General features: G+C 44.8%; 1 protein-coding gene across 1 annotated transcript; it reads right to left on the bottom strand.

Moving 5' to 3' along the window:
* Window positions 1–22,818: 22,818 nt before the first annotated feature.
* On the bottom strand, window positions 22,819–53,776 carry LOC120937552 (sulfotransferase 6B1-like). Its single transcript, XM_040350868.1, has 7 exons — window positions 53,465–53,776; window positions 47,287–47,396; window positions 35,620–35,709; window positions 33,024–33,150; window positions 31,280–31,374; window positions 28,915–29,071; window positions 22,819–23,013 (listed from the first exon to the last, which is right to left on the bottom strand). The coding sequence occupies exons 1-7, from the start codon at window positions 53,661–53,663 to the stop codon at window positions 22,883–22,885; spliced, it is 909 nt and encodes a 302-aa protein (XP_040206802.1). The 5' UTR covers window positions 53,664–53,776; the 3' UTR covers window positions 22,819–22,882.
* Between the last annotated feature and the right edge of the window lie 18,313 nt (window positions 53,777–72,089).

Raw genomic sequence — 72,089 nt, 5'->3', positions numbered from 1 at the left:
ACCAGATTTTTAAAATGAAATCCGGGGAAATATTTTTTCTTTACCAGTAATGGCAACAATCAGCGACTCTCTGTCTGTCGCCACCCACCTCACAGCCTCTCAAGTCTTACTCTTCGTGCCCCGGTGACTTGTCGGTATGGTTCCCCTATCGAGATGGTTCCTGTTCCTTGCCTACGGAAATCTCCGAACCTTGGCCGGCATCCAGGCTCATTCCTTAACATCCCCGAGGATTGGAGGATGTTAAAAAAGAGCCAGGAGGCCGAGCGAGCGCAGCGAGCCGTCCGACTGGCCACTTACCTCAAATTCCACGTCGCCCTGGAGGTTCGGTGATTTCCGTTGGCAAGGATTGCGCCTGCACAGTCCTTACAGGAACCATCTCGATAGCCGGAACCATATCGTCAGATCACCGGCTACTACTGGATGGGGAGCGGATGAAGATCACTCCACCAGGGAATGAAAAAGGGGTCACAATATGTGGCCACTTTCCTGGGATTGCGGCCTCCCCAGCTTTGTCTAGCAGGGCTAGTTAGTTAGCTTAGTAGGGGTTAACGCGGCAGCTAGGGCAATCAGCTGCAAGGGAGCTAGCAGGAAGAGCCAATAGGCTCACATGGAATGTGCTGGAAGCCTGGGCAAGTTTATTTAAGGAGCAGCTGGCTCCGGGGCTCTTCCTCTGGCCCGGTGGACGTGGAAGAAACATGAACTCCCAGGAACTCCTCGGCGAATGCAGTATGTCACAGCTCTTACCTATGGAAGACCTGGTGCGGCAGCTAATGGAGAAAGCGGGCGTAGCAGGAGGAGAGGCTTGGCTGCGTCAGTGCCTATCAGCAGCCACGGGAGAGGAGTCGCAGAATGCGGCGTTGAGCACCATGGGCGTGGCAGAGGGAGGTGTGCTGGCGGTGAGTGACAGCTCGGAACGGGGGTCTCCCGCACCCGCCCCCCTGCGGAGAGGAAGACGGAGCGTGCCGCCCGAGAGATACAGCCAGCAAGTGTCGGCAGCTGTAGTGTCGTCTCCGCCTCAGCGACAGACAGCAGAAGAAGAGGCGGGTGGAAGCAAGAGGAGCGGAGGTGGGAAGAAACGGAGAGCGGCGTCCCAGTCCCCAGCAAAGAGAGGTGGGCAGCGAGGTCAAGGCAAGAAGAACGTGCAGGTCTCCAGAGGTCGCCAGCCTGCGGCGCAGGCTCCCAGTCAGCAGCAGGTTCCCCAGAGCTGGGGAGCACACACAGCGGTGCCGCAACAGGCATCAGGGACACAGGCAGCGCAGTTTCAAGCACCTGCGGCGTTGCTGGAGCAAGCGGCTCAGCAACATGTACCACAATCACAACCAGTCGGTGAGTTAAGCCAGTTGAATATTTTATCTGGGCTTGTGGGATCTCTGTCTGGTTTATTGCAGTCTCTTTCAAAAATGCCTGCTGTTTTACCTTCTCCTATACCTTCAACCCCTATTTTGCCTGCTGTCCCTGACATCCTGTCTGCTCACCCCCCTGCACAGCATAGTGTGTTAGTAAATATGTCACAGCAAGGGGCTGGTGAGTGTGTAGCTTCAGGGTCCAAGGCTAATGTATCAGAGAGGGTTATGAAGGAGGCTATGCCCTGCGAAGTATCACCACTAGGGTACCACTTAAGCACAGCGGTGAAAGAAAAAATATACAATGGGGAGTACATTGATATTCTCTCGCTTCTTCCCGGTCAGAAAGAGGGTGGTTTTAGAAGAGGTGAGGATAAAGGTGAGGATGAGAGGCGAAGACTGATCCCACGGTCGTTTAATAACTGGCTTCAGGCCTTCTGTATTTATGCTGGAGTGTTGGGGGAAAAACATCCAGAGCAGTGTGGTGGGTTGTTTCAACATGTGGATCATGTGTTGGAGGCATACAAGAGCTTTGGGGGCCTGGGGTGGTTTTATTATGATGAGTCATACAGGCAAAAACTCGCAATTCACCCAGCACTCAGATGGGGGATGAAGGACGTTGGCCTGTGGCTCAACTTAATGGCACCACAAAAACCAGCAACACCTAGGCAGATGTCAGGCACTCCTTCCACAGCGGCTTTTAGGAAAGGCTGCTGCTTTGCCTTTAATGAAAGTCAATGTCGCTGGAACAACTCATGTAAGTACAGACATGAATGCTCAATTTGTGCCGGGACGCACCCAGCAGTAAAATGCTTTAAAAAGAATGCGGTGGCGGGTCCTTCCCAGTCGCAGAATATTTTTCACAAAAGCCTGCACACCAGTGAGGCTGGAAAGTCTGCGCCCGTGGCTGGACAGTTACCCAGACAGGGAGAAAGCATGTTTAATCAATGAAGGGTTCGCTCAAGGTTTTCCGCTCCCGGCATTTTCAGGGCAAGGTTGCAAGCTAGTGGGTAATTTAAAATCAGTAGAGCAATTTCCCCATGTGGTAAGGGACAAGTTATGTAAAGAATTAAGGGAAGGGAGAATTGCAGGGCCTTTCGATCATCCACCGTTCGGTAATTTTAGAATCTCTCCTTTGGGGGTGGTGCCCAAACGGGAACCAAATGAGTATCGTATTATACATCATTTGTCATTTCCAAAAGGTGACTCTTTGAACGACGAGATCAATGGCGAGTTATGCGCTGTGTCATACGCGACATTTGAGGAGGCAATGGATAAGATCAGATTGTGTCTTCCGATGGGGTGTTCCCTATCTTGCGCCTATTTTGAAGCATTCTCCTCGTTCTTGCATTGGGTGCTTAGTTCTCGTTCTGGTGTGGACAGCATAGTCCACTACCTAGACGACTTCTTGTTTATTGGGCCCTCCCATTCTAATTTATGTTCTGAGTTATTGTCCAGTTTCCAAGCCATGTCCCGGGAGTTCGGGATCCCCCTAGCGGAAGAGAAAACATGTTTGCCCAGTGTGTCTTTGGAGTTTCTAGGAATAGTGATAGACACAGTCAAAATGGAGTGCCGTTTGCCGGACACAAAAGTAAGTAAATTGAGAATTTTGATTGCGTCGGTCATTCGGAAAAGGAAGGTGCGCCTGAAGGAGATGCAGTCGCTATTGGGCGTCTTAGCGTTCGCTTGCAGAATCATGCCAGTAGGCAGAATTTTTTCACGACGGCTTTATTTATCTATTTCCGGTTTGAAATCACCGTTTGACCATATCAGAGTAACTGCTTCTATGAAAGAGGACCTGTTGGTATGGGCCAGTTTTTTGGATACCTATAATGGTAAGTCTTTGTTTCAAGCGGAGTTTATTGTCGCGCGCGAGTTTTGTTTATTCACAGATGCAGCAGGTTCCAGAGGCTTTGGAGCGATTTGGCAAACACATTGGTGTTGCGCGGCATGGCCGGAGGCCTGGGTAAGTTCAGGAGCTACCAGAAATGTAGTGTTACTTGAATTGTTCCCAATTTTGGTGGCGCTAGAGTTGTGGGGGCTGGAATTTGCGAACAGGCGGATTTTAGTCGAAACCGACAATAAAGGAGTGTTATATGCGATCAACTGTTTGTCATCTAGTTCATTGCAGGTGGTCAAAATTCTGCGGCAGGTGGTCTTCAGGTGCCTCAAGCTTAACATCTGGCTGAAAGCTAAGTATACCCCTGGGGTTCTGAATAATCTAGCGGATGCATTATCTCGATTTCAGGAGGAGCGGTTTCGGTCTTTGCTTCCAGAAGCGGATGCCCTTGGATTCCAGTGCCCTGCCTACCTGTGGGAGATGATTTGAGGGAGGTGACGGCCGCCATTAGAGGTTCCCTGGCACCCAAGACGTGGGCATGCTATGCCGCGGCTTGGAGCAGTTGGTTATCCTTCACAAGCATGGAAGGGTATCAGGCTAGTGGGCATTCGGAGGGTGCCATTTTGGCATTCTTGGCTTCTTTGATGCGGCAACACTTCTCGCATAGTCATGTCACCAAGGTGTTAGCCGGCATTTCCTTTTATTTCCGTTTGTTAGGTTTGAAACCTTGTTCTGATTATTTCTCAGTTAGACAGGCCCTGAAGGGGTACAGAAGAGGGAATTGTAGCAAGGATGAGAGAAGGCCTATCTCGCTGGATATCCTCAGCGGACTCTGTAGGGCCACATCGGCAGTATGCTTTTCGGATTACGAAGCTTTGCTCTTTAGAACAGCGTTCGCGTTGGCATATTTTGGGGCATTCCGTATATCTGAATTGATACCGGCCAACAAGAAAGGGGTTTCCGGGATTAGGTTGGAACACGTGGTGTTAGATCGGGAAAGGGTCCATATTTGGCTAAGCTGCTCCAAGACAGACCAGGGTGGCAGGGGTAGATGGGTGGAATTAAAGGTTCAAGATGGGTTGGCCACATGTCCAGTAGCATTGGTAAAACAATTCCTGGGGGTTAGGCCACCCGGGGGAGGGAATTTCCTCACGCATTTGGATTTGCTTCCCCTGACCAAATACCAGTTTGATGCGGTGCTAAAGCGGTCCTTGGGCATCATGGGGTTAGCAGCATATAAATTTTCATCACACTCTTTTCGAATTGGTGCAGCCTCAGAGGCGGCTCGGGCGGGTGTTCCGGAAGGTGATATAAAAGCACTGGGCAGGTGGAAATCGAATTGTTATCAAGTTTATGTTCGCCCTAACCTTTTTATTTAATTCCAGGTACCCAGAAAACGGTCTGGATTTTAGGGCATTCATTTGTCCATTGGGCTCATAAGAGAGCCGCTCAGCGAACTTACTCAACGAATCTATCACTGCACCAGGACAATTTCCGAATTTTATGGAAAGGTATAAGGGGTATGCAGTGGGAGCAGCTAAATGTTCAGTTGGCAAGGTTATGCCAATTATGGCCGATGCCGTCTATTTTGGTAATCCACTTAGGTGGTAATGACCTGGGTAAATGTAAGACTTTGGATTTGCTTTTTAAAATTAAAGGCGATTTGCAGCGTTTTGGTTTAGCTTTCCCGGGTACAGTGGTAGCCTTTTCAGAGATAATTCCTCGGCTCTCCTGGCTCTCCTCTGAGCAGAGGAGGGTCATGGAGAAAATGAGGAAAAGGGTCAATAGGGCCCTAGAGAAATATATGCCTCAGATAGGGGGGTTTTCGTACCGCCACGTGGATTTGGAGGGTGGCTATCCGGGGCTGTACAGGCGGGATGGGGTTCACCTGTCCGAGGTGGGCGTAGATATTTTCAACGTTGGGTTACAAAACATAGTGGAGAAGGCCGCGACGTTTGGGGTGGGCCGGGCTTGATGCTCAAGTCCGGCGTGTGGGGGACTTTAAAATGTTGTGATTAAAAAATTATTTCTGCTTGAGTTGTGAGAACTGAGCAGGTAAAGTATGGTATTGATGGTTATGATGAGTTATATGGATTCTGAATGAATAAATTAAAGTATAAATCTATTATTTGTAAATCAATAAAGGCGTCGCGGCCAAGTTTTTTGCCAAATAAAAGTGGTTTGTGTGTTTATATTTAGGTACGGGTAGGTGGTTGGTTGGGAGGGTGAGGCCTGCAATACCATGAAAAAGGGGTCACAATATGTGGCCACTTTCCTGGGATTGCGGCCTCCCCAGCTTTGTTTAGCAGGGCTAGTTAGTTAGCTTAGTAGGGGTTAACGCGGCAGCTGGGGCAATCACCTGCAAGGGAGCTAGCAGGAAGAGCCAATAGGCTCACAGGGAATGTGCTGGAAGCCTGGGCAAGTTTATTTAAGGAGCAGCTGGCTCCGGGGCTCTTCCTCTGGCCCGGTGGACGTGGAAGAAACATGAACTCCCTCCCCCCCGCCCCAGTCGCGACGACTTTATGTGATGGGTCACCCTGGATCCAGGGGGGACTTTAAAATTTTGTGATTAAAAAATTATTTCTGCTTGAGTTGTGAGAACTGAGCAGGTAAAGTATGGTATTGATGGTTATGATGAGTTATATGGATTCTGAATGAATAAATTAAAGTATAAATCTATTATTTGTAAATCAATAAAGGCGTCGCGGCCAAGTTTTTTGCCAAATAAAAGTGGTTTGTGTGTTTATATTTAGGTACGGGTAGGTGGTTGGTTAGGAGGGTGAGGCCTGCAATACCAGGCAAGGAGATAGGCAGGTGGCTGGCCAGGATTAGAGCCAAGGCAGAAGAACATGCGAGTGGAGCTGAATGGGCATGCGCCCGAAACTGAAGAAATATTCCCTCCGCTCCGACCAGCATATGATCATCAGAAGGGGGCACAGATAATGGGAAAAATACAACCCCCCTATGCTAGTAAGCACGGCGGAGCGGGGGTGTGTAATTCAAATTGTTTTATTTTAATTCGGCACTGACTGTCTTTGAAATTGCCCCTGTCCCCTATTAAATCCAATCTGGGGACAGAACCAGGGACAGACTTGGTCTGGGGACAGTGTACTCAATCAGGGGACTGTCCCCTGAAACTGGGGATGTCTGGTCACCCTATTCTAGAGGCAACGCTGGTGGTGGACACGGTGCATCCTCTTCAGCACGTGGCCGTTTGACATGCTTGTCCTTCTTTTCGGTGTTACTGCACTTGTGTTGTTTATTAGCACCTAAACGTAGTTGCTGTTACTGCACTTGAGCTGTTTAGGTGCACCTAAACGTAGTTGCTGTTACTGCACTTGTGCTGTTTATTAGCACCAAAACATACTCTGTGTTACTGCACTTGTGCTTTTTATTAGCACCTAAACGTAGTTGCTGTAACTGCACTTGTGCTGTTTAGTTGCACCTAAACGTACTCGGTGTTACTGCACTTGTGCTGTTTATTAGCATCTAAACGTAGTTGCTGTTACTGCACTTGTGCTGTTTATTAGCACCTAAACGTAGTTGCTGTTACTGCACTTGTGCTGTTTATTAGCTCCTAAATGTAGTTGTTGTTACTGCACTTGTGCTGTTTAGTTGCACCTAAACGTACTCGGTGTTACTGCACTTGTGCTGTTTATTAGCACCTAAACGTACTCTGTGTTACTGCACTTGTGCTGTTTATTAGCACCAAAACATACTCTGTGTTACTGCACTTGTGCTGTTTATTAGCACCTAAACGTAGTTGCTGTTACTGCACTTGTGCTGTTTAGTTGCACCTAAACGCAGTTGGTGTTACTGCACTTGTGCTGTTTATTAGCACCTAAACGTAGTTGCTGTTACTGCACTTGTGCTGTTTATTAGCACCTAAACGTAGTTGCTGTTACTGCACTTGTGCTGTTTATTAGCACCTAAACATAGTTGCTGTTACTGCACTTGTGCTGTTTATTAGCACCTAAACGTACTCGGTGTTACTGCACTTGTGCTGTTTATTAGCACCTAAACGTACTCTGTGTTACTGCACTTGTGCTGTTTATTAGCACCTAAACATAGTTGCTGTTACTGCACTTGTGCTGTTTAGTTGCACCTAAACGTAGTTGCTGTTACTGCACTTGTGCTGTTTATTAGCACCTAAACATACTTTTTGTTACTGCACTTGTGCTGTTTATTAGCACCTAAACGTAGTTGCTGTTACTGCACTTGTGCTGTTTAGTTTACACCTAAACGTAGTTGCTGTTACTGCACTTGTGCTATTTAGTTTACACCTAAACGTAGTTGGTGTTACTGCACTTGTGCTGTTTAGTTGCACCTAAACGTAGTTGGTGTTACTGCACTTGTGCTGTTTATTAGCACCTAAACGTAGTTGGTGTTACTGCACTTGTGCTGTTTATTAGCACCTAAACGTAGTTGGTGTTACTGCGCTTGTGCTGTTTATTAGCACCTAAACGTACTTTTTGTTACTGCACTTGTGCTGTTTATTAGCACCTAAACGTAGTTGCTGTTACTGCACTTATGCTGTTTATTAGCACCTAAACGTAGTTGCAGTTACTGCACTTGTGCTGTTTAGTTTACACCTAAACGTAGTTGTTGTTACTACACTTGTGCTGTTTATTAGCACCTAAACGTACTTGCTGTTAATGCACTTGTGCTGTTTATTAGCACCTAAACGTACTCGGTGTTACTGCACTTGTGCTGTTTATTAGCACCTAAACGTAGTTGCTGTTACTGCACTTGTGCTGTTTAGTTTACACCGAAACGTAGTTGCTGTTACTGCACTTGTGCTGTTAGCACCTAAACGTAGTTGCTGTTACTGCACTTGTGCTGTTTAGTTGCACCTAAACGTAGTTGCTGTTACTGCACTTGTGCTGTTTATTAGCACCTAAACGTAGTTGCTGTTACTGCACTTGTGCTGTTTATTAGCACCTAAACGTAGTTGCTGTTACTGCACTTGTGTTGTTTATTAGCACCTAAACGTAGTTGCTGTTACTGCACTTGTGCTCTTTAGTTGCACCTAAACATAGTTGGTGTTACTGCACTTGTGCTGTTTATTAGCACCTAAACGTACTTTTTGTTACTGCACTTTTGCTGTTTATTAGCACCTAAATGTAGTTGATGTTACTGCACTTGTGCTGTTTAGTTTACACCTAAACGTAGTTGCTGTTACTGCACTTGTGCTATTTAGTTTACACCTAAACATAGTTGGTGTTACTGCACTTGTGCTGTTTAGTTGCACCTAAACGTAGTTGGTGTTACTGCACTTGTGCTGTTTATTAGCACCTAAACGTAGTTGCTGTTACTGCACTTGTGCTGTTTATTAGCACCTAAACGTAGTTGGTGTTACTGCGCTTGTGCTGTTTATTAGCACCTAAACGTACTTTTTGTTACTGCACTTGTGCTGTTTATTAGCACCTAAACGTAGTTGCTGTTACTGCACTTATAATGTTTATTAGCACCTAAACGTAGTTGCTGTTACTGCACTTGTGCTGTTTAGTTTACACCTAAACGTAGTTGTTGTTACTGCACTTGTGCTGTTTATTAGCACCTAAACGTAGTTGCTGTTAATGCACTTGTGCTGTTTATTAGCACCTAAACGTACTCGGTGTTACTGCTATTGTGCTGTTTATTATCACCTAAACGTAGTTGCTGTTACTGCACTTGTGCTGTTTAGTTTACACCTAAACGTAGTTGTTGTTACTGCACTTGTGCTGTTTATTAGCACCTAAACGTAGTTGCTGTTAATGCACTTGTGCTGTTTATTAGCACCTAAACGTACTCGGTGTTACTGCACTTGTGCTGTTTATTAGCACCTAAACGTAGTTGCTGTTACTACACGTGTGCTGTTTAGTTTACACCGAAACGTAGTTGCTGTTACTGCACTTGTGCTGTTAGCACCTAAACGTAGTTGCTGTTACTGCACTTGTGCTGTTAGCACCTAAACGTAGTTGCTGTTACTGCACTTGTGCTGTTTAGTTGCACCTAAACGTAGTTGCTGTTACTGCACTTGTGCTGTTTATTAGCACCTAAAACGTAGTTGCTGTTACTGTACTTGTGCTGTTTATTAGCACCTAAACGTAGTTGCTGTTACTGCACTTGTGCTCGTTAGTTGCACCTAAACATAGTTGGTGTTACTGCACTTGTGCTGTTTATTAGCACCTAAACATACTTTTTGTTACTGCACTTGTGCTGTTTATTAGCACCTAAACGTAGTTGCTGTTACTGCACTTGTGCTGTTTATTAGCACCTAAACGTAGTTGCTGTTACTGCACTTGTGTTGTTTATTAGCACCTAAACGTAGTTGCTGTTACTGCACTTGTGCTCTTTAGTTGCACCTAAACATAGTTGGTGTTACTGCACTTGTGCTGTTTATTAGCACCTAAACGTACTTTTTGTTACTGCACTTTTGCTGTTTATTAGCACCTAAATGTAGTTGATGTTACTGCACTTGTGCTGTTTAGTTTACACCTAAACGTAGTTGCTGTTACTGCACTTGTGCTATTTAGTTTACACCTAAACATAGTTGGTGTTACTGCACTTGTGCTGTTTAGTTGCACCTAAACGTAGTTGGTGTTACTGCACTTGTGCTGTTTATTAGCACCTAAACGTAGTTGCTGTTACTGCACTTGTGCTGTTTATTAGCACCTAAACGTAGTTGGTGTTACTGCGCTTGTGCTGTTTATTAGCACCTAAACGTACTTTTTGTTACTGCACTTGTGCTGTTTATTAGCACCTAAACGTAGTTGCTGTTACTGCACTTATAATGTTTATTAGCACCTAAACGTAGTTGCTGTTACTGCACTTGTGCTGTTTAGTTTACACCTAAACGTAGTTGTTGTTACTGCACTTGTGCTGTTTATTAGCACCTAAACGTAGTTGCTGTTAATGCACTTGTGCTGTTTATTAGCACCTAAACGTACTCGGTGTTACTGCTATTGTGCTGTTTATTATCACCTAAACGTAGTTGCTGTTACTGCACTTGTGCTGTTTAGTTTACACCTAAACGTAGTTGTTGTTACTGCACTTGTGCTGTTTATTAGCACCTAAACGTAGTTGCTGTTAATGCACTTGTGCTGTTTATTAGCACCTAAACGTACTCGGTGTTACTGCACTTGTGCTGTTTATTAGCACCTAAACGTAGTTGCTGTTACTACACGTGTGCTGTTTAGTTTACACCGAAACGTAGTTGCTGTTACTGCACTTGTGCTGTTAGCACCTAAACGTAGTTGCTGTTACTGCACTTGTGCTGTTAGCACCTAAACGTAGTTGCTGTTACTGCACTTGTGCTGTTTAGTTGCACCTAAACGTAGTTGCTGTTACTGCACTTGTGCTGTTTATTAGCACCTAAAACGTAGTTGCTGTTACTGTACTTGTGCTGTTTATTAGCACCTAAACGTAGTTGCTGTTACTGCACTTGTGCTCGTTAGTTGCACCTAAACATAGTTGGTGTTACTGCACTTGTGCTGTTTATTAGCACCTAAACATACTTTTTGTTACTGCACTTGTGCTGTTTATTAGCACCTAAATGTAGTTTTTGTTACTGCACTTGTGCTGTTTAGTTTACACCTAAACGTAGTTGCTGTTACTGCACTTGTGCTATTTAGTTTACACCTAAACATAGTTGGTGTTACTGCACTTGTGCTGTTTAGTTGCACCTAAACGTAGTTGGTGTTACTGCACTTGTGCTGTTTATTAGCACCTAAACGTAGTTGGTGTTACTGCACTTGTGCTTTTTATTAGCACCTAAACGTAGTTGGTGTTACTGCGCTTGTGCTGTTTATTAGCACCTAAACGTACTTTTTGTTACTGCACTTGTGCTGTTTATTAACACCTAAACGTAGTTGCTGTTACTGCACTTGTGCTGTTTAGTTTACACCTAAACGTAGTTGTTGTTACTGCACTTGTGCTGTTTATTAGCACCTAAACGTAGTTGCTGTTAATGCACTTGTGCTGTTTATTAGCACCTAAACGTAGTTGCTGTTACTGCACTTGTGCTGTTTAGTTTACACAGAAACGTAATTGCTGTTACTGCACTTGTGCTGTTAGCACCTAAACGTAGTTGCTGTTACTGCACTTGTGCTGTTTAGTTGCACCTAAACGTAGTTGCTGTTACTGCACTTGTGCTGTTTATTAGCACCTAAACGTAGTTGCTGTTACTGCACTTGTGCTGTTTATTAGCACCTTAACGTAGTTGCTGTTACTGCACTTGTGCTGTTTATTAGCACCTAAACGTAGTTGCTGTTACTGCACTTGTGCTCTTTAGTTGCACCTAAACATAGTTGATGTTACTGCACTTGTGCTGTTTATTAGCACCTAAACGTACTTTTTGTTACTGCACTTGTGCTGTTTATTAGCACCTAAATGTAGTTGCTGTTACTGCACTTGTGCTGTTTAGTTTACACCTAAACGTAGTTGCTGTTACTGCACTTGTGCTGTTTAGTTGCACCTAAACGTAGTTGGTGTTACTGCACTTGTGCTGTTTATTAGCACCTAAACGTAGTTGGTGTTACTGCACGTGTGCTGTTTATTAGCACCTAAACGTACTTTTTGTTACTACACTTGTGCTGTTTATTAGCACCTAAACGTAGTTGCTGTTACTGCACTTGTGCTGTTTATTAGCACCTAAATGTAGTTGCTGTTACTACACTTGTGCTGTTTAGTTTACACCTAAACGTAGTTGGTGTTACTGCACTTGTGCTGTTTATTAGCACCTAAACATAGTTGCTGTTACTGCACTTGTGCTGTTTATTAGCACCTAAACGTAGTTGGTGTTACTGCACTTGTGCTGTTTATTGGCACCTAAACGTAGTTGGTGTTACTGCACTTGTGCTGTTTATTAGAACCTAAACGTAGTTGCTGTTACTGCACGTGTGCTGTTTAGTTGCACCTAAACGTAGTTGCTGTTACTGCACTTGTGCTGTTTATTAGCACCTAAACGTACTCGGTGTTACTGCACTTGTGCTGTTTATTAGCACCTAAACGTAGTTGCTGTTACTGCACTTGTGCTGTTAAGTTGCACCTAAACGTAGTTGCTGTTACTGCACTTGTACTGTTTAGTTGCACCTAAACGTAGTTGATGTTACTGCACTTGTGCTGTATAGTTTTCACTTAAACCTACTTGGAGTTTACTGCACTTGTCCTCTTCAGTTTGTACCTAAAGGTACGAGGTGTGTGTACTGATTTTGTCCTGTGCAGGCCATTACAATGTCTGGAAGGACAACAAAGAGAGGCAGAGAGTCACGAGGGCAAGCAGGCTCTGCTTTCTAGAGGCAACGCTGGTGGTGGACACGGTGCATCCTCTTCAGCACGTGGCCGTTTGACACGCTCGTCCTTTTCGGGAGCTGGCTGTGTTGAGCCTCAACATGCAGAGAAATTAGTAGAGTGGATGACCAAGCCGTCCTCATCCTCCTCATCCTCTCTCACCCAGGCTGAGCTTACTTTGTCAAAGCAGCTGTCAAGGCGTCCTCTTCCCTCTGCACAATGGCATCACTCACTCCTTCCCTAGTCCAACCATGTCCTCCTGAGGAGTCTCCCGAACTGTTTCAACACAGTGTAGGGTACATGCTGCATGAAGATGTGCAGTGTTTTGAAGGCTCCGATGATGGAACACAGATAGAGGAAGGCATTGATGTGAGCCCAGAGAGAGCGGGTGCCCGAGATGGACAGCAATCTGGCAGTCATGTTCCCCCAGCTGCAACATATTGCCAGGTTTTAGACAGTGATGAGGAGGGAGGGGATGATGAGGTCACTGACTCTACGTGGGTGCCTGAGGAGAGAGAAGGAGGAAGAGGAGGTGGAGGAGTAGGAAGAGGCACAGGCACATCTCCAAAAAGGCAGGATGCCCTCCAGGGGCTAGCTTAAGGGCAGCACACCAACTGCATTACATCGTAGAGCTACGCCTGTGCAGGGCGCTGCTGTGTCTGAACGTTACTGCAAAAGTTCTTTGGTGTGGGCCTTTTTTGAGACATGTGCATCAGATTGCACCGTTGCTATTTGCAACATATGTCTCAAGCGTATCTCACGTGGCCAAAACATCACCCGCTTGGGCACCACATGCTTGACCAGACATATGTTGAACTGCCATGCAGTTCGTTGGCAAGCATACCAGAAAGACCCACACCAAAGAACAAAGTGGACCTCCCCTTGCCCCTCATCAGCTGGGACCTCCAACCCCACTAGACCCTCAGTCCTCTCTGAAGCCTGCACTGATAGGACTGAAGGTGTAGAAATAGGTGTGTCACAACCTAGTAGTACATGCAGGCAATCTACTGATGGTACCAGACAAATTTCCCTGCCCCAGCTGCTGCAGCGCCGAAAGAAGTACTCTCCCAGCCATCCACATGCCCAGCGGTTGAATGCTAGCTTAGCGAAATTGCTAGCACTTCAACTGCTGCCTTTTCAGTTGGTAGATTCTGCCCCCTTCTGTGAGTTTGTGGAATGTGCGGAACCTCAGTGGCAAGTCCCCAAACGCCACTTTTTCTCACGGAAGGCGATTCCGGCTCTCTACCGCCATGTGGAAGGCAATGTCCATGCCTCGCTGGACAGGGCGGTCAGTGGTAAGGTGCATATTACCGCTGACTCATGGTCCAGCAGGCTTGAACAGGGACGTTACCTCTCTTTCACGGCGCATTGGGTGACTCTGCTGGCAGCTGGGAAGGACGCAGGGCAAGGTACAGTAGTGTTGGAGGTTGTTCCGCCACCACTCCTCCAAAACACTACTACTGGTTGTGACACACCTCTCTCCTCCACCCCTCCTCTTCTTCTTCCTCTGTGGCCTCTTCCTGTGCTGATGTTTCCTCGGAACCAGCCGTGCTCCGTAGGCGTACGAGGGGCTACGCAGGAATGCAGGCCAAGAGATGCCATGCGGTGCTAGAGCTGGTGTGCTTGGGAGACAGGAGCCACACCGGGGCAGAGTTTCTGTCAGCTCTACAGGGGCAGGCTCAGAGGTGGTTGATGCCACGCCAGCTTAAGCCAGGAATGGTGGTTAGCGACAATGGCACCAACCTCCTCTCTGCCCTGCAACAGGGACAACTGACCCATGTTCCCTGTTTTGCTCATGTTCTGAATTTGGTGGTTCAGCGGTTCTTGGGCAGGTACCCGGGCTTACAGGATGTCCTGAAGCAGGCCAAGAAAGTCTGTGTGCATTTCCGAAGGTCATATAATGCCAGTGCTCGGCTGACAGACCTCCAAAGGGAATACAACCTGCCCAAGAACCGCCTAATCTGTAACATTATGTGTACATAATCTGTGACATGCCCACCAGATGGAACTCTACATTGGCCACGCTGCAGCGGCTGCACACGCAGCAGAGGGCCATCAATGAGTACCTGTGCCAATATGGCAGAACTGGGTCAGGGGAGCTCGGTTTTTTTTCCCCACGCTAGTGGGCCTTGATCAGGGATGCATGCACTGTCCTGTCACCATTTGAGGAGGCCACGAGGATGGTGAGCTGTGACAGTGCATGCATCAGTGAGACTGTCCCTCTTATTCACATGTTGGAGCACACGCTACGTGGAATAATGGACAGGGCCCTTGAGGCAGAACAGAGGGAGGAAGAGGAGGACTTCTTTACCTCTCAAGGCCCCCTTTATCCAGACAATGGTCCTGCATGCCCACCTAGCACACAGGAAGAGGACGAGGAGAACGAGGTGGAGGAGGAGGAGGAGGATTGTATCAGCAGCATGGAGGTGGAGCCTAGCACTCAGCATCAGCAGTCTTCAAGGGATCACTTACAGTCCCAAGGAACCCATGGACTTTTACATGGCTGGGATGAGGTGGCTGCGGATCCTGTCATCCTCAGTGACCCAGAGGACTGTGCCCCGAATGCCTCAGCAAACCTACGCTGCATGGTCTCCCTGATCCTGCAAAGCCTGCATAAGGATCCTCATGTTCGTGGTATCAAGGAGAGGGATAATTACTGGCTGGCAACTCTCCTTGATCCACGTTACAAGAGTAAGGTTGCGGACCTTCGGACCATCTTCGGGAGGCCTTGAAGAAAGGTCTGTGCAACGCGTTCCCAGAACCTGGGGGTTACCTAATCCTGGTCCTGGACAACGTGTTGCCGAGGCTTTCGGTGAGTCACAGAAGGAGCGGTGGAGAAGGTGGCCATCTGACTGATGCGTTCAGACAATTTTTTAGTCCGCAGCCCCAATGTATGACCGCCGGTTCCAGCAACCATCGCCAGCGTCTGGTTTACATGGTGCGGGAATACCTAGGGGCAAGATCAGACTTGGACACCTTCCCCACCGAAAATTCTCTGGCTTACTGGGTCTTGAGGATGGATCACTGGCCAGAGCTTGCACAGTACGCAATTGAGCTACTGGCTTGTCCTGCATCCAGCGTTCTTTCAGAACGCACATTCAGTGCTGCTGGAGGCTTTGTGACCGATCACAGGGTGCACCTCTCCACTGACTCTGTCGATCGACTGACCTTCATAAAAATGAATAAGGCTTGGATCAACAACAGCTACCAAGCACCTGATGCTGATGTAACTGAATATTTTTTTTGAAATGTCAGATCCCTTGGAGACTGCCTATGCGGATGCTGAGTGACTGTCCTGTTATGCTAAAAAAAAAAGCAGTGCAGCGCTAAAAACAAGTAAAATAATGAGTCCAAATGATGATCAATCGAAGTAATGAGCACGGCAAACAAGTATCCTTAAGTAGTAGTGCAAACCGCTCACCTGGACAAATGGACCTGTGGGTGAGTAGCAGGTCAAATGTGCTGTCCCTCTACTGAGGGGGGTATAGGTAAAACGGTGCCTCCTCGGATGGTGCCCTTCTCCAAGCGACTCCTAGGGATGGATGTTCATCCGATATACTCCCACGTGGGATGGTGTCATAAAAGGATATAAAGCAGACACATAGTGCTCTCCGTATGTTCAAAATCACAATAAAATTTATTAAAAAGGTATGGTACTCACAAATAAAGCACTATGTCCTAGTGCATGGAATATAAACGTACATCATTCAAAGGACCAGGTAGGTGGCTGTCCTGACATAAAAACGAAAGCCCCCCGTGGGGTGAGGGGGCAAAAATTACTTCTTACCAGGCGGGGCCTCTAGTAATTTGGGGGGCCCTCCGCAGCTTTGCGGGGCCCTAAGCGGCTTGCATAGTGAGCCTATAGGGCGGATCGGCCATGCCAACACTTGTGCTACTGAGTCCATATGTGTAACCAACTGCTGAGTAGTGGTGCAACGGATTGTCATCGATACACGATCCGAACCGAAGATATTGATCCGAACCGCACACGTGTGATCCGCGGATTGATTTCTGGAAAAAAAAGTTGTGTGCATGTTCAGTCCACACACAGCATGGTCATGGCGAGTGGAGGAACGGAGGAGCTTGAACGCCCTGCATCATTTAAATCCCCTGTATGAGAGCATTTTGGCTTTCCTGTCAAATATAATGATGAAGGAAAGAGGTTAGTGGATAAAACCCTGATGGTGTGTAGGCACTGTGGCACAAAAAAGCCATATGACAGTGGAAACACATCAAGCATGGCCACACATGAAGCGACATCACCCTGGTGTTTCACTGACAGGAGTGACAATGAAAACGAAAGCTGCTCAACAACCGCTCATCAGCGCAGCATTTAAGCAGCGCCTTGTTGCACGATCAGACCGGGCTAAAGCCATCACAAACGCCATCGGTGTGTTTATAGGTGCAGACATGAGGCCATATTCGGTTGTGCAAAACGAGGGCTTTAAACACATGGTGAAAGTGCTCGAGCCACGTTACAACATTTTTTTTTTTGCCGATCCGAAAAATGATCCGATCTGTGACTCTGATCCGAGAAATGATCCGAACCGTACGTTTTTTGATCCGTTGCACCCCTACTGCTGAGCATACTCTCCTTTTACTGTATATTGACTTAAGTTGGATTATTTACATCTAGTTAATAACACATCTACATTAAATAAAAAATTGGTCTCACATAAAAAAAACATAAATAGAATGAACGACCAATTATTATGCCCACAAACATGAACCTTGAGACATCTATTCTTGAACTGTATATATACACAACCTGAAAGAAAAAGCACATGCCGCAAAATAATAAAAACAAATAATCAGAGTACACATGAAAATTACTTACGTCTTCTGATGACTCTTCGAATCCTCTCCGGCTCTCTTCTTTTCAGGTCAGACCACCTTTTCCTCAACTGCTCCCTTGACCTCTGCACCTTGAATTTCTGATGGAGAGTCCTCTGAACATTCTCCATTATCTGGGCCTTGACCTTCTTTTGGTTCTTGTAAGGCCCATTCTTGCAATCATAGTCCTCCTTTTTAAGAATTGCAACCATCTCCACCATCTCATTAAAGGACATGTTGGTGGCTTTGTACCTCCTCCTGCTCCTGGTGTGTGCATGGCCTCTCTCCTGCCTTGAGGTTGTAGCTTCCTGTCTCTCCTGAGTCTCCTCCATCATGTCTTCACCGTCTTGCATTGACCGACCGAAAAGGAGCGTAGCAATTACTAGAACGATCGTCATGGGCAGGGATACGCATGCGTAGTGTATAAAGTGAGAACGTTGTTCACAGTCGGTAGAAAACGTCGAAAAACGATCGTGCAGTGCGACGATACGAAACTTTATTTTGGACTTTATGATCAGTGGATGAGTTTGTGGGTTAGATAGGGGGAGAAAGCTTAGGCCCCGTACAGACGGGCAAAGATGTACGAAGAAAACGGTCCGCCGGACCGTTTTCAGCGTACATGCCCGCCCGGAGATTTCTGTATGATGGCTGTACACACCATCATACAGAAATCCGCTCATACACGATACGCGGCGACGAGGCCCCACTGTCGCCGCGACGATGACGCGGCGACGTGCGCGGCCCTGGCAGTTCAATGCTTCCACGCATGCGTCAAAGTCATTCGACGCATGCGAGGGATGGCGGCCACTCGGACATGTACGGTAAGTCTGTACAGACGACCGAACATGTCCGACAGACAGGATTCCAGCGGGCATGTTTCTAAACATGTTTAGAAACATTTGCCCGCTCGAAAACGGTCTGGCGGGCAAATGTACGCTGGAATCCTGTCCGCTCGGCTGTACAGACGACCGAACATGTCTGCTGAAACTGGTCCGCGGACCAGTTTCAGCAAACATGTTCGGTCGTCTGTACGGGGTCTTAGTAGTAAAAGGCTTGACTGACATTAGTTTTTTTTGCTTAATTTTGACTTGCAGAAATAATGGAGGCCTTCAGAGAACAGGAGTTCTTCACAGAATTTTTTCAAAGGGGGCCGCGGATGGCAACCCCCCTTTTTTCTAGAATTTTTCTTTCCCAAAAAAATAATTTATTCAGCCAAGATCTGGCATTGTAATGGCCTCCCCCACCCCTAAAATAATCAACATATTGTTGCCACACAGCATGTGCGCTTTGGGGGGCCAAGCCTGTATGGCCACAGGCTCACGGGCCACCACTGGAACATCAATGGCCTCATCAGGCACAAGTGTCATGTAGTTTGTTGAGGGTCTCTTTAGGAAATTGTGCAATATGCAGGAGCAAAGTATGACATGGTTCAGATTCTACTTAACAAACCTACAGTCCTTATCTTGTTTGCACCGCCTGTATACTGCTGTTCAAAGTATATAGGGCCAAAGGGTCTTGTCAGGGCCGATCCTCCCTATAGGCTCACTATGCAAGCCGCTTAGGGCCGCGCAATGCTGCGAAGGGCCCCCCAAATTACTAGAGGCCCTGCCTGGTGAGAAGTCATTTTCGCCCCCTCACCCCGATTCTAAACCGACAGCAGAACACCCCCTCCCCCCGCTTTTCAACTTTCTTTAATGTGACATGTCACTGTTGTCAGCGCCCCCCGCTTCTCATTTTTAATGTGCCATGTCATTTTGCTTAGGGCCCCAGGGAGGTCAGGATCGGCACTGGGTCTTGTAATGACCTGGGGGGAGTGGTGGCAGGGACCAAACATTACATTAAAGCCGCAAGCAGTATTAAATGTATTTTTTCTTATAGTAATCTCATGTTGTGCAGGGACATTTCTAAACACGTGCCACTACTATAGACACCCAGCAGGTACGATATTTAAAGGAATTTTTCTTTTTTTTTTTTCACTTTAAGCATCATTAAAATCACTGCTCCAGAAAAAACTACAGTTTTTAAAAGTTTTTTTTTCCATTGATACATGTTCACTGGGCAATATCCGGGTTCTCAAAGACGTTTTCCAACAATAACTTGAATATTGGGCTTTAAAATGAGCACTTTTGAATTCGAACGTTCGAGTCCCATAGACTTCAATGGGGTTCTAAATGTTTGCGCGGACGTTCGGTCCGTTCGAAAGTTCTGGTGCGAACCGAATGCATGGGTGTTCGGCTCATCCCTAGCTACAAGTAGAATTTTCTTAAGTTCATTTATTTCAGTTCAAAGTCACATTGTGAGTCAATAAAAAGTCCTGGACAAATACAATTCTGCACGTAACAACAGTATTTCAAATACTTGACATTGCTGTGCTTTTGGCTGCACTCCTGTGATCCACAGGAGAAGTACAGCCAAAGGAGCTTTGGCTGTACTTCTTAAGTGCAGATGCAGTGATTGTAATAAAAACACGCAGAATGTAATTACAGTATTATTAAGGCTAATGAGTAATAAATCTACCTAACACAGATTTCATTTTGTTAATTATTGACCTGTTTGCAAGGTTTAGAGGTCGGTTCACAATTATATCCAACAGGCAAGATAAATCTTTGCCATAGATTGATAAAAACTATACAAACAATAAAATATCAAGCTTAAAGTTGTTCTAAAGGCTCCCGTTATACTAACCTGAGCCTAATTTCAATCCAGCAAAGTACATGAGAGCAGCAACTCACGGCCAGTAAGCCAATGAGGAGAGTGGGGGCCGCGCACAGCCGCACTCTGTGAATGCACAATGCCCATTCAAAGAAGCATGGCTCAGAAACAAGCCTGCTCGAGTGCCCCATAGCAAGAGGCTCGCTATTGAGGGGGCACTCGGCAGGGGGGAGGAGCCAGGACGACCTGTGGGGAATACCAAAAAGAAGAAGATCAGGGCTGCTTATAATGTGGCCTTTTTCTTACACAGCGCCAAACTTTCATCTTGGGGCCTGAAGGCTAATTGTATTGCTGTATTTTATGTTTCAAAGTTTGAATCATAGATCACATTGTATCTTAAGCTTTGGGAAAATGAATTACACAGAACAGAGGGGAAAACAGCTTTATGCTTGTGTCCACTGTGTTTCTTTTCCTTTTGTTCTCACTTTAGCAGCTACTGCTTTTTGGGGGTTGTAAACCTTCCTCCAAATAAACTAGTCTTCTAAAAAACAAGCAGCACAAAAAAAGGCTTGTTGGTAGGTGCAATTATCTTGTCTGCCACTAGATGGCTCGACTACCATAATAGCATTATAAAGGGTAAAGATATAAGCAGATATTAGCTCCCCTTTCAGAGAAGTCTCATGGGTGCATTAAGTGCCCATATAAGGGCCAGCTGTTGAAGGAGCCCAGGAATTGGGGAATGGAAATCAAATATCCCAAAGCCATATGGATGTAGTCAGCTATTGCCAATAGCCCCCTTAACACAGCTGTAACAGTGGGTGAGGTAGTTCAACACCCAGAAGATCCAGCTGTAGCCATTCTGACTCTGTAACGGTTGTCTGTGGACCATGAACATGTTGAAAATGGCCTTTTAAGCCAGGCTATATGTTCTCTGACATGTGTACTAGTACCTTTGATAGCAGAAAACAAAAACTCCTGCACATGAGTGGATAACCAGACAGTCTGTATGTTGCAATGGTGTATGTCACTGGCTTTGCTGCCCTCAGGGATAGGGGTGTCCTAACGATAACGAGAAAAAGAAAGAAAGGGCGCTCCAACCTAGTGCATTATCCTTTGGATGGATTTTATTAGAAATAATGAAAAGAAAACTACTTACAAACATACGTGAAAGCTCACAATGTAAAAAGTTTCTACAAATAGCATCAATGCGTTTCTAACTGAACCACTCCAAATGGTCATAGAGGAAAAGACGAGGACCACTACCGACTGACGTGTTTTGAAGGTAGACCTTCTTCCTCAGAGCCCAGCAGAGTTCGTGTCTTTTTTCAACCTCACCAACTATGTAACTGATTATCAAGTATGAAGGCAGTTTTGCCAACCTACCAGATTTAGGTTTCATGCACTCTGCTGCTGTTTTTGGCTCCAAGCATTTTTTTCTGCAGCCAGTAAACTCCCCAGCATGTTATCCTGTGTGTCAATGCACACATAGGCTGTTATCAGCATTTTTTGGCATTTTCCTTTTTATGGCTGAAAAAAATGCTCTAACTCTGATAAAAGCTTAAAAATGCTAAAAAAAAACATGGCTATTCCGTGTTTATCTGAGTTTTTAAGCCATAAGCTTTTGTGGAAGTATAGTTTTGCTAAAGAAAAACTAAAAGACGCAACAGCAAAAAAATGGTGAAAAACGCTAATGCAAAAATGCTGAAAAACTCATTCTTTAGCTACAGCTAACACTGCTGGTGTTTTTATACCGTCCAGTGTGCATGAGGCCTACAAATTTGTGACACAACATCCAAAATTTACTGGCACCGCCAAGTTTTTACTGGCACTTCTAAAAGTTGCAAAATTACAACTTTAAGTGCAAATTTCAGTATTTAGGCTACAAATAAGTACATTATACAATACAATTAGCAATGGGATTTAAAGGTTGATATTAATCCGGAGTTCCGCCACAAAAAAAAAAAATATTCAGCAGCTACAAAAGGTGTAGCTGCTGACTTTAAATAATCAGACACTCTCCTGTCCCACGGTCCAGCCATGTGGGCGTACGAAGCCCCGTTCCTCTCCCCGGCGCTGACATTCTTACTGTGAACGCCTGGCTCTGGCTTCACAGCCAGACACGCACTGCACTGCACACTGTGAATGGCCGGGCAATCTTCTGGGACCTATGACGTGTCCCAGAAGATTGCAGGGAGGGAGGGGGAGAGGTGACCTTCCTTCCGGCACTGCAGAGCACCGGTAGGAAGTCGTATCTGGGTGACTCTAAAAAGAGGGTATTCGTCGTCCCCGTCCCCCCCCTCCAAAAAAAATGACATGCCAAATGTGGCATGTCAGGGGGTCACCTAAAGCGGAAGTTCCATTTTTGGGTGGAACTCTGCTTTAAGGAAAACAAACATATTTCGAATGAAAAGGCACACACACATGAAATTGACTCTCACGGTGACACCGACAACAGTGTGCAGCAGCACAGATAATGATAACACCTCACCGACACAACACATCCCCTCTCAGTCACAGTGACAGTCTCCACACCAGGTGGTCCCTTCAGTCCACTCCAGTTCAAAGAGCACTGACGGCCCCACTCCTGGCTTGCCTTGCTCTAGTCCTGCAGACCCGCACACGAGGCTCCGGCTGCTCTGTTCGGCTCCGCTCGGTTCCCTTGCACCATGACATCACATGAAACACTCAGGCACCGCCTCCACCAGACCTGCTCCTCCTATGAGGAGCTTTGATATAAAAAGGAGTGTTCACAGCGATTACAACTTTGGAGTTAATACAGTATTATTCCTAATAGCTTTACTCACATTGCCTTGCTGGAAGAATATCTCTGATAGCTTAGTAACAAGTAAAAAAAAAAATGACACCAACATTTTTGAGTTGATTTTGCACACATATTTATTATATAGCTATCAAACAAATGTTATCTCTTAGTTCTGTCTTGTCACCATTTACAATAAATATTGTACTTCAAAACATCCCCAAGTTTTGTTCCTGCCAAGGTCTTTTCAAATTCAGCATCCATTTCTTGACTTTGAGCTTCTGAAAAATAATTTTTCCAGTCTCCAACTTCCCCTAAAACAGATGAAATATAAAAAATATAATGTTCAAATTTAAATAAATTCAGGGGCTGAATAAAACAAAAAAGTAAATTTCTACTTGTAGTATTACAGTGTAGGGCCCCGTACACACGACCGGATCGATCCGCTGGGATTGATCCGCGGATCAGTTCCAGCAGATAGATCCGGTCGTGTGTACGGCCTAGCGGACATTTTTAGGCGGATTAAAAATCCAGCCGACGGATTTTCAGCGGATAAAAATTTCTTAGCATGCTAAGGCCGGGTACACACGAGAGGATTTATCCGCGGAAACGGTCCGGGGGACCGTTTCCGCGGATAAATCCTCTGGCGGATTTTGATCTCATGGTTGTACTAACCATGAGATCAAAATCCCCGCGGAATTCCGTCCGCGGTGACGTGTCGCGCCGTCACCGCGATGATGACGCGGCGACGTGCGCGACGCTGTCATATAAGGAATTCCACGCATGCGTCGAATCATTACGACGCATGCGGGGGATGGATTCGGACGGATTGATCCGGTGAGTCTGTACAGACCAGTTGGACTGGATTCCAGCGGATCGATTTCTTAGCATGTCAAGAAATTTTGATCCGCTGGAAATCCATCCTCGGGGACAAAAATCAGTGGAAACAGATCCGCTGGATCGTACACACCAGGGGATCTATCCGCTGGAGCCAGTCCGCGGATTAATTCCAGCGGATCGATCCTCTTGTGTGTACGGGGCCTAAGAAATCTATCCGCTGGAATCCTGTCCGCCGGACTTATCCGGTCGTCTGTACAGACTCACCGGATAAGTCCGTCCCATCCCTCGCATGCGTCGTCATGATTCGACGCATGCGTGGAAGTATTTACCTTCCAGGGTCGTGCACGTCGCCGCGTCATCGTCGCGGCGACGGCGCGGCCACGTCACCGTGGATGTATTCCGCGGGGATTTTGATCTGATGGTATGTACAGCCATCAGATCAAAATCCGCCGTTTCCAGCGGAAATCCTCTTGTGTGTACAAGGCCTTAATGTTAGGCTGAAGGAGCCATAGATATAGGTCATAAGTATGAACTATACAGTACAAATTACAATACCTTCATAATTTACAAGTTTGTCTATGCACTCAGCAATGCAATAAGCTATTGATCTATTCTAACTGTAATCTAGCCTGCCAAGTCTACAGAGAAGCCTGCTACCTTCTTTGAAAGAAGTTTTGCCCCTACGTATCCAGCCCAAGTTGGGTGGATAATTCCTAGCATTTGTGAACTACTGACTAGACCGAGTGTTAGACAAATGGGTCATCACATTTTTTTTCTCTCGGAATAAAATAAAAATTGTGACGCCTAATCTGCAGGTTTTTTTTCCCCTCCAACCTGGGCCCTTTCTTCTTAGAAGTTAGTGGACTTGCATTAGGACTTTGAGGAACTCCAGGCTAAGGGGTTGTAGTGAGCTTAGTACCCAAGGAAAGGTTTGGAATTTGTTCAGTTCTGGATCTCAAAGCCTGTCAAAATTATAAAGTTCAAGATTAAATCAATCCAGTCAGTAATGATGTCCCTGCATCAGGGGGATTTTCTGGCATTCATAGATATCAAGTACCCATTTACCAGGGGCACCAGCATTTAGCTATAGGGGAAAAGTGCTATCAAATTTCAGCCTTGCCTTTCAGCCTAGCTACAGCTGTACGAGTTCCAAATTGTTGGCACCAGCTTACCTGCCTACGAGGTTACATACAAGTATATGCTGTTTTTTGATCTACCTCTGTAAGTGCCTGTTAATTTTTAATAACATTTACCATAGCAGTTTTACACTATGTGCAGCCTCTGTTACTTTCTATGAATGTGGGTACTGCCCGGCCTGACATGCTGACTTATGGAGTGGCTGAGGTTAAAATTGGTGATTTACTGTGATCACTGGAAGCTTGTTGCCAACATGCTTGTCTGATCTCAGTTATAGGGATCAATTGTATCTTGTAGGAGGATATTGTTCCTGTGGTGGAGGGCACAATGGGGCAGATTCACGTAGAATCGCCTTACTCTGCAGCGGCGTAACGTATTACATTTACGTTACACTGCCGCAAGTTTTACGGGCAAGTGCTTGATTCACAAAGCACTTGCCTGTAAAGTTGCGGCGGCGTAGCGTAAATCCGCCCGGCGCAAGCCCGCCTAATTCAAATGGGGCGGGGACCATTTAAATTAGGCGCGTTCCCGTGCCGAACTTACTGCGCATGCTCCGTCCCTAAAATTTCCCGACGTGCATTCCGCTAAATGACGTTGCAAGGACGTCGTTGGTTTCGACATTAACGTAAATGGCGTCCAGCGCCATTCACGGACGACTTACGCAAACGACGTGAAATTTCAAATTTCGACGCGGGAATGACGGCCATACTTAACATTAGCTAGACCACCTAGAGGGCAGGTTTAGTTTTACGGCGAGTATCTCTACAGAAATGACGTAAATTTACAGCGACGGGCAAAGCGTATGTTCGTGAATCGGTGTAACTAGTCATTTGCATATTCTACGCCGACCGCAATGGAATCTCCACATAGCGGCCGGCCTAGAATTGCAGCCTAAGATCCGACGGTGTAAGTCACTTACACCTGTCGGATCTTAGGGAGATCTATGCGTAACCTGATTCTATGAATCAGGCGCATAGATACGACCTTCGTATCTCAGAGATACGACGGCGTATCAGGAGATACGTCGTCGTATCTCTTTTATGAATCTGGCCCAATGTGTTTTTTCATCCCTTTAAGATATTTTCACCAGATTGGTGTATGACGGAATGCTTTACTTCTCTTGAACTCTTTTAGTTTCTTTCTTCAAGCACATTGAAGATTTTTACATCTTTGGACTTTGATAGATTTAACTTTTCACTTATCCTTTACTGCTTATTTTGGCTGTTTTGAGTTGATGCAAACATATTAGTGGGCTAGATTCAGGTAGCTGCGCTTGATGTCACGGTGGCGCAGTGTATCGTATTTACGCTACGCCGCCGCAATCTTACAGGAGCAAGTGCAGTATTCACAAAGCACTTGCTCCGTAAGTTGCGGCGGAGTAGCATAAATGGGGCCGGCGTAAGCCTGCGTAATTCAAATGTGGAAGGGGGGCGTGTTTTATGTTAATGTGTGATGACCGGATGTGATTGACGTTTTTTACGAACGGCGCATGCGCCCTCCGTGTACATATCCCAGTGTGCATTGCTCCCGAGTTCGCCGCAACGACGTATTGGTTTTGACGTGAACGTAAATTACGTCCAGCCCTATTCGCGAACGACTTACGCAAACGACGTAAATTTCAAAAATTGAAGCGGGAACGACGTCCATACTTAACATTGCCTGCGCCTCATAGAAGCAGGAGCAACATTACGCCGAACAAGCCTTACGCAAACGATGTAAAAAACTACCGCCGGGCGCACGTACGTTTGTGAATCGGCGTAACTAGGTAATCTGCATACTCTACGCCGAAAACGACGGAAGCGCCACCTAGCGGCCAGCGTGAGAATGCACCCTAAGGTTCGACGCCTAAGAGAATTACGCCAGTCGGATCTTAGGCTAATGTCGGCGTATCTTGCTTTCTGAATACAGAAAGAAGATACGCCAGCGCAGCTTTGAATTTACGCGGCATATCTATGGATACGCCGGCGTAAATTATTGCTGAATCTAGCCCATTTGTATATTTATTGGTGTGACATCTAGTATTGGGATGTTTAGTGGGGGCACATTTTTTCCACATTAAGCGCAGAAGAAAATATTTTTATTTATTAGAACCTGTGGAGTTTCCTGGAGAAGAGGGATGTGCATGGCTGCGCTGACATCACTGACGCAGATCACATATAAAGGGATCAGTTCATAGTGGGCCTTAAGGCTGGCCCAGTCCAGAGGGCCCTGCAAGGGAAGGTTAAGGTGCAACTCACAATGTGGTGGTGGACGCAGTTGCTTGGGAAAAGTATGCACCTGCATACTTCAAAGAGGAGGCCCTGGCACCTTCAACTCTGTCACGCATGCAAACCTGCTGACAAAATTAGTTCAACATGTGGCCGCCTTGAAACAGGCAGTCTTGAATTCTAGACTGTATTTTTTTATCTCAATGGCATCATAATTTTTTCCAAGACATTCGAAGAACAAGTGAAACATCTGGATTGGGTATTCTACCATGTGTTCTCTCACTTGGCCCAATACAGACTAAAACTTATCCCAGCAAGTGCCACGTGATCAGACAAAAGATCCAGAACTTGGGGCCCATTGTCAAGGCCAGAGGTGTCTCCCTGAATCAGACAAGGTACAAACTGTCCAGGACTAGCACCCTCCTAGAACTGTCACAGAGCTGCGCTCCTTCTTGGGTCGGTAGGGTACTACCAGTGGTTCATTCTGCAGTTCACCCAGATAGATGCCCCCCTTATCCAGCTTATGGGTGGACACAGCACCAAAACAAAGGTGGAAGATCACTCTACACAGGACCAATGGCATGAACCCCAGCAACAGGTCTTCGAGACACTAATGCAGAGACTGACCTCAACTCCCCTGCTGACCTACGTGGACTACACCTTGCCATTCCGTCAGTATACAGATGGGTGCCTACAGGATCTGACATGTATTTCACAGAACAGTCAGACATTTTGGGGCAGATCAGACTAGTGGATCCTACCAGGGACCAAACAGCTGTCACCACCACCATATGGCTGTCCAAAGAGGATCCTGTCGGACCAAGGTCCGAACTTTGAGTCCATAATCATGACTAAACTCTGTTGTCAGAGTGCTATTCATAAATCCCACACCACCCCTTACCACACTCAAAGCAATGGCACCTGTGAATGGTTCCATCGCACCCTGCTGGGAATGCTGCGGACCCTAGAGCTAAGTTATAATGATTAAGGATAGCAACATGTGGGAGCTATAATATCTGCCTACAACAAAACGGTCCACAAATCCACAGGTCATACGCCCTTCTTCATGATGTTCATTCAGTATGGTCGATTGCCTTTGGACCTCCTGTTGGGGACACCGGGATTACCTCCCGCTCAGACCGCCTAGTTCTTGGGTAAAGGAACAATGGGGGTGGATGGAGAAAGCCAACCAGGTTTTTTTTTGGACAAGCACAAGGACATGGCTCCTGAACCTGTCTGCGACCGGGGGACTGGGTGTTGATAAAGAATGCCAACCCGGAGATGCAAGCTAGAGCCTAAGTGGGATCGCACCTCGTATCTGATGATAGGGCAGCCTTTCCCACCTACCCCTGTCTATGATCTGGTCTCAGAGGGGCCTGACCCTGTGAAGGAGTGACTGCATCAAAATATGCTGAAACCCCATTGATGGCCGAGAGGCATTTAACGCCATGAATGTTCCACTGATGTGTGAAGCTCTACCCCCTCATGATCAAGCCTCTGGCCTTTTACAGTCCCGAGCTTGGTGACATTGAAGATGAAAGCCCAGAAAGTCCATACACCCCATCCAGTGCCACTGACAGTAATGACAAATCCAAAGATTCAACCTGGGGAAAAGGTGAGGAGAATGTGGAAGATACACCCAATCCCCTGCTGCCTGAGGCCCCTGAGTCTCTGTCTGCTGCTGAACTCTTACCAAGCAATCCAGAGAGCTGGCACTATTTGTAGTCTAACCGCACGCAGCTGCCTGCAAGATATTCTGACTATGTTTTAGAATTTTTTATTGTTCTGCCGTAATTATACTTTGAATGTACATTTATTGCTAGTTTTATTTCTGTTTCCATGTTGTGATGCCGAGGACTGCATCTGTTAAATATGGGGGGAGTGTAGGCAGGTTCAGTCTACTTTCTCCACTACAAGTGGCACTCTCCGCAGCAGCACTGGAGTTAGAGGGGAAGTCAAGAGAAACATCCGTCCGTCTGGTTTAAAATATAATGATACATTATAAAATATATATATATATAATTTTCTTGCCTTTTCGAAAGATAGCGCTGCTCATTTCACCATGTGTGTTTTTGGAATTATCCTTCATAGACTTAAATGTTCCTTTATCAGCAATGCCTTTAACTTGCTCTTCAGTAAGAGGCATAGAAAAAAAATCAGAAATCTTCTTAATTGCTCCTTCTAGATCCTATATGTATTTCAAGGAGTGTAAAGTAAAAAGTCAATTCATGATATTCTAATATCTAATATTATCAATAGTATTAAGGTGGTTGTAAACCTCAGACATGATACATGAACAAAGCACATTCTTTTATACTGTTTTCTTGTCTCTAACCAAATAAATGAGTGCAATTTCTTTCTGATTCCTTGTTCTGTAAGTCACTTCGGACATATTTTTCTGACACCAAGAGATAAAGAGAGAGTACACAAATTTGGATTCATATCATTGGCTCTGCATGTTCTCTGTACTTTGCGAAGGGGAGGGTGTGCCACTTCCCTCCAATCAGGGTTCAGAATCCCCCTCACCTAGATCTGTGCTGTGAAACTTCAGATCTCTGCCTCTTGCTGCTAGAACGGAGAAAAAATCCCTTGATCTATGAGGTTTTACTGAAATTGGAAAGTGCAAAATCTGGTGCAGCAGTGCATGGTAGCCAATCAGCTTCTAACTTCAGCTTGTTCAATTAAGCTTTGACAAAAGCCCGGAAACTGGCTTCTATGCAGAGTTGCATCATATTTTGCACTCTCCAGTTGTAATAAATCAACCCATACAATATGTGTTTTTAGAATGATCTACTGAATATATAGCTACAGATAAACAGGTAGAACGTACGCAGGAGAGTTTGTTTTATCTCTGTGTATCATCTTAGGCTAGTCACTTCAGTGGGAATATGTGAGGGTTTTTAACTACGGTAACTACACTCCTTACTTGAAAAAGTGCCCTTCATGACTCAGAACATCACAATAACCATTTTGGAAGAATCATGTTTTTAACTCTACACAACCTGCAATGAATTCAGTACAAAAGCCTTGCTAACTCTTTGAGAAAGTAGTCCTCAAGTAGTCCTTGTGGAAGTAAACTATCCACATCACAGTGCTGTAATACCATAATGGAAATCATGGACCAGTGTTTAGGGCAGAAGATAAGAGGGGCAGCACCAAGCCTCAAAATTTACAATCCTAGATAATATTTTAACCTGTTTTATTACCCTTTTCTGATAACCTCTAGATCAGGGGTCTCCAAACTTTTCAAACAAATGGGCACTTTATTATCCTTCAGACTTAAGGAGGGCCAGATTGTGGCCAGCAGGGGTAGAACATGTCATGGGCCCAGCATCAGTCAGAATGAATATGGTTGGTGGTCAATAGGAATAGTATATCACATCATTGGTATCGGTGGAAGCTATAGTGCCACATTGTTGGAGTCAGTGGAAGAACAATAGTGCCTCAGTGGGAGAAATTGTGCCCCAAGGGCCAGATAAAGGCCAGCAAAAGGCCACATCTGGCCCTCGGACCACAGTTTGGAGACCATTGCTCTACATATTTATGGCTAAGTCTTAAAAGAGAACTAAAGGGGAAAAGGGGTGCAGGGGAAGCTAAGAGATGCTAGAAGGCTCTTTATAGTTAAAGCGGCGCTCCGGTAAAAAAAAAAAAATTTAAAGTCAGCAGCTGCTAACACTGTAGCTGCTGACTTTTAATAAGGACACTTACCTGTCCTAGTCGCCAGCGATGTAAGCCCCCGCCGAGGCCGATCCTCGATCCTGGCAGCTCCAGGCGCCGCCATCCACAGTAAGGGAAACAGGCAGTGAAGCTCTGCGGCTTCACTGCCCGTTTCTTACTGCGCATGTGCGAGCTTTGTGAATGGGCCGGCTGCTTTCTGGGATACACACAGTTCCCAGAATGCAGTGCGCCCCATTCACAAGAAGAAACCTAGTGTAGGAGGAGGAAGAGAATTCACCGTGGAGGATGAAGAGGCAGATTCGGGACTTCCGCATAACAACAGCTATTTAGGGTAAGTAAAAACATTTTTTTTTTTTTTTTCATTTTTTTTTTTTTAGATTTTTGGTGGAAAGATTTTTTTCAGGGAGGAATTAAGGAAGAATAAAACTACCTATACTTTCTTGTAGCCTGTATATTTGAAACGTAGTTTTTCAATTAAAAAGACAACATGCATTCAATTTGCATTTTAACATTATTTTTACTAAAATAAAAATCACATGGCATAAAGGGGTAGAGACTAATACAGTGTGATGTCTAAATACAGCCCTACATTCCTAAAGATCAGAAAACCACCCACTGTGAAGTTTAGAGCAATAACCTAATTTTAGAACACATAGTAAGCACATAGTAAGCATTATGGTTAAACTTTTAGTAAAATAATTGCAGAATGTTCACCTACTTCTTTCATATCTTCAAAAGTCATCAACAAAAGCGTGTCTGTGTCAAGATGTTTATTCCAAACAACAGCATGGTCAAAGTAAGAACCCCAGACAACTGAAATAACCAAAAGAAAGTGATTACAACATTCTTTTCTCAGAAATAATAGTGTATATAATAAAAAATATAACCAATTTATCTCCACAGAAGAGATAGTATGGGCTGAAAATGTTTCTAATAAATTGACTGATTATTTTTAAACCTATATGCTTGGAAGTAGTTAGTACTATACACTATTTCTATTTAAATGGCTTGTGATTTGCAAGAACTGAATTCCAGGTGCCATGCTATTAAAGTCTCAGTCCAACTTGTCTGAGGTCCTGAAGATCACCATACAGATGTTACCCATGGGTGACTGATAACATTTGACCAGTGTAAACAAAATAAAAATAAAATTAGAATAATTTGAAATGAACAGCTGATGTAACAGTGTCCATCCACTATGTTCCAGAGCATTGCACATGTAGCACCCCCTTGACCCCCAGTGGCATGGTGGCACCTGCAGACAGGTGTGGGCCTCAGGTCCATGGTTAAAATGAGAGACTGAAAGAATATTGAGCCCCAGTCACTTTCTGTCCTTTTAAGGCTTTTATTGGTCATAACACACAAGGAGGTGAGAGTAGATCATTTAAAGACTTCTTCATGTCCAGCTTCACAATGTCAGTAACTTTAAGCCAACCCAGCAACACTGTAGGTAGTATCCTAGCTGGTACACAAACTTAATTCTCTCCTGCTGGTTCCAGTGCCCTCTGTACTGTTTTTTTTTTTTACTTCAGTGCATCCCTCTCCAAAAGAGTCATCAGCCTTCTTCCTGGCTTTCTCCAGCAAGGTCTCTATTTTGGTATCCCCCCATCGACAGGCAGGATGATTCCAGGACCATTTCGGGCCTATCTCCACTCCCAGAGCACATATTAAGCTTTTAGACCTAATAGCCTAGTTCAGTCCAGCAGCACCTCCGCGTGCCTCAGCCTAGGGGAGGGAAGAATTCACAAAGCCAGCTCCAAATATTTATATCCTCCCCAGCATGCACCAGTGCCTCCTACTGGGTTGGCTGAAGGAAATATAAATATTCATAACTCAGTCTTGTTATGTCATCTTATACTATTGCCAGTGGTACCAGTGACACTTACTGGCAAAGGGGGGATTTGGAGTCCCCAAGAGATAAAGAGACAGTACACAAGAGACAGTGCACAAATTGTGATTCATATCCTTGGCTCTGCATGTTCTCTGTGTACTTTGCAAAGGGGAGGGTGTGCCACTTCCATCCAATCAGGGTTCAGAGTCCCCCTCACCTAGATCTGTGCTGTGAAACTTCAGATCCCTGCCTCCTGTTGCTAGAGCAGAGAAAAAATCCTTTGATTTATGAGGTTTTACTGAAATTGAAGAGTGCAAAATCTGGTGCAGCTGTGCATGGTAGCCAACCAGCTTCTAACTTCAGCTTGTTCAACTCCAAAGGGGGGATTTGGAGTCTAGTGTGACTATTGAGGAGGGTGACGACCACAATTATTTTTCATTTAGAGAATATCATCTCCAAAGGCATGGAACTTCCCTGAGTGTTGATTTTGTGAAGGTTTGTGAGTCAGAATATGTCAGTAGTGGCAGTTACAGCATTTTTTCACACCTGCCTAAATAAAATTTGCACAGTATTGCAGTATATATTTTTTTATACATATCATACGAAGATTACAAAGTTTTTAGCACACTACCTTTTCCACTCATGAAGTCGGAGAAAAATGTATCAAAGCTATTGTAGGTGGGAAGTATTGGATTGTTATTGTAGAAGTGAAACAGCGATACAGCTGTATCCTTTGGATTGCGAAACATCACCAAAATCTACCAAAAACATAACCACAAATTACTTTTGAACATAGCATTTGTCAACCATAGTAGAACAGGCAATAGTGTTATGCCCCGAAAATTCTGTCCGTGTGTATGCTCCATCGGACTTTTGCTGTTATGCCAACAAAAGATTGAGAGCTGGTACTTAAATTTTCCGTCAGAAAATCCGATCGTCTGTAGAAATTCAGACGCACAAAATTCTGACGCATGCTCGGAAGCATTGAACTTCATTTTTTCAGCTCGTCGTAGTGTTGTATGTCACCGCATTCTTGACGGTCGAAAGCTCAGAGAACTTTTGTGTGTATGCAAGCCAAGCTTGAGCGGAATTCTGTCGGAAAAACCCTCCAAGGTTTTTCCGACGGAAAATCCAATCGTGTGTACGCAGCATTAATGTATACATAAACCCAAACTCTTTTTTGTAGTTGTATATATAGTAGGCAAAGGATAAAAGCCCCTGTTTGGTGTTTTTACCAATCTCCCATTAGGGAGAATTGTCCCAAATACACAACAGGAAGTGAGAGGGAAATATCTTCAAAGCAAGGGGCAATGTAGCCATTGGAAGATTTCTCCTCTAATTTTGTTCCAGTGACTTTACAAAGTAGACATATCAGAAAGTGAGAAGAAAACAAACTAAAGAGTGGGAAATCCCTCTCAGACTTGATAGTGTACTAAAACAAGTTTCCTCATTGAAAGATATTACATTTATGCCGCGTACTCATGATCATTTTTCGGCTTCACATCGTTTTTCTGCTTCTGAAAAAAAAAAAAAAATTTTGAACATGCTGCATTTTTTCATGTCGTTTTTTAAAATGTTGTTTTTCGTGTTGTAAAAAATGATCGTGTGTGGGCAAAAACGACGTTTTAAACCCGCGCATGCCCAGAAGCAAGTTATGAGACGGGAGAGCTTGTTCTGGTAAAACTACTATTCATAATGGAGTAAGCACATTCATCACGCTGTAACAGACAAAAAAGCGTGAATCGTCTTTTACTAACAAGGAGCCCAAAGGCGAATAGAACTTCCCCTTTAGACTGCATTCACACCTAGGCGACAAGTAACGCCGCGTACGGGGCGTATTTTGCCGCGATTCGTTTAACTTTTTTTTTTTTTAAACAAATCATTTCCATTGCTGTCTATTGCCGAACGCCAATGCCGCCTGAAAAAAAGGGTCCGGGACTTGTTTTCAGGCGGAAGGCGTACGGCGTTTCGGCGTTCGGCGTGAGATGTGAACCATCTCATAGACAGCAATGGAAATTCGCCCCTCCAGCGTATCGAGCGCCGGGCGTCGGGCGTTTTGTCGCCAAGGTGTGAATGGAGCCTTAGAGAGCTGTCGTACCTGTTGTACGTCACCGCACTTTGTTCATAATTTTTCAAAAACGATGGTGTGTGGGCAGCATTGTTTTTAATGATGAAGTGTGAAAAACGTTGTTTTTTGGACATGCTGAAAAATTTATATTTTTTTCATGCCGAAAAAACTATCGTGTGTACGCGGCATTAGTCCTGTTCAGAGGACATCTCCAAAATGTTATGGTTATATTTTTATTACATATATCCATGCTGATGTGCTCTTGGAGCCCTTTCACGTTGGCATTCCGATCAAGTCCTCCTGACAGTTTTTCAGGCCGACCTGATCGGAAGCTCTATGCAGCTCTATGGACAGATGGATGTATATAGAGGTAGGCAGGTGTAAAACAGACACAAGTCTAAAGCCCCGTACACACGATCGGAATTTCCGATGGAAAAATGTAACTGAAATTCCGACCGTGTGTATGCCCCATTGGAGAATTTTTCCATCGGAAATTCCGATGAATTCCATCGGAGTTTAGATAGAGAACATGTTCTCTTTTACTCTGATCGAATTCTGTCAGAATTCCAATGTGATTTTGGTCGGACAAAGGTCTAATCGTGTGTACAGGGCTTTAGTCCATTCAAGTCCAGAAAAAAAAAAAGGACTGCCCGGACATCAGAGTCCCTTTACATCCGGCTGCCCATACAGCTAGCATGGGTCTGCCTGTGCCTGCTGGGCAAACTGAATGGGTACGAGTGAGTGATTTAGCAAAATAAAACTGGGCAGGGTTGACACCACTAATTCCACAAAAGGTTGTGTGTTATCAGCTAAAAGCAATTTTTAGAGCCCGAGTGCCTTTCTGGCAGATAAAAGAAGAAAACATAGGGAAATGTGCATGTATTGCATATTTTTTTGTCTATTTTTTATTCATTTTTTTTGCCCTGTCGTACACTATTAAAGATGCCTGTTTTGCCCTTAGCAACTATATTGCAACTTTTATTTTTATATTACACATTGGAAAAAAAAGATTTAAAATTCTTGTGATCACTGGTGTTTTCTTCTTGCACTGGTAAGCCCCAATATTTTTTTGGAGCAAAGAGGTCCATATCACTTTTATACATGTTATTATTAAACAATAACCTTTGGACATAAAATTAGACACATGCTGGTAACTTACCTTTACTTTCTTCTCAAAGAATGATTTTGGGATGTCCTCGTAATGAAAATGGGTCGCTAAGACTCGTGGGGAGGAGTCAGCTTTTAGCTTCTGCATTATAAACATCAAAACACATATTTAGTTTCACTTTATACATTATATTCAGGGCTAAAGAAAAGCAAAAATTCGAACATTTTTAGTCAGATTAATAAGAACTAAGAAGAATATTGCCAACAGACAAAGTTCTTTGGTCCTTTTCACGTTTTGCTTGCTGCCCCTACTTCCTCTTTAGAGAGTCAAGAAACTCAAAGTAAAAGAGACTTTGCAAACTATTTTTTTTAAAAAATAGATTACAGATTACCTTATAGTAGTTGTCCTCATGTACCCCACAAATCTTCCCCTGCTTTCAGGGGCGGACTGACCATTGAGTCACTCGGGCACTGCCCGAGGGCCCCATGCCACTAGGAGGCCCCATGCCACTAGGGGGCCCCATCAGGGTCGCCAGGCTCAGTAAAACCAGGGACAGTATGTAAAAATCTATGTTTTTTTTATATCTGTCCCTGATATGTTCGAAACCGACATGCTTTTGATGTGAAAATACCAAGATTTTAGCTGCCCCGCCTCTGCACTGCCTCCTGGCGAGGTGGCCATCTGTAAGCCCGGGGGCCCCATAATCTTCTATTGCCCGGGGGCCCCATGAGTTGTCAGTCTGCTCCTGCCTGCTTTATTTCCCCAACATTGTGAGAATTCCACCATCTAGTTTATCAAGCTGACCCTGGAGACCTTATACATAAACCCCCCACTTGCTGCCCAATCCTTGCATACACACATGACGATTAGTGTTGAGCAGAATATGCCATATTCGATTTCGCGATATATCTCGAATATATATTCGAATATTCGAGATATATTCGCTAAATTCGAATATTCGTGATATTTTATCGAAATTAAATGATTGCGATTTTTCGCTATTGCGAATGCGAAAATAATTGCGATTTTTTGATAACTGCGGTAGGAGCACTCTGATTGGCTCAGAATATTCGTGATATTTTATCGAAATATCGCAACATGCGAATGCGATATTTATTGCGCAATTTCGAGAAATGCTGGAGGAGCGCTCTGATTGGCTCAGAATATTCGTGATATTTTATCGAAATATCGCAACATGCGAATGCGATATTTATTGCGCAATTTCGACAAATGCTGTAGGAGCACTCTGATTGGCTCAGAATATTCGTGATATTTTACAATACAAAATAATTGCGAATATTCGGCAAATGCGGAAGGAGCACTCTGATTGGCTCAGAATATTCTTGATATTTTACAATACAAAATAATTGCGAATATTCGGCAAATGCAGAAGGAGCACTCTGATTGGCTCAGAATATTCTTGATATTTTACAATACAAAATAATTGCGAATATTCGGCAAATGCTGAAGGAGCACTCTGATTGGCTCAGAATATTCGTGATATTTTACAATACAAAATAAAAAGTGTTTTGCATTGGTGGTGATTCTTTACTCTATCCATCTGTCACAGCCGTTTGTCAATCAAACACCTTGAAGATTGAACACGTTCATGCTGCATGCTTTGGACTTTTTTTCACTTCACATATCAAAGACATTTTTATGAAAGATTATTTTTCTATTATTGGGACTATATTTCTTTATATATTTGTTTCACTGTGTATTTCACAAGTTATTTGCGCTTGCTTATTTTATAATTTGCCCACATGTCTTGTCACTAGACATATTTTTTATTCTTGTAGAGCGACTCCATTTTCTGTCTTGTATTAATTTATGTTGTATAACATTTTTGAGTTGCTGCTGTATTCTCCCCTTTTTTAAGGTATGCGCAATTTTTTCCTTCTTACAAAAAATAATAATATCAAACATACAAATATTCATAACATACACATACACAAAGCCCCCCCCTTTTGCATCAGAGACAATCAGAGTTCTCCTACCACAGTTATCGAAAATTCGCAATCATTTTCGCATTCGCAATAGCGAAAAATCGCAATTTTTTTTTTTTTCAATTTGGCAACATAAAAGGATCGCCTCAGCTTAGCTACTCGGCCCAGGGTCTCTAATCATACCAGCAATGCTTTTAGACGTCGATAGGATGTGATCTGTTTTAAAAATCAAATTGAAAAAATGCGAATATTCGGAATTGCGAATATTCACCGCGAAATTCGAAATATAGCGCGATTTCTCGAATATGCTATATTCGAGTCGAATATTCGCAATGCGAATATTCGTGAGCAACACTAATGACGATGACTCAGGAGTGTATTGCTGCGTACACACGATCATTTTTCGGGTTGTAAATAACAAAGTTTTTCAGGCTCTAGAAAAAACAAAGTATTTTTCAACTTTATCATTAGAACAGCCTTGCCCACACACGATCGGTAAAAAAAAAAATGCTCTAGCAAAGCGCGGTGACGTACAACACGTACAACGGCACTATAAAGGGGCAGTTCCATTCGGATGACGCCACCCTTGGGCTGCTTTAGCTGTTTTTGTGTTAGTAAAAGACGATTCGTGCTTTTCTGTCTGTTACAGTGTGATGAATGTGCTTACCCCATTACGAACGGTAGTTTTACCAGAACGAGCGCTCCCGTCTCATAACTTGCTTCTGAGCATGCGCAGGTTTTTCACGTCGTTAAAGCCCACACACAATCATTTTTTACACCGACAAAGTTTAAAACGTCGTGAAAAAATAGAGCATGTTCGAAAAAAATGGCCGTTTTTCAGAACCCGAAAAATGCTCTGAAGCCCACACACGATCGTTTTAAATGACATTTTTAAAAAAACGTTGTTCTTTACAACACAAAAAATTATCGTGTGTATGTGGCCTATGATCGAGGACAAAGTCAAGTGCCATGGTAACATCTCTAGTTACATTCCAATTGATGGTAAAAAACAAACAAAAAAACAAACAAACAACACCATGACGCTGTTTGTAGAATAGCTCCTGAGGCCAATATTATTGTGTAAACCTATTCAAGAGCAATTATGCGCATACCCATCAACACAGCCATGGTGCTGTTTTGCTACACAGCGCAAGCAGATGTAGGCAAGTGCAATATTATATTTGACAACTCTGGGAAATGTACATTTTAACATGGTGAAACAGAAGCAATAGGACTGAAATTATAAGAAATATTATATGTAGTAGTAGATATTCCCGTGCTACTAGGAGGTAAAATGGGTTGATACTGGTGCAGCAAACACCGTTAAGGCTCAAACCCTACCCAAGGGGCAAAAATATAAAAAAATCAAGGGATGGTGTTGCGCTCCACAATCAATAATAAAGTGCTGGTATATAACATAATATAGAAAAATATATATGTGTATATATATATATATATAAAATAAACTTGATAATTAAAAAAGCATGAATCGTGTGATAAAATAAAACAGTAATCCATCAGTTAATAAAGTGCCAAGGAGTAAAGTGCAAATACATTCTGTAAATAATATTAATATTTGTACAAATAGCAGTCTATAGAAAATCTTTAATGGTGAGAAGTGCTGGTGCCCAAATAAAGTGCTGTTTATACTGATTACCTTACAGCAGTAAGGTAAGAAGTTAGCAAACCTACGGGCGTGGAATACACCGAAGAGTTGACACACTGGGGGTTATTTACTAAAGGCAAATCCACTTTGCACTACAAGTGCACTACAAGTGCACTTGAAAGCGCACTGAAAGTACACTTGGAAGTGCAGTCGCTTTAGATCCGAGGGAGACATGCAAGGAAAATAAAAAACAGCATTTTAGCTTGCACATGATTGGATGATAACATTAGCAATGCTTCCCCTCATTTCAGATCTACCCTTTAGATTTAGAGCGACTGCACTTCCAAGTGCACTTTCAAGTGCACTTGCAGTGCACTTGTAGTGCAAAGTGGATTTGCCTTTCGTAAATAACCCCCACTGTGTCTCTTATTTTCATCATTCAACTCTATTTTTTGGCACCAGCACTTCTCACCATTGAAGATTTTCTATAGACTGCTATTTGCACAAATATAAAAGCGCAACACCATCCCTTTATTTTTTATAAGAAATTATATATATTGTAGCAGAGGGACCCCGCGCTACTCAGAAGAATTCTGGTCTATGCCAGATTTGGGGAGAGGCAGGCACGCTGATTGCAAAGATGTGCACTGGGCTATTAGTTGAGACCTGAAAATGTCTCAGGGCTCCACCCAACAGACAGGAGGTCTGTGAATAACAGTCAGGTGGACTCCCATTCCTCCGCAGGAGTCAGATAGGCTGCATGGGTCAGCCAGAGCATGCATGTCTGCAGGAGGCAGATTTAGTCTGTGACAGAGCAGCAAGGAGCTGATTGTGGGTAAGCTATGAGAGCGCTTGACTCTAAGGAACTCATTTGGTCTGAGTAGCAGACCTAAGGCCTAGCCTGGAGGCCTGAAGCCATCGTGTGGCAATAGAGTAAACCAGGAGACTGAAGTAATTTGGGTGTGCAAGATAAAGTAATGGTGGAACCCCCTGCGTGGGCTACTGATGTTTTTTGTGAACTTTTCCATTCTTTTAAAAAAAAGTGGGCTACCATGCCCTTAAAAATACAGTTTTGGACTGGCGCACTTATTTAAAAACACACTTACCACTTGAGTCTGATTACTCTATCTCTTATGCCGCGTACACACGATCGGAATTTCCGATCATGTGTGGGCCCCATCTGACTTTTTCCATCGGTGTTTAGAAATAGAACATGTTTTATTTTTTTCCGATGGGGGAAAAAAAAATGATAGGAAATTCCTTTTGTCTGTGTGCAACTCCGACAGAGAAAAATCCCAAGCATGCTCAGAGTCAAGTCAACACATGCTCGGAAGCATTGAACTACATTTTTCTTCGGCTCGTCTTTATGTCACCGCGTTTTGAACGGTCGGAATTTGGTCTGACAGTGTGTATGCAAGACAGCTTGAATGGAATTCTGCTGAAAAATTACATCGGATTTTAGGCCATCGGAAATTCCGATCGTGTGTACGGGGCATTAGTATGTGTATATATATATATATATATATATATATATATATATATATATATATATATATATATATATATATATATATATATATAAATAAATGTTTGTTGTCATTCTGAACTTTGCTTAAAAATGAGGATGTCATGACAGGGTCTCCATATATTTACAAAAGTAAATTGAGTCAGAGCAATGACTTTTTCTTTCTATTCCGCCTCCTTCTGTATAGTTCTATCCAGAGTATCAGTCAAAGACAGAAGCAAAATAACTACTTTAAAGTACTTCCCCTTTACATAAGCCATAGTGCTCTGTTAATTCTTTGTCATACATTAAATGTTTATTTGTATAACAAATACTGTGCATAGTAAAAAACAGACAAATGTTTTAAAACTTTTGAAAATTGAGCTAAGATTTACCCTAGATAGTTTTAGGCTATAAACATGAATTATATATAAACAGCGCTAGTATGTGTATGACCCACACAGTGAAAAAGAAAAAACAACACAATATAATAATAGACAAATGAGCAAAGCCCGTGATTGAAAGTGTTCGTAAGCAAAAAAAGTTTGTAAAAGAGTAGCAAGGAAAAAAACTTATTCTCTCTCTCTCTCAAAATGTGAAATCTTCAAAGTAATTGTTTTCAAAGAATTCAAATAATAGACAAATGAGCAAAGCCCGTGATTGAAAGTGTTCGTAAGCAAAAAAAGTTCGTAAAAGAGTAGCAAGAAAAAAAACTTATTCTCTCTCTCAAAATGTGAAATCTTCAAAGTAATTGTTTTCAAAGAATTCTTCCACCACACCCGATGTGAACAAGTGATTCCTCCACCAATAAGGATGGCCACTCACCAGAACGATTTGCCTGACACTCTCGTGTTTCGGCACAATAGCATGTAATGATTGTTCAAACCATTAGGCGAGCCTCCATTTCCAGCCAAGTGATAAATAAGATCCTCATAAATAATGAAGAAAACGTATAATAGTGTGATAACTTAAACAGCAGCTCTTTTGGGTGTAAGCACCACATAAATATTTTATATTGCCTGCAGTGACTATATTTCAGAAAAAACAAAACTAACATATAAACCACCTGTTGCTGTTTTTAGTTAAAGTCTATTGATGATGTTGTATGGATTGATGTACAGTGATATAAGGAGAGCAGTAAAGCATAGTAACTGTGCTACACTACTACTACAGCACACAGAAAAAGGATTTTCTTAGTAGTTGCACAAGAAGAGACGTTTTGCCGCAATCTTTGCAAAGACTAAAACGCATGTAAGGCAAAAGTTTATCTGTCCCTTAAATGTGTTCTGTAGCTTTAAATAGTTTGTTGCCAAAGCCCTGCAAATCTCACTTGCCATCTATAAAGTAGAAGCCTACCGTCCTGTAACACAGCTGACAAATTCCTGTATCGTGGTGCCCATGCCTGTGTAATAATGCCCAATAGACATGAATAGGTAGTTGCTCCAACAGTGTACTGTAGGTACAGCAGGTAAAATAGGTATTGCACACGTTGCCATTTTTCTAGGTAGGTGCTATTGACATGCACTTGTAGCGCCCCCTTGCTTCCAGCATGGGCACTACGCTAAAGTTAATGGGGAATGGGAGAGTTACTTTTGCTCCCATTCATAATCCGTTAACATTTTGGGACTTCTGTCATTCCAGAAATGTCCACTGGGTCAGTCTGTGGTCCAGGGATGTAATACCATCCCTGGCCGGCAGTTGGCACCAGAGGGTTTCTGGCAGAGTAAGTTTCTCCAGCAGCCAATTAGAGGAGCTTTTTTGCTCGCGGGGCGTGCTGGAGAGGGGTATATCTGTGACAGGTGTCATGTGTTCTAAAATCTTCGCAGGGTCCCCGTTCCAGGTGCGGCATCCACCTTCAGGGCGCGCACATCCATGGACCCCGCGCGGCCTATCTGGCCAAAGCGACAGACTGCATCGAACCTCACCCGGAGGTGAGGGGGACCCCATTGTTTCACTGGGTTCCGGGACCTATTGAGAAAATCCCCAGGCTGGGATCGGGTGACCGGACCACTGACAGGTATGCTTGCTGTCATCCGGGGAACTATATAGAAAAGTCTGCTGGGAGGATTTGTTCTCTCTCTATCCAATTAAGTCCTTTATTGAAATTGGCCTGTGGCAGAGGCCCTAGAGCCAGGTCTGTGAGAGAGGCCCGTTCCTCCCAGGAATCTAAAGTGACGCCTCTGCTGCCAGGCTTGTGGCAGGGGTCTGTCCGGGGGCACTTCACCCACTCCAAGTAGAGTGGCGACGAGTTGAAAATTGGTACTATATAGAGCAGTACTGACTGCTCCATTGATATCCAGGCCTGATACCGCAAGGTTCTCTCCCTCTTCCTTCATTAACCTTGACCTTCCCAATTTATGTTGATGTTGGCCGTGTTTGGCCTGGAGAATAAAGCATTGAAAACCCTTTTATTCACTGCCTGGACCTTCGCTCACTACCTCTGTTCTCACAATTACACCCCTAGACACCGCCAGGGTAACTCAGTAGGCCGATCCCAAATTCAACCAGCGTCTCGTTCGGGGGTAGCGCTACACACTTTTCACCACATGTCAGTAACAACCCATACATACAAAGAAACCAAAACAAATACATTCAGAAATTAGACACCATCTCAAATCTATCAATAATTAGAAAGCAACTCTGCCCCTTGTCAGTACAAATTATTATCGACTGGTTCAGTCTCAACTGATGGCCTATAAAAGGTGTCGCATTACCAATGTGTCACACAAGAATTATCTCATCAGCCTATCAGGAGGAGAATTCTTCACTGTGCATGCTGGGGAGGGGTATTTATGGGGCAGACGCCATCTTTCTGGACCTTGTCCTCGTGTGGCACCCACCTTCAGGGTAGCCATTCCACGGCGCCCTGGCAAATGGCCTTCCGGGCGGGGTGCATGTGCTATGCAGACATCCTGGGTTTGGGACCACGTTGGCCCGGAGCATCTGATCTGCCGCTTGGGACTCAGTAATCGACTGGGTCCCCCATCTAAAGAGGTCCTGGGCTGTCCGTCCTGTTGGAGGAAGCTGTTCGGTGGAGAGTCTGCCTGAGGAGTGCCAAGAGAGGCTGGTGTTCCAATAGGGGCCTGACCATCAATCGGGGACCAGGGGAACTGGACACCGAGAGGCTGGATGTTGGTCGCCTGTCAGTCGGTACCCTAATTTAAAACTACCTATAGGAGATCCAGGTGTTGAGTCTAGTCAAGAGGACTCCGGACTACTATTTTCTGCAACCATTTTGAGGGTCTATGGCAGAGACTTAACCCCAAGTTCGAGTGTCATTCTGGCTGCCAGGTTTGTAAGAGAGGCCTGTCCAGGTGCGCTATACCCATTCCGGCTGGAGTGGCGAAGTGAAAGTTTGTTGTTGGAAGCAGGACTGCTTCCCTATACATATACCTGAATCTGTGTTCTCCATTTCTGCAATTCCTCTATTCTTCACCAAGTTTAACTGTTTTACCTTGTTGGGTAAATAAAAGCACAAGAAAAAGACACCTGCTGTGTGAACATTCCATTACTACGGCTCTCATCAACTACCCTAGACGGCGGAGTCACAGAGGTAACATGCTACCCAAAACAAACCAGCAGCTCCTTCGGGGGTAGTGCTACAGAAGGGTTGCCCAAGAGCCAAGGACCACTTGTGGAGAGTTTCAGAAAGATCTTGAATTAGGAGGTACAAATGTTTCAATGAAAATAATAAGTAATGCACTCAACCACCATGGCCTGTATGCACGCTAAGTATGCAAGACTGCGTTGCTGAAGAAAAAACATGTTGAAGCTCATAGTTTGCTGCACAACATTTAGACAAGCCTGTGAAATACTGGGAGAATATAGTCTGGTCAGACGAGATGAAAATGTAACTCTTTGGATGCCATAATACACACCATGTTTGAAGGTCAAATGGCCCAAAAACACCATACCAACAGTGAAGTTTGGAGGTGGGAACATCATGGTGTGGGGCTGTATTTCAGCATACTATACTGGCAAACTTCATATCATTGAAGGAAGGGTGAATGTAAAAAAAGTACCAAGACATTCTTGATAAAAAAATTCAGCTGCCATCTACAAAGATGATGAAGAAGAACTGAGGGTGGACATTTTAGCAAGACAATGATCCCAAACACCAAGCCAAATAAACTTTTAATTGGTTTAAAAAAAGGAAATAAAGCTGCTTGACTGGCCCAGCCAATCACTTGACTTGAATCCAATAGAAAATCTATGGAAAGAACTAAAGATCCGAGTTCATAGAAGAGGCCCATGGAACCTTCAGGATTTTAAAGTAGAGGTCCACCCTAAAAAACAAGTTTTTTTTTTTTTTTATACTTACCAGAAAAGGCTGTTACTAGGCAGATCATCCTAATCTGCCTCTTCATCGTCTGTGGTGAGGTTCTGTGTGCTCCTCCTCGCGTTGCCTCTTGGGAAATGGAGGAACGCTGCCTTCTGGGACATACAGGATGGTGTGCCCATCCACAAAAAGCCGCGTGACCCGCGCATGCGCAGTAGGAAATGGGCAGTGAAGGCCGCCCGAGGGACGGATCGGCATCGGGCTGCCAACATTGTGGGCAACCTGGACAGGTAAGTGTATTTATTAAAAGTCAGCAGCCAGAGTGTTCGTAGCTGCTGACTTTTATTTTATTTATTTTTACCGCCGGACCTCTGCTTTAATACTATTTGTGGGCCAAAATCTCACCTGAGCAATGCATGCGACTAATTTCTCCATAGCGGAGGTGTCTTAGGCTGCTTTCACACTGAGGCACTTTGCAGGCGCTATTGTGCTAAAAATAGCACCTGTAATGCGCCCTGAAATAGACGCTCCTTTCTATCCAGTGTGAAAGCCCTCAGGCGGGATGCTAAAAAAGTCCTGCCAGCCGCATCTTTGAGGCACGGTAGGAACGATAAAAATACCGCTCCAATAGCGCCCCTGCCCATTGAAATCAATGGGGTAGCGCCTCCAAATCGCCATTTTTGCGGGCGGGTTTAACCCTTTTTCAGCCGATAGCGGGGGTTAAAATCTATCGCCCGAAAATCGCGGCAAACACGACGGTAAAACCCCAACAAGCGCACCAAGCGCCTCAGTGTGAAAGTACCCTTAAAGCTGCCAATACCAACAAAGGGGCAGATACACAGAGAGAGTACGCCGGCGTATCTACTGATACGCCGGCGTACTTTCAAATTTCCCGCGTCGTATCGTTGTTTTGAACCCTCAAAACAAGATACAACGGCATCTGGGTTAGATCCGTCAGGCCTACGTCTTCGTACGCCTTCGGATCTAAGATGCAATTCTTCGGCGTCCGCTGGGTGGCGTTCCTGTCGTTTTCTGCGTCGAGTATGCAAATTAGCTATTTCCGACGATCCACGAACGTACGAGCGGCCGGCGCATTCCTTTACGTCGTCTCTAGTCGGCTTTTTTCGGCGTATAGTTAAAGCTGCTATTTGGTGGCGTATGCAATGATAAGTATGGCCGTCGTTCCCGCGTATAATTTAAAAAATGTTTTTTTTTGTTTGCGTAAGTCGTTCGTGAATGGGGCTGGACGTAATTTACGTCCACGTCAAAACCAATGACGTCCTTGCGACGTCATTTAGCGCAATGCACGGTGGGAAATTTAGGGATGGCGCATGCGCAGTTCGTTCGGTGCGGGGATGCGCTTCATTTAAATGAAACACGCCCCCTACTCGCCGCATTTGATTTGCGCGCCATTACGCCGTGAGAGATAGACTACGCCGCGTAACTTACGGCGCAAATTCTTTGGGGATTCGAAGCTGCCAAAAGTAAGTTACAGCGGCGTAGCGTATCTCACATACGCTGCGCCCATCTATTTGTATGTGGATCTGCCCCAAAGGATTTTGTACAAGGAATGAAAAAAATTTTGGTTAGCGGGTTAAATAATTTTTTACTGCGTCATTCCATTTTATTACACATAACTTCATTTCTGAACATATTTGATTTGGTTTCTTTGTATGTATGGATTGCATGGATTGTTACCAACATGTGGTGAAAATTGTATATCAATAACAACTTAAGAGCCAGTTCACACTGGGACGGCACGACTTGCCGAGCGACTCGGTAAGGAGATTTGCCCACGACTTCAGAGGCGACTTGCAAAATGACTTCTGTATTGAAGTCAATGCAAGTCGCCCTGAAAGTAGTACAGGAACCTTTTTCTAAGTCGGAGCGACTTGAGTCGCTCCTTTTAGAACGGTTCCTTAGTACAGAACGGAGCGCGACTTGTCAGGCAGCTAAGTCACCTGACCTGTCGCGCCTGTGTGAACCGGCTCTTAGAAATATATTCAACTAGAAAAATGGTGACATGTTCAATATTTATTTTACCCGCTGTGTGTCTCATTTGAGGGATTACTGCATTACTAATAGCCAGCCAGAATGTAAACAATAAGGGAGGCTGCTCCTATCAGTGGAAGAAAGTAAACACCCAGGTCGGGGGAGGCGGAGAAGGGTTCAACTTAGGACAGCTTACGGAGCTGGGGGTTAATGATTAACTATAAACTTGTTCTTCAGGCTATATACAATTTTTTTGTCATTAGAATGGTATGGTGTACTTAGAATACTGCTTCTTGAGTTAGGAAAATACTACTATAGGTCTTAATTAATAGGTCTTCTTATCCATGCCCCTCCCTTTAATACAACCCTAATACATACAAATTGCACATACCTCAAATTTATCGGTGGATTTGAATTCTATCATTGGGATGATGGCAGATGGGTGTTTATTGTGCACTGCATGAACAATGCTGTGTAAAAGCATTGTAGTCCAGTTTGAGCCTAAGAATACAAAAAAGAAGAAGAGACGATGCATAACACATGTACAAAATGCAATTATACATTTAAAAACACAAAGCTATCCACATTTAAAGTATGTATACAATATCTGTGAAGTGGCAATGATACTGTAAAAACACCCTAAATATATATATATATATATATATATATATATATATATATATATACAGGCTGTAGGTTTGTTCTTAAAATGATTATAAAATCTGAAGGTTTTTTATCTTAATGCATTCTATGCATTATGATAAAAAGCCTTCTGTGTGCAGCAGCCCCCTCTAACACTTACCTGACCCATCTCTCTCCAGCGATGTCCACAATCTGTGGAAGACTGCAGTGCACCATCAAATTTAACTGCACTTGAATAGTTCTGCAAAGAAGAGTGGGCAAATATTGCAAAGTCTAGATGTGCAAAGTTAGTAGAGACCTATCCCAACAGACTAAAGCCTGTAATTAAAGCAACAGGCAGTTCAACAAAATACTGACATAAGGGGGGTGATCCTTTTTCCAACTCAGTAAATCTGTTTTTGACTTTTCTTTATTTTTTTCTGCCATTTTGGTTTTATATAGTTCACTTGGATGTAATAAGTTACATGTGTGTAGCGCTACCCCCTCAGGAGCCGCTGGTTGTTTTGGGACCGGCGTATTAAGTTACCTCTAATCGTTGTCCAGGGGTGATAGTAGTGAATAGAGCAGTAAACAAATGTCCAATCAGCGAAGTAGGTTTTCTGAATGCTTTATTTCACGGCCCAACACGACCAACATCAACATGAGGTAGGACAGGAAAGGTTGATGAAGTAAAGAACTTTGCGGTATCAGGCTTGGATGGGTGAAGTGCCCCCGGACAGACTCCTGCCACGAGCCTGGCAGCCGGAGTGTCACTTTAAGGTTGCTGGGGAGGACAAAACACTGCCACTGACTTGGCTCTGATTTTAAATAAGATGCCAGATGAGGCCTCTGCCACAGGCTCAATGCTGACAATGGTGCACAGCAGAGAAAATCTTCCCAGTCTTTCTCTTGGGGTCACCGACTGACAGTGCTGAGGTTATCTAGTCTCCGGTAACCCAGATCCTGGATGGTTCGTTCAAGCCCTTCAGACAACCTGCCTCCGGGTTCTCCTCGAGCAGATCCCCCACCGCACAGCACGTAGCTTAGGATCTCTTCAGTAGAGTTGGGGACCCAGTAAGTCACTGGGGCCCCTGACAGCATCAGTTGCTCCAGGCCATGAGGGCCCAGAGTCAGGAACTCCGCGACCCCAGGGCAGGTAGGCCATAGTGGTGGGGCCCACGATGTGCGCACACCCTAAAGGTGGATGCCGCACCTGGAACCAGGAACCCATGAAGAACCAAGAACAACGGCTTCCGCCACAGAAATACTTTCTCCCAGCATGCACAGCGAGGCTCAACTCCTCTGATTGGCTGCTGGGAAGAAGCGGCTCCGCCTGGACCTCTCTGGTGCCACCTGTCGCCCAGGGATGGTACCACATCCCTAGAACGCAGTCTGACCCACAGAACAATCCAGATTTGGCGACAGCCAAAGTTAACATAATTCGGAATGAGAGCAAACTATCTCTCTCATTCCCCCACTAACTTCCCCCAAAAATCCACACCAGACCCCTTATCCGAGCGCTGTCATCCCAGACTTTCTTCTGGGATGACAGCCATACAGACCAATTTGAGGCAGTGTGCGGCGTATGGTCTAAGCATTGACAGGCTCACCCCACACCCCTTCAACTTCTTCAGCAATGTGTCTATTTCCCAAAGACACCCTCTGGATATGACGCTCAGAATGTGCACTCAACCTCTTTGGTCGACTTTGGCGAGGCCTGTTCTGAGTAGAACCTGTCCTGTTAAACCGCTGTATGGTCTTGGTCAATGTGCTGCAGCTCAGTTTCAGGGTCTTTTCCAGATCCTCAGAGAGTTCTTTGCCATGAGGTGCCATGTTGAACTTCCAGTGACCAGTATGAGGGTGAGAGCCATAACACCACACTTAACACACCTGCTCCCCATTCACACCTGAGACCTTGTAACACTAATGAGTCACATGACACTGGGGAGGAAACATGGCTAGTTGGGCCCAATTTGGACATTTTCACTCAGTGGTGTACTCTTTTTTTTGTTGCCAGCAATTTAGACAGTGTGTTGAGTTATTTTGAAGAGACGGCAAATTTACACTGTTATACAAGCTGTACACTCACTATTTTAATTCTTCAGTGTTGTCACATGAAAATATATAATAATATATTTACAAAAATGTGATTGGTGTACTCACTTTTGTGAGATACTCACTTTTGTGTGTTTTATATTTATTTACTTTTGTGTGTTTTTATATATATATATATATATATATATATATATATATATATATATATATATATATATATATACACACACACAGTCGTATGCAAAAGTTTAGGAACCCCTGACAATTTACATGATTATCATATATAAATATATGGGTGTTTTGGATCAGCAATTTCATTTTGATCTATCAAATAACTGAAGAACACAGTAATATTTCAGTAGTAAAATGAGGTTTATTGGATAAACAGAAAATGTGCAATATGCAACAAAACAAAATTAGACAGGTGCATACATTTGGGCACCCCAACAGAAAAATCACATCAATATTTAGTAGAGCAGAAATAACAGCCTCTAATTGCTTCCTATAGCCTGTAATGAGTGTCTGGATTCTGGAAGAATTTATTTTGGACCATTCCTCCTTACAAAACATCTCCAGTTCAGTTAGGTTTGATGGTTGCCGAGCATGGACAGCCCGCTTCAAATCACTCCACAGATGTTCAATGATATTCAGGTCTGGGGACTGGGATGGCCATTCCAGAACATTGTACTTGTTCCTGTGCATAAATGTCCGAGGAGATTTTGAGCAGTGTTTTGGGTCGTTGTCTTGTTGAAATATCCAGCCCCGGCGTAACTTCAACTTTGTGACTAATTCCTCAACATTATTCTCATAAATCTACTGATATTGAGTGGAATCCATGCGACCCTCAACTTTAACCAGATTCCCAGTACTGGCACTGGCCACACAGCCCCAGATCATGATGGAACCTCCACAAGATTTTACTGTGGGTAGCAAGTGTTTTTCTTGGAATGCTGTGTACATTTGCATACGACTGTACACACACTGACACACAATCACACAATCACACAGACTGCATGTATCTGCTGCCTTCCTGAATCCAGAAACTGCCATGGCAGTGAAATTGGAGGACAATCTATAAAAATCCATTCACTGATCATTTCTGCACAGGATGAAGTCAAATGTGGTGAGCTTCTCGTCACATCCATTTTAAGAGCTTTCAGTATCTGGCTACTGTCAGGGAAGAAGCTGATCAAGCATGATCTGTGCTTGATCAACTTCACTGGGTCAAGGGGGGACCTTAAGGGTCTAATAGATCCCTGATGTTTCCCTAAAGAGGACCTATCATGCTATCACATAGGGTCTGGTAAGCCCTGTATGTGATAGTAATAAGATTAAGTAAAAAATAAAATAAATATATTACTCACAAACAATAATAAAATAAAATGTTCCCTTAACACAGGGGTGCCCAACCTTTTGAAGAGTGAGGGCCACTTAAGCAACTTGGTAACCAGTGGCGGGCCACAATGAGCAGAGCGGGCGGATGACAGGTCACGGCTACTCCTATAGGCCCTCTATTCCGCCCAGATGAAAGGGGATGAATTCCCTTCTGTTTTTCGGATTGGGGGTAAACGGACATCTGTCGCTCTATAGCGGTGAATTGAGGGTCCCATTTGGTCGGGCTGATCGTGTGAAAGGGGCCTAAGACTGCTTTCACAATGATGTGCTGCGGTTTACCCACACAGCGTAGTGCACCTGTGTCTATGCTGCAGGTTAGCTGAACTTTGCCGTAGACTCCACCTGTGGCAAATGCTGGCACTGTAGAGGACGCATCGGCTTATGGGGCTCTGCTCCGCAGCCGTTTTCTTCCTCTACCACCAGCTTCATTCACAACATTGATGCTGCGTCATGGAAGGTTGGCAATCTTCGATTTGGGCTTGCCAACCCACCATTCCAGAGCAAGAGGTCATGGGCCACATCAGAGGGCTCCGTGGGCCACATTTGGCCCCCGGGCCACTGGTTGGCCACCCTTGCCTTAACACGTGTTGGGTGTACCCGTGTACAAAAACATATATTAGCAATCACCACACATACCAGAATGAGAGTAATAATTTCAGTGCCATCATTCATGGGTAACTCTAAATGAAGGACTTTTAAAGCAGTGCCTATGTACAAATGTGGATATCATTGATGCATGCAATTTGGCTTGACATGGTTGATATCCATTTACTTGACATAAGCTCATCTTTTATATGTTACCAAAAACACTGGGTAAAATTTTGTGTAAAATTTTGTGTATGTGTGCACTAAAATAACTTAAAGGCTAAGGCCCTGTACACACGATCGGACAAAACCGATGAAAACAGACTAAAGTTCAGTTTGATCGGTCCAAACCGACCGTGTGTGGGCCCCATCGGTCAGTTATCCTTCGGTCCAAAAATTTAACCGATGGACGCCTAACCGATAGGTCAAAACCGATGGTTAGTACGCAAAAGCATCAGTTCCAAACCCGCGCATGCTCAGAATCAAGTCGGCGCATGCTTGGAAGCATTGAACTTAATTTTTCTCTGCACGTCATTGTGTTTTACGTCACATCGTTGGACTCGATCGGTTTTTGAACTGATGGTGTGTAGGCACATCAGACCATCAGTCTGCTTCATCGGTTAACGGATGAAAACTGTCCTTCGGACCGTTCTCATCGGATGGACCGACCATGTGTACGTTCACCTTTTGAAAAAAATAAAATAAATGCACATTTATATGTAGGTAAAAAAAAGTGCATTTATTATCTTTTTCCTAAGAGCATTGCACCTGTGATCATCAGATTTCAGCATTCTCCAAGCTCCTGCAGACTCGCATGATAACTGTCTGCCTGTACATCATACAGGCAGTTCCTGTGAGCAGGAAATATCAATGAACTACCAAATTGCTCACCAGCAGGGCTGGACTGGGACAAAAATTTTGGCCCTGGACTTCATCCAGACTGACCCACTATGACAGGTCTCTCCCATGGTGGCCAGACAACTCCCGCACCACCCCCCCCCCCCGGCCACCCAAGCCCCCTCTCCCCCTTCACTAGCCACAAGCTGTTCTACTTTATTAGAGAAGAACGGCTGGCACTGGTACTCTTATAGGCAGTACCAGTGGGGAAGCTAGATATTATTTCACCCGGGCCAAAGAATCAGTTCGGTGCCCCCCTTATGGGACAAAATTAGGCAGAAGTGAGAAACTCCCAGGCCATAGCTGTTGAGTCAGCTGTCTGTCCCCTCCCCCATGCTCCTCTGTCGTCCCCCCTGCTCCTCTGGTCCTCCCCCTGCTTCTTTGTTCCCCCCAGGTGAGCACTGCGGGGAGGGAGAGGAGGTGAGCGCTGCAGGAAGGGAGAGACAGAGGAGCGGAGGGGGGCGGCGGTCCGCTGTCACTGAAGCCGGCCCACTAAGGCCATCGGCCCACCGGGAAACTCCCTGTAGTCCCAATGGCCAGTCCATCCCTGCTCACCAGCGCCCTTGTAGATCATTGAGAACCGCAATGACCTCCATTTTATTCTCCAGAGGCTCTGCTTTTTAATGCTTAGTTATTTTTTAATTATTCTTCAGGCCTAAAATGTAATTTAATTATGTTCACAAAAGAACAAAAAAATTCAAAAAATGACTCTGGCGGTAAAAGGGTTGGACAAACAGCATTTTCTCCATTTCTCTGCATACTATAAAAATTGATTTATGGTATTAAAAAAAAAAAAAAAAAACAGTAAACAAAAGTCCCACATATGCTAGGAAAAAACAATGGGAAAATGATTTTGGTATATGAAGCAGTTAATGGTTATTGTTAAGAAAACCTCTGTATATCAAAAATGAGGAAACTGCTACATACAAAAATTTCCATTTGGTCATAAATGGGTTAATATGTATCTAATTGCCATAAAGTAAAATCTAAACCAATTCTATTACATTTTCACTTACCACACTTAGGATAAGCTGCCAGCATAACATCATCCTCACGTGTCTCAAATGTTTCTAAAGCTTTAAATGTGACCATGTCGCATACTGCAGTTGGATACAACACTCCATTGTACGTAAAAATGACCTCATCCTTTGGGATATTTTTAGAATTCTCAATGGCTTTTGTGATCTCTTGGAGAAATTGTGTCATGTCTGCCATTATAATGGAGTTGAGACTTCAAAACCTACAATACTGGAGCTCTAGAGAACGGACTGCAGTGTTTTCTTCCCATTCCTTGGTTTTATGTAAAGGAGCTGAGAAGAACAGGGAGTAGCCTGAAGCAGGTCAGATTACCTGATTTTGATTACATGGTAAGATTTTAGTATCAAATGAGGACAGGAAATAGTAGACTTAGTTTGTACAAGGGGCAATATAGATAGGATGAAAACAAAGTCCAGGTTTCCATTTATTTACAGCTCATCCTTTGCGCTGTTTTTTGCAAGTAGCAAGAAAATAAGCCTACTGGTATGAGTGCTAACTAAATATATTAATGTTGGATAAGCACTAAGAACAAAAGAAAAATTCAGTAAAGCTGGCCCTTTATTATTTGTATCATTATACAGGATTTATATAGCGCCAACAGTTTAAGGCTGGGTTCACACTACGGTTTTCCCGTCCGTCAGCCGCATACGATTTCAGTATTGAAAACGTACGGGCCCGGACGGGAAAACGTATAGATAGACAATGCATTGCAAATCGTATGCACTCAGATGCATCCGGGTGCGTACGATTTGCTGGCAAAACGTTTTTTAAACGTACGCAAAACCGTGTTCAACCACGGTTTTGTGGCCGTTTTTAAAACAGTATGGCAAACGCATACGTTTTCCTTTAACATTAACGTCAATGGAAAACGCACATATGTGCGGTTCCATACGTTCCCGTCCGTTTCAGCCGCATACGGTTTTTCATATAAATCGTATGCGGCTGACGGACGGGAAAACCGTAGTGTGAACCCAGCCTAAAAGCAAGGCTTTACAATATAAAAGGGAGACAACACAGTTATAGTACAATAAAATACAAGAGGATTAAGAGGGCCCTGCTCAGAAGAGTTTACAATCTTATTAGGTGGGTACAAAAGGTTGTAACTGTGTGGAATGAGCTGATGGAAGTGGTAAAAGATTAGTTGGAGACGTGATAGGCTTCCTTGAAGTTTTTAGGAATCGCCTGAAGGTAGCAAGAGTATGGGATAGCCGGACAGGTTGAGGTAGCGAGTTCCAGAGGGTGGGAGAATCCTGGAGACGAGCATGGGAGGAGGAGACGAGAGAGCTTGAGAGTACGAAGTCTTGAGAAGAGTGGAGAGGACGGTTTGGGTGATGTTTGGAGACAAGATTGGTGATGTAGCTCAGGGCAGAGTTGTGGATTGCTTTTTATGTTGTGGTTAGTATTTAGCAAAGGTTGGCAGACACTGAGTGGTTGGTAAGGTGGATAAGTCTGGCAGCAGCATTCATGATAGACTGAAGATGGGATAGCCTATGGAGAGGTAGGCCAATGATAAGGGAGTTGCAGTAGTCAAGGCAAGAAATAACAAGGGATTGGTGGTTCCATTTGTTAAAAAGGGGCTAATTTTAGAGATGTTCCGGAGGTGAATTCGACAAACTTTGGACAACGATTGGACTTGAGGCTGAAATGACAAGTCAGAGTCTAGGGTTACACCTAGTACCCTGGCGTGATGGGAGGGACTGATGGTTGCATTTTTGATGTTGATGAAAAAGTCATGGAGGGAGGGGCCCGCAATTGTCGGCACTGTCCCCCGCAATTGTCACCACTGTGCCCCGCAATTGTTGCCACTGTGCCCCGTAAAATGCTACCACTGTGACCTGTATGTGCCATCAATTGTTACCACTGTGCCCATCAATTGTTACCACTGTGCCCATCAATTGTTACCACTGTGCCCTGCAAATATCGCCACTTTGCCCAGTAAAATGCTGCCACTGTGACCTGTATGTGCCATCAATTCTTACCACTGTGCCCAGCAATTGTAGCCACTGTGCCCCGCAATTGTCGCCACTGTGCCCAGTAAAATGCTGCAACTGTGCCCTGTAAAATGCCCCCCCCGCCTGGCACTTGCCTTTCTGAAGGCAGCCATGCTTCTACCGTCCCTCGATGTCTTCTCCAACCCCCGATGACGCTTCAGCCAATCAAGTTACCGGTAACCAGAACCGGTGAACCTGATTGGCTGAGACATCTGTCAGTCTTATCTAAGGAATGCACCACCGGTACGTCCCGAGGATAAGCATTCAGGAAGCCGACTACAGCCTGAGGGCTGTACTCGGAAAGCCGCTGGCTCTGATAGGCACTTCCACACAGCCAACCAGCTGCCGTTATTCAGATGGCCGGCGATCAGCATCCGGCCATCTGAATAGTGGGCGGCAGCGGCAAAAATACATAGATTCATGCAATGCATGAATCTATGTATTTCAGTGGCTTTGTGAGAGCCAGAGGGGGCGGCGCTCCAGCGCCCTCTATGGACGAACCACCACTGCTGAAGAAGCGCTGTGATAGATAGGCAGAGAACCAGGAATCTTGGAGGCCAAGGGCATGTAGTTTATTGAGAAGGAGCAGGTGGTCTTTAGTAAGTTTTAGTAAGTTAGCAAAACATAATACAGTAGATCAGGGTTTCTCAACTCCAGTCCTCAAAGTGCCCCAACAGGGCATGCTTTCAGGATTTCCATTATTTTGCACAGGTGATTTGATCAGTTTCACTGCCTTAGTAATTACCACAGCCGTTTCATCTGAGGCAAATCTTGAAAATAGGACCTGTTGAGGCGCCTTGAGGACTGGAGTTGAGAAATGCTGCAGTAGATAACTTACAGGTGATGAGACTATTGCAGACTCATCTCTCCTCTAGCCTGGCTTTTAGGATGGCTTCACAGCTATGTGTTGTGGTAATGCACATACAACAGGGCTGTACAATGTGGTGCCAATTTTTTCTAATCACACCCCAACTTACTAAAGGACGTCATCTCTGATATACCCCTATTACAGTGCACCATTTTACATAAAAAAATTGCTCAGGATGAATTGTAAATTGCCATCTCACACCATACTGAAAAGTCCCTTTGGATATCGGATTTCTGAAAAGACTCCTGACTGGTGGATAACATGGATAAGATAAGATATGTTCTCAGCACACGTCAGTTTTCTCTTTTTGGATGGTCACATTTTGGGACCTGGAATGGACCCTTCATCCGGCATTTTCTGGTCAGTTCTGTTGTGTTGGCAGCCTATTAAAATAAATAGCCTCAGTTAATGCACAGTAACACAACATACATTGACATGTCAGGAAGGTATTAATGGGACCTTAGGGCCCATTCACGTTTGAATGCAGTGGAACACAGCTCACAGTTTTTTTTGTATTGCATTAGGCAACCAAAATTACTGCGGTGTAATGCACCTTCACATAGAAAAAATAGATCTTGCTGCATTTTCTTGCCCAGCAGACTACCATACATTATATGTGCTGTGGTGGGCTGTAAAGCTGCTCTGTTCTGGACATACATGGATATGCCATTCAAAATGAATGATGGTACAATGCACCAATGTATGCATGGTGTTCTAATGGTAAAGTGGTAACAATGTGTGTTTTACCACATGTTGTGCAATGTAGTAGTATGAATGGGCCCTTATGGACATATAGACTCTACCCCTGCAAGGGGTTACCCTAAGGCCGGGTACTCACGAGCAAACATGTACGGTGAGGTTGATTTCCTAAATGAGTAGAGACTTTTTACTTAATTGGCAATCTTCACCAAGTTTCCTCCTCTCCAACCCTCCCCCACTCGGCTACATACATATCTCTCTTATTTGTTTACCATTTCTTCTGTGCAAAGGTTTTGGTGTTGTCCCCATCTTTCCTTCTTACCTGACCAAATGGCGTGCGGCGCTCCCGATGTCACCTTGGATATAAGTTCAACGGTACCTATTGTTCTGGGCATGAACGTGTTGAAGGATTTACCTCGCTTGCTGGCCAAATTTGAGCATTCCAGATGGCGTGCGTGGGGCTGCGGTTTGCTGTGTGGTTCATCGTGATAGAAGCCTATGAAGCTCACCAGATGGCAGGGAGAAAAAAAAAAACAGGTGGGGGTCGTCCCTATACTCCCCAAACAAAAACTACTCCTGGCACCCCTTCAGGAAGTGGTTTGATCTCTTCCTATAGGGACTTACAAAACCTGCAAGGGGTTACCCTAAGGGTCTAACCCCACAAGGACTCCAGGGGAGGGCCATGCTGCTCACACTTTATCCAAAGTTCTCAAGGGGGAAGTCCTGGGGGAGCTCATCAACCTGGGGACAATCCCGATTTCACTCCCGAACCATACCACTTTAGTAGACCTGTACGTAGTACCCCATCACTGTATCTTGGCGGCTCAGCCCAGGGTGGAAGCCATATGTGCCCTTTTACAGGCAGCCATGGTATTGTTAGATGAGTCACAATTCAAGCTACTGCTGAAACAGCTGGAAATCCCCTTCCGAGACTATCCTCTACCACAACAATGGTTGCTTCAGCAACTGTAAGAAAAGTGTCTGCTTGTCTTTGTCACCAGCCCAGAATACTACAGTTACACAGAGGCCATTGACCACCCAATCCATACAGGGAACGCTACACCCATCCGGGAGTGGTACCATCACATTCCCCCAGCTCTGGTCCAGGAGGTCTAAGACATGATACAGAGTGGGATGATTCAGGAGAGTCGAAGCTCATGGACTGCTCCTGTAGTCTTGATGCAAATGAAAGAAGATAGTCTGTATGGATTTTTGCAAGCTAAATGCTTGCACTCACTGGGGTGCCTACCCATTACCCTGGTTGGAGGAATCATTTATGGCACTGGGCCAAGCCAAATACAGCTATTCTTCAAGTCCCAGCGAGAGGCTAAGATCGCGCCTTCATCACATCCTGGGACTGTTTATGGCCTTTGGGCTAAGTAATGCCCCCAGCACATTTTGGTGCTTAATGGGTAGATGCCTGGAAGACTTCAACTTTCAGACTGTGCTAGTCTACTTGGACGATATCATAATTTTCTCCAAGACCTTTGAGGACCATACTAAGCACTTGGACCAGGTGTTCACCTGCCTAGCACAGTATGGGTTGAAAATCAAGCCCAGTAAATGGTGCTTAATGAGACAGAGGAGGATCCAGTACCTGGGGTATATTGTAGAAGCTGGGGGGAGTCTCTCTAGACCCAGCTAATGTACAGGCTATACAGGACTGGCATCCCCAAAGACTCATCTGCCACCCAAAAGAAGGGCGGATCATTGCCCACCATCAAAGCACAGTGACACCACCCCAAACAACAAACCTTTGAAACGCTTAAACAAAAGTTGATTGGCCTATGCAGACTACTCTAATGCCGCGTACACACCATCACTTTTTGTGATGGAAAAAAAAAACGTCATTTTTAAAAATGTCATTTAAAAAGACCATGTGTGGGGAAAACGTTGTTTTATGTCTTCTGAAAAACGACAAAAAAATAATTCGAACATGCTTCAATTTTTTGTGTCGTTTTTCAAAACGTCATTTTTTGTGCCATTTAAAATGATAGTGTGTGGGCAAAACAACGTTTACAATTACGTTTTTAAACCCGCGCATGCTCAGAAGCAAGTTATGAAGCGAGCTTGAATGGAACAGAGTGCCGACGTGCTGAACGTAACCGCGCTTTGCTAGAGCATTTTGAAAAAACGATGGTGTGTATGCTACGTCGTTTTTTTAAAAGTTAAAGTTTCAAAAACGTCGTTTTTTTTCATCACATAAAACATCGTTTTTTTCTATCACAAAAAACGACCATCTGTACACGGCATCAGACTTTCTGTGTATACAGATGGAAGTTTACAAGGCCTGGGAGCTGTACTGGCTCAGATACAAGACAGCTATGATCCTTTCTTCCACCATGCAATGTCACCCTGTGCCCTAGTTTTTGTCGACCACTTCACCAAGTTCATGGTGGTAGTCCCCACTAAGGACCAGACAGCCCCAACCATGGCTAAATTGTTCTGGGAGCATGTTGTCCAACCATACGGTTGTCCCAAATGTATACTCTCGGACCAGGTCTTTCCTACAATTCCACAGTATGACTGTATGACGTAGCTTTAGAGGTACACACTATTGACACTATTGTTAAACTTCTGTTACTCTAGGTAACCACTTGCGTCTTCTACACTGATGTCTTCATACCCCAATGTGTTTAAGACCCACTCAGTGACTATGTGTGTGCCTTACATTACATTACACCTCTTTCAGTAACTTTAGACCAGGCAAGGACAATGTTTCAATACTTTACTTAAGAAAGTGCAAAATAGATATCTCACAGTCCAACAGATACCAGCATTATTCTTTCCTAGTTCCCTAACGCTAGCTACAGGCCTGAGTGCTGCCCCGGCATACCTGCTAAAGTGTAATCCAAGCACAGATAAGTCCTTTACAGGCATCTCTATGTAGGTCCAAGTCCTTCCAAGGCACATATCAGTGCTGGTGTCTTCAGGGTGAACCCCAAGTTCAGATGACTTTACATTCTGATGCTAATAGGTGCCTCTTTCTGCTCCACGGGTGTAATTCTCCATCTCCCTCTCTAATGCTCCGTACACATGATCGGAAATGCCGACAGCAAAAGTCCGATGTGAACTTTTAAACGAAAATTCCACCGCGTTCTTGATGGTCGAAAGTTCAGAGAACTTTTTTGTGACCGTGTGTATGCAAGCCAAGCTTGAGCGGAATTCCGTCAGAAAAAACATCCAAGATTTTTCCGACTGGAAATCCGATTGTGTGTATGGGGAATTACAGGTACACACTCTATCTCTTCTGCAAAGGGAAACCTTCTCTCTGGTGCTGTTATCAGGGGAAAGCCCTGAACTCACTCTGTACCAGACCACTGTCCATTTGAAATCACACAGGACCGGAGAACTGGACCCAGAAAAGAACCCATCAAAAAAAACAATGAACCAGGCAAGGCATTAACTCCCCCCCCAGCCAGGACAGCACCTAACTATTTCAACCTGCCCAGTGCCCACATGCACCCCAACGCAGAATGCTGCACAAATAACAATAGAAACTAGTCATTAGATTAGGCAACTCACTGTATGTTCATTGTTACTGCTGAATGAAAACTACCTACTCTTTATTATATTTATTTATTTGCCTTTTATCACCTGGTGAATTGGTGAGAAATAAATATTTTACGATTTTTTAAGGAATTTGAAGTAACTTGAAAATAGGGATCATGTATCAAATGGTATTGTTAATTATTAGTAAATGAATATATTGCTTAAGAAGTATAAGGAGAAAAGAAAAAACTAAACAGGTCCAGTGGCTTTGAGATAAGGGTAATAAAAAAACCTTGTACAGAGGTTAGTTCACTTAATAGGGAGATTCTAGAGACCACTGAGAGTTTATGGCTATTGCACGCTTTACTTTATATTGCACTTAAATACACAACTATGCACCTACTTAACCCCTTAATGTCTAAAGATAAAACAAATCCTAATGCCTGACCGATGTTTTGCGACTTTGACATGTGTTAGTAAAACTGTACATATCATTGCAATTGCTCTATTTTAAAAATGTTTTGCACACAGACATTTTATTTCTTTGGCTGGGAAAAAAAGATACATTTGGGGGGAATATATCAAAACGTTGGCAGACAGAATCCATACCTCCCAACTTTTTGAGATGGGAATGAGGGACACCTATCAGCAAAAGTATGTAGGCGTAGGACACGCCCCGTTAAAGGAGAATTGTACAAAAAAGATTGGTTAAACCCACAAGTGCTTTTTTTTACCACTACTATTCCTTTATATTGGCTCTTAGAATTTACAAATGCAGCAATTTAGAAATCCGATGAAAGGTTTAGCACTGGGAAACACTTTTTTATAGATAAAAAGTGCATTTTATATACAACTATATAGATCAGACCAAAATGAGGGACAAATAAGGAGGGATGGGGGACAGAGGGACATTGATACAAATGAGGTGAGCACTGTGTTCTTTCTAATCCATCAGCAATTAAGTAGGCAGGGCTGCCACCATGTACTAAGGATTTCAGAACTTAAAGCGGGGGTTCACCCTTAGAGGGCACTTTTCCCCCTTAGATTCCTGCTCGTTATTACTAGGGGAATCGGCTATTTATTTTAAAATATGTGCAGTACTTACCCGTTTACGAGACGCATCCTCTCCGTCGCTTCCGGGTATGGGCTTCGGGAATGGGCGTTCCTTCTTGATTGACAGTCTTCCGAGAGGCTTCCGACGGTCGCATCCATCGCGTCACGATTTTCCGAAAGAAGCCGAACGTCGGTGCGCAGGCGCAGTATAGAGCCGCACCGACGTTCGGCTTCTTTCGGCTACGAGTGACGCGATGGATGCGACCGTTGGAAGCCTCTCGGAAGAATGTCAATCAAGAAGGAACGCCCGCTCCCGAAGACCCATACCCGGAAGCGACGGAAGAAGATGCAGCTCGAAAACGGGTAAGTACTGCACATATTTTAATATAAATAGCCGATTCCCCTAGACCGAACGAGCAGGAAGCTAAGGGGAGATTTTTTTTTTTTTAAAAATGGGTGAACTCCCGCTTTAAATACACTTCTTTCTCAATCCATAGTGACACGGAAACTTTTTAGAACTGCGTGTCGCATACGTCTGACAAATGTTGGTGCACATGATAGATTCATGTACTGATCAGAAAGAAGTGCATACCTGTACATGGGGGCATGGGTTTCCCAAACTTTAAGAACTACTACTTTTTGGGTCACGTGACTCATTTTCACCAAATATTGCAAGCAATATTGAAAATGTCAATTCACCATTCCTTTATGTTGTATTTACCTCAAAAAGCAAAAATGCTAAGTAAATACTGCATAAAACAGCATTAAAGTCAATTCACTAAAGGAAATAAATAAATGCATGCTTTCTTTTGGTGGTATTTGATCACCTCTGCGGTTTATATTTTTTGTGCTATAAACAAGAGAAGAGCGACAATTTTGATAAAAACACAATGGCCCGGATTCATAAAGCACTTGCGCCAACGTATCTCGAGATACGCCGCAAAAGTGTACATATGTGCCGTCGTATCTATGCGCCAGACTCAGAAACTAAGATACGCCTGAAAATAGGCTTCATCCGACCGACGTAACTTGCCTACGCCGGCGTAGAGTGGGCGCATATTTACGCTGGACGTATTTGGCGCTCCCATTGATTTTCTATTCACATATGCAAATGAGGGAGATACACCGATTCATGAATGTACGTCCGTCCGACGCAGTGCGAGTAAAGTCATACGTCCGGTGTAATTATGCCCCATAAAGGAGGTGTAACTCAGCAGCATCCATGCAAAGGGCTGCACTAGGGAACACAAGCCAAAGTATTTTACGTAATTTATGTAGGACGTCAATATGACTAGGCGTAGGTTACGTTTACGCCGTAGGCAGTGATCCGACGTATCTTAGGCAGTTGTTCCAACGTGATTGTGAGCATATGCACTGAGATGCGCCCACGGGACGGCGCATGCGCAGTTGGCAATACGTATCTATCAGGCGCTCGGCCCATTAGCATGGCTCACGCCCACAGGTTACGCCTCATTAGCATGGCTCACGCCCACTTCCACTTACGCCGACTTACGCCTGAGAAACCCAGCGCAGATTTGTGAGGAAGTGCTTTGTGAATTCAGTGCTTGCCTCTCTGCGCTGCGTCGGCGTAGTGTAATGGAGATACGCTACGGCGGCATAAATGTGCGCCAGTGTCTGTAAATCCGGGCCAATATTTTTTACTTTTTGCTATAATAAATATCCCAAATAAAAAAAATATATATTTCTTCATCAGTTTAGGCCAAATAAATATTTTTGATTAAAAAAATTGCAATAAGCGTATATTATTGGTTTGCGCAAAAGTTATAGCCTGTACAAAATAGTGGATAGATGTATGGCATTTTTTTTTTTTTACTAGTAATGGCGGCAATCTGCGATTTTTTTCGGGACTGCGACATTGCTGCAGACAGATCGGACACTTTTGACGCTTCTTTGGGACCATTGACATTTATACAGCGATCAGAGCTAAAAATAGCCACTGATTACTGTATAAATGTCTCTGGCAGGGAAGGGGTTAACACCAGGGGGCGATCAAGGGGTTAAATGTGCTCCCTCAGTGTGTGTTCTAACTGTGGGGGGGATGGGACTGACTAGGGGAGGAGACCGATCGTTGTTCCTAAGCATTAGGAACAACAGATCTCTCTCCTCACCACTAGGTATGAGCAGAACACCCCCCCCCCCCCCCCGGTTCGGTTCGCATCAGAACATGCGAACAGGCAAAAAATTTGTTCGAACACGTGAACACCATTAAAGTCTATTTTATTGTCATAAAAAGTGTTTGGGGACCTGGGTCCTGCCCCAGGCGACATGTATCAATGCAAACAAAGTTTTAAAAATGGTTGTTTTTTCGGGAGCAGTGATTTTAATAATGCTTAAAGTGAAACAATAAAAGTGAGATATTCCTTTAAATTTCTTACCTGGGGGGTGTCTATAGTATGCCTGTAAAGTGGCGGATTTTTCCCATGTTTAGAAAATTCCCTGCACAAAATGAAATTTTTAAAGGAAAAAAGTCATTTGAAACTGCTATAATGAATTGTTGGGTCCCGCAATACAGATAAAAGTAATTGACAAAAAACGGCATGGGTTCCCCCAGTCCATTACCATGCCCTTTGGGTCTGGTACGGATTCAAAGGGAACCCCGCACCAAAATTGAAAAAAAATGGTGTGGGGTTTCCCCCAAAAATCAATACCAGACCCTTATCCGAGCAAGCAACCTGGCAGGCCGCAGCAAAAGAGGGGGGGACAAGAGAGCGCCCCCCCTCCTGAACTGTAACAGGCCACATGCCCTCAACATGGGGAGGATGCTTTGGGGTCCAAAGCTTATTGGAATCTGGAAGCCCCCTTTAACAAAGGGGACCCCCAGATCCCGGCCCCCCATGTGAATTGGTAACAGGGTACATTGTACCCCTATCATTTCACTAAAAAAGTGTCAAAAAAAAAAACAGTCCTTTATTAAAAAATAAACAAAAATTCCAGCGATGTACATCCATTCTCGAACTGAGGATATGGGAAAAACCGCCGCCATGATTCGCCTCCATGAGCTGTTCCCGTCGAATGACACTACACCAGCCTTGACAGCTCTTAAATAGCTGAGGGCAGGGCCACCCATGACATACACATGTGACCCCGCCCCCCTCTGATGCCACGGGGTTTCCTGTAGTTTCCCCATGGCATCAGAGGGGGATGGGGTCACCCACATATGTCACGGGTGGCCCTGCCCTCAGCTATTTAAGAGCTGTCACGGCGGGTGTAGTGTCATTCGATGGGAATCTCCCATGGAGGCGGAACGTGGCGTTGTTTTTTCCCATATCCTCGGGTCGAGAATGGATGTACATCGCTGGAATTGTTTTTCTTTTTTAATAAAGGACTTTTATTTTTTTTGTGAAATGATAGGGGTACAATGTACCCCGTTACCAATTCACAGGGGGGCCGGGATCTGGGGTTCCTCTTGTTAAAGGGGGCTTCCAGATTCCGATAAGCCCCCGCCCGCAGACCCCCACAACCACCGGGCAAGGGTTGAGGGGATGAGGCCCTTGTCCCCATCAACATAGGGACCCCCAAAGCATCCTCCCCATGTTGAGGGCATGTGGCCTGGTACGGTTCAGGAGGGGGGTGCTCTCTTGTCCCCCCTATGTTCCTGCAGCCTGCCAGGTTACATGCTCGGATAAGGGTCTGGTTTGGATTTTTGGGGGGGAACCCCACGCCATTTTTTTTTATTTTGGCGCGAGATTCCCCTTAAAATTGGTCTGGTGTGGATTTTGAGGAGACCCCTACGCCATTTTATTTGGTGCAGGGTTCCCCTTACTATTCATACCAGACCTGAAGGGACTGGTATGGAATTTGGGGGGACCCCTACGCAATTTATGTTTTAAATTTTGGTTCGGGGTTCCCCTTAATATTCATACCAGACCCAAATGGCCTGGTAATGGACCATGCCGTTTTTTTCAATTACTTTTATCTGTATTGCGGGACGCGACAATTATAGCCGCGAGCAGTTTTTAATGACTTTTTTCCTTTAGAATTCTGTAATTTTGCTGCAGGGACTTTTATAAACACGAGAAACATGCACCACTTTACAGGCATACTATAGACACCCCCCAGATATGAAATTTAAAGGAATATTTCACTTTTATTGTTTCACTTTAAGCATTATTAAAATCACTGCTCCCGAAAAAAAAGGTCCAGGTCCCCAAACACTTTTTATGACAAAATCCCATGCATATAAGCCTTTAAATATAGCACTTTTGATTTCTCCCATAGACTTTTAAAGGGGGTTCCGTTGCTTTCAAATTTGACGCGAACACCCCAAAATTTTCACTATTATTCGGCGAACAGACGAACACTCTATGTTCGAGTCAAACTTACGTTTGACTTAAACATTGGGCTCATCCCTACTCAAAACTGACAGAACAGGGATTTGTGTGTTTACATTCCGACCCCTGGGTACGCGTATTGGCTCCTAAGTGACGCGGCGCACGCACTCCCCATATCCCTTAGAGCTCCCGCCATACAGCTACGCCAATTCGTGCAGGGGAGCCATTCTGCCGCCATCAAACGATGGCAAGCGGTCGGCTAGTAGTTAAAGAAAATAATACAGTCCCTACAGACAAACATGTTGGAGATTCACTGATGTTTTGGGGTTGCGTTGCTACTACAGGTACTGGATGTGCATGGCATTATAAAATCTGAAGGCTATGTGAAGAATTCTGGGGTGCAATGTTGAGCCCAGTGTCAGAAAGTTGGGTCCATATCAGAGATCATGGGGCTTACAGCAGGACAATGACCCAAATCACATGTCAAAAAGTAGTGTTTAAATCGTTCATACCATACCTCACAACTTTTTGGGCTAGGAACTAGGGACACGTATTAGCAAAAGTATGTATGCTAATACACACCCCTTGCCATGCCTCCTTAAAGGAGAATTATACAAAAACTGTAACTTAACTGTGTAAGATTAGTTAAACCCAAAAGTTCTTTTTTTTACCACCACTATTCTTTTATACTGGCTTTTGAAATTTACTAATGCAGCAATTCAGAAACTTGATGAAAGGTTTAGCACTGTGAAACACTTTTTAAAAGATAAATGGAGCATTTTACCTACAACTATACAGATCACACCAAAATGAGGCACAAATGAAGAGGAAAGAGGGACTTTGTCCCAAATCAGGGACCAGGAAAGTCATCAGAAATTTTTGGGCCCCTTACACAGCTTTGGGCCTTCCCCCCCCCCCCCCCCGCCCTAAGTCTGACCACCAACATTCCCCAGGGCCTGCCCACGGGCCATCCTACCGAATCTGCCACCACACCTATATCCACTGAGCCCTCCTCCTCACAAATGTATGCACTCAGCTCCCTTCACACATGTATGCACTAAGCACCCCTTATACCTATATGCACTCAGCCCCCCTCACACATGTATGCACTCAGCCCCCTCAGAACTGCACGCACTCAGCACCCCTCACACCTGTATGAACTCAGCACTCCTCACACCTGTATGCACTCAGCCCCCTCACACCTGTATGTACTCAGCACCCCCCTCACACCTGTATGCACTTAGCCCCTTCACACCTGTATGCACTCAGCACCCTCACACCTGTACGCACTCAGCCCCCCTCACACCTGTATGCACACAGCACTCCTCACGCCTGTACGCACTCAGCCCACACACACCTGTATGCACTCTGCCCCCCTCACACCTGTATGCACTCTGCCCCCCTCACACCTGTATGCACTCTGCCCCCCTCCCACCTGTATGCACTCTGCCCCCCTCCCACCTGTATGCACTCAGCACCCCTCTCACACCTGTACGCACTCAGCAACTCCCCTCAAACCTGCATATATGTCAGCCCCCCTCACACCTGAACAGACTCAGCCCCCTCATATCTGTACGCACTCAGCCCTCCCCACACCTGTATGCACTCAGACCCCCTCACACCTGTACGAACTCAGCCCTCCTCACACCTGTATGCACTTAGACCCCCTCACACCTGTACAAACTCAGCACCCCCTCTCACACCTGTACGCACTCAGCACCCCTCCCTCACACCTGCATATATGTCAGCCCCTCATCATGCCTATATATGTCAGCCCCCCTCACTCCTGTACACACTCAGCACCCCTCCTCACACCTGTACACTCTCAGTCCCCCTCCTTACACTTGTATGCATCAGCCCCTCTCCTCACACCTGTATATGTCAGCCCCCCTCCTTACCCCTGTACGCACTCAGGCCCTCTCCTCACTTCTGCATATATGTCAGCCCCTCTCACTCCCGTATTCACTCAGCACCCCCCCTCACTTCTGCATATATTTTAGCCCCTCTCACTCCTGTAGGCACTCAGCCCCCCTCCTCACACTTGTACTCACTCAGCTGCCCCCCTCTCAATCCTGTATGTATGTCAGTCCCCCCATCACACCTGTATATAGGTCAGTCCCCATCTCTTCTTTATATATATATGTCAGCCCCCCTTACTCTTGTATATACAGTATCTCACAAAATTGAGTACACCCCTCACATTTATGTAAATATTTTATTATATCTTTTCATGTGACAACACTGAAGAAATTACACTTTGCTACAATGTAAAGTACAGCTTGTATAACCGTGTACATGTACTGTCCCCTCAAAATATCTCAACACACAGCTATTAATTTCTTAACTGCTGGCAACAAAAGTGAGTACACTCCTAAGTGAAAATGTCCAAATTGGGCCCAATTAGCCATTTTCCCTCCTGGTGTCATGTGGCTTGTTAGTGTTACAAGGTCTCAGGTGTGAATGGGGAGCAGGTGTGTTAAATTGGTGTTATCGCTCTCACTTTCTCATACTGGTCACAGGAAGTTCAACATGGCACCTCATGGCAAAGAACTCTCTAAAGTTTCTGAAAAAAAAGAATTGTTGCTCTACATAAAGATGGCCTAGGCTATAAGAAGATTGCCAAGACACTAAAACTGAGCACTGCAGCACGGTGGCTAAGACCATACAGTGGTTTAACAGGACAGGTTCCACTCAGACCAGGTCTCGCCATGGTCGACCAAAGAAGTTGAGTGAGTGCACGTGCTCAGCGCCATATCCAGAGGTTGTCTTTGGGAAATAGATGTATGAGTGCTGCCAGCATTGCTGCAGTGGTTGAAGGGATGGGGGCTTAGCCTGTCAGTGCTAAGACCATACACCGCACACTGCATCAAATTGATCTGCATGACTGTTGTCCCAGAAGGAAGACTCTTCTAAAGATGATGTACAAAAAAGCCTGAAAACAGTTTGCTGAAGACAAGCAGACTAGGGACATGGATTACTGAAACCGTGTCCTGTGGTCTGATGAGACCAAGATAAACTTATTTGGTTCAGATGATGTCAAGCTTGTGTTGCAGCAACCAGGTGAGGAGTACAAAAACAAGTGTGTCTTGCCTACAGTCAAGCATGGTTGTGGGAGTGTCATGGTCTGGGGCTGCATGAGTGCCGGCACTGGGGAGCTACGGTTTATTGAGGGAACCATGAATGCCAACATGTACTGTGACATACTGAAGCAGAGCATGATACCCTCCCTTCGGAGACTGGGCCGCAGGGCAGTATTCCAACATAATGACCCCAAACACACCTCCAAGAAGACCACTGCCTTGCTAAAGAAGCTGAGGGTAAAGGTGATGGACTGGCCAAGCATGTCTCCAGACCTAAACTTATTGAGCATTTATTGGGCATCCTCAAAAGGAAGGTGGAGGAGCACAAGATCTCAAACATCTATCAGCTCCGTGATGTCATTATGGAGGAGTGGAAGAGGACTCCAGTGGCAACCTATGAGGCTCTGGAGAACTATTGATACTTTGGACCCAATTTGGACATTTTCACGTAGTGGTGTACTTTAACGGCTGTGTGTTGAGTTATTTGGAGGCGACAGCAAATTTACACTGTTATACAAGCTGTACACTCACTACTTTACATTGTAGCAAAGTGTCATTTCTTCAGTGTTGTCACATGAAAAGATCTAATAAAATATTTACAAAAATGTATATATGTCAGCCCCCCTCACTCCTGCACTGTATATATGTCAGCCCCCCTCAAACCTGTGTGTGTATATATATATATATATATATATATATATATACTGTATGTCAGTCCCCCTCACACCTGTATATATATCAGCCCCTCTTACTCCTGTATATATGTCAGCCGCCCTCCTACCTGTATATACTGTATGTTAGCCCCCCCTCATACCTGTATATATGTCAGCCCCCTCCTCACTCCTGTATATATGTCAGCCCCCTCTTCACACCTGTATATAGATCAGCCACCCCACCTTACTCCTGTATATATGTCAGCCCCCTCATACCTGTATCTATGTCAGCCCCCCACCTTACTCCTGTATATTTGTCAGCTCCCTCCTCAGACCTGTATATATGTCAGCCCCCCCACATATACACATCTGTACATTCACAAAGCTCTGGCCCCTTCCTGTCCACACAGCCCCCATCCCTTTCTGTCACAGCCCTTAGGTCTTCAAACCTAGTCCCAGCTCTTTTTTCCACAAAACTGACATGTTGCTGTGACAAAGAAGAGCTGCAGCTGATCACAGTACATTGCACAAACAGCTCACACAAGGGGTGAACAGAGGTGGCAGTAATGAGCTCAATGTCTGAGATCAATTACACAGAGCAGCAGAAGCTGCCAAGATTATTTCAGTACTGCACAACACGGCTCCCCTTCACTTGCTCCTGCCTGGCATGGTCAAGCCCCTCCAGATTCTCGGGCCCCTTACAATTGTATTAACTATCCCTCCTGATGGCGGCCCTGTCAGGGACAGTGCCTCCAAATCAGGGACAGTTGGGAGTGTGTAATGTCTTGTTAGAACATAAGTAGTGGGAATAATTTAAAGTTTCAGAAATATCTTTAGAGATATCGTTGGTCGAAAATATTTACAAGACAGAATTAGATTAGGAATAGACAAGTATCAGTGGCAGAACTACCAGGGTTGTTAAGGTCACACTTGCAACTTGGCCCTAGCTTTTTTGCCACTGTGGGGGGCCCAGCTGCAGGACAGACCATGCTGGCTGCAGCAATAGGCTGAGCAATGGTACACTGGGTTCCCCAGGTCATGACCCTGGCACTCAGCAATGCCTCTATTTTCCCATAGCCTCCTCTCCTCCAAAAATGTGATAAGATAGTCAGGAAATTAAGGGCCAAATTCTCAAAAGAGATACGCAGGCGGAACTGCTGTTCAACCTGCTTATCTCTGTGCCTAACTTTGGAAACGATCCTCAAAAGGCTTTTTCCAAAGTTAGGCAGAAGATCTGACATGTGTAAGACACTTACACGGTCAGATCTTAGGATGCAGTACCGCATCCGCCGCTGGGGGCATTTCTCATTGAAATGCCGCTTTGAGTATGCAAATGAGGACTTAAGCAGATCCACAAAGCTTTTAAGCATTGTGATTTCTGCGTAAGTTCCGATTTGCTTGCGCAAAACTAGGGCTGGTTTTACAATGTGGAAAGTTAGTCACACCATGTAAAAGCCCATTCAAGCGACGGCATTTGGTATGCATTCCCGAGGGAGAACTCCACGGCAATTTGTTAAATCAAAACCGGCATGGGTTCCCCCCCCCCCCAGGAGCATACCAGGCCCTTAGGTCTGGTATGGGTTGTAAGGAGACCCCCCCTCCGCCGAAAAATCGACGTAGGGGGTCCCCCTACAATCCATACCAGACCTCCGCCCCCCCCCCCCTCCTGAGCCGTACCAGGCCGCATGCCCTCAACATGGGGGGGTTGGGTGCTCTGGGGCAGGGGGGCGCACTGCGGGCCCCTCCACCCCAGAGCACCCTGTCCCCATGTTGATGAGGACAGGACCTCTTCCCGACAACCCTTGCCGTTGGTTGTCGGGGTCTGCGGGCGGGGGGCTTATCGGAATCTGGGAGTCCCCTCAAATAAGGGGGCCCCCAGATACCGGCCCCTCACCCTAAGTGAATGGATATGGGGTACATCGTACCCCTACCCATTCACCTGGAGGCAAAGTGATAGTTAGTAAACACACAACACAAGGGTTTTTAAAATCATTTATTAGTCTGCTCCGGAGGCCCCCCCTGTCTTCTTTATTAGCTCTAATACCAGGGGGGGCTTCTTCTTCCGCTCTCCGGGGGTCTTCTCTGCTCTCCGGGGGGGGCTTCTTCTTCCGCTCTCCGGGGGGGGTCTTCTCCGCTCTCCGGGGTCTTCTTCTATATTCGCCGCTCTCCGCTGTTGACTCGGCGCACCCCGGTTCTTCTGCAGCTGTCCGGTGCCTTCTCCTTCAGCGCTGGCTGCCTGCTATCTTCGTGTGTTAGCTCAATTACTAGCAGGCAGCCAGCGCGGTCTTCTGTGACGTCATGTTCTTCTCTTCTGTTCTTCTCCCCTCTTCCGATGTTGACTCGACGCCTCTTCTCACTGCAATGATGGAAGCGCGCCTTGCATCCCATTTATATAGGCATCACCGTCCCATCATGCTCCGGTAGGTACCCACGTGGTGGGTGCCTACCCACGTGCACCCACCACGTGGGTACCTA

Source organism: Rana temporaria, chromosome 4 (assembly GCF_905171775.1).
Source record: "Rana temporaria chromosome 4, aRanTem1.1, whole genome shotgun sequence".
In the NCBI taxonomy this organism is placed as follows: Eukaryota; Metazoa; Chordata; class Amphibia; order Anura; family Ranidae; genus Rana; species Rana temporaria.
This window is presented reverse-complemented; position numbering and strand designations above follow the sequence as displayed.

Bases quoted from the DNA above. Each gene is read 5' to 3' on its own strand.
- LOC120937552 (XM_040350868.1), bottom strand. From the start codon at position 53,663: ATGGCAGACATGACACAATTTCTCCAAGAGATCACAAAAGCCATTGAG. The intron at 31,375-33,023 runs GTAGTGTGCTAA...TGGTTATTTCAG, and splicing joins CGACTTCATGAGTGGAAAAG to TTGTCTGGGGTTCTTACTTT. The intron at 23,014-28,914 runs GCAAGAAAATTA...CATCTGTTTTAG, and splicing joins CAGCGCTATCTTTCGAAAAG to GGGAAGTTGGAGACTGGAAA.